The 58163-nt window shown below is 43.7% G+C and overlaps 1 protein-coding gene and 1 long non-coding RNA gene across 5 annotated transcripts; one reads left to right on the forward strand and one right to left on the reverse strand.

The window, feature by feature from the left end:
• Window positions 1–268: 268 nt before the first annotated feature.
• LOC121167096 lies at window positions 269–9972 on the reverse strand. Its single transcript, XR_005885543.1, has 3 exons — window positions 9696–9972; window positions 7679–7804; window positions 269–379 (listed from the first exon to the last, which is right to left on the reverse strand). It is a non-coding gene; the product is annotated as an uncharacterized LOC121167096 (long non-coding RNA).
• On the forward strand, window positions 9770–48414 carry LOC121167095 (nibrin-like). 4 transcript variants are annotated; one of them, XM_040996479.1, is made up of 17 exons: window positions 9770–9916; window positions 11273–11275; window positions 12211–12341; window positions 13391–13539; window positions 14302–14461; window positions 16464–16567; window positions 26298–26415; window positions 26974–27167; window positions 33356–33453; window positions 34127–34253; window positions 35935–36201; window positions 38043–38487; window positions 42051–42137; window positions 43258–43410; window positions 44624–44737; window positions 47135–47184; window positions 48289–48414. In XM_040996479.1, exons 1-17 carry the CDS (start codon window positions 9880–9882, stop codon window positions 48317–48319), a joined length of 2268 nt encoding a protein of 755 aa, XP_040852413.1. In that variant the 5' UTR covers window positions 9770–9879; the 3' UTR covers window positions 48320–48414. The 4 variants fall into 4 exon arrangements, with proteins under 4 accessions (XP_040852413.1, XP_040852414.1, XP_040852412.1 ...); XM_040996478.1 differs by having other exon boundaries at window positions 9774–9916; window positions 34127–34256; XM_040996480.1 differs by lacking the exon at window positions 42051–42137 and having other exon boundaries at window positions 9773–9916; window positions 34127–34256.
• The last annotated feature ends 9749 nt before the right edge of the window (window positions 48415–58163 follow it).

A 58163-nucleotide genomic window follows, 5' to 3' on the forward strand; every position in this document is an offset into this window, starting at 1 on the left:
GCTGTGGCCCCTCAGGACACAGCACAGCCCTTCCTCCAGGGCCCACCAACAGCCTGCAGGTGGGCTACTGAAGCCTGGGGTACTCAGGACTTTGCACAGTAGGCGGTTCCTATCTGCTAGCCCGCCCATGCTCTGGCCTCCTGGCGAGCACCAGCTGCCCCATGGCCCCTCATGACACTGCATGCACATCCTTCCTCCAACATTCATGTCCCCTAGAGGGCGGTCGTGTCCACACATGGCCTCAGCATCCCGAGAGGCAGAGGCTGTGGCATTCATGCTCCGGGTATTCACTCACCTTCCCACAGCTCAGCAGGATGATCCGCACCAGCACCACGTTGATGTGGGCCCCCAAAGACTCATCGTGGTAGATTTCATTGACCTGAAAGACAAGCAGCTTGTGGTCAGCAGTGCCCCGCGAGCATTGCCCTTCTGGGACCACCCCTTATATCTCCTTCCATACACCCCTCTCCTGCTTGCTGCCCTGGATGTCCCCAGAGTCACTCTCAGGCCCAGCCCCTGGAATTCTTCACCCGGAGCAAAAGCCTAGACAAGGAATCAATCCCTGTATTGGCTGTTTGAATTGCATCTTTCCTTCAAAACCTGGCAGCCCAGGTGGTGTGGCCCCGCCCCCAGCAGACAACACTGCATGGCTACTGCTGTTGGCAGCTGTGGTGTCCCCACTTGGGTGGGGACAGAGCCTCTGCCAGGTCTTAGTGTCTCCTGAGTTACTAAGGACAGACATCCCAGGCAACACCATCACCCCTGGGTGTCTACGGTTGAGAGGGCTCCCAGAATCCAAATCCACCAACACTCACATTGCATATAAAATGTATGTGTTCTTTGCATGAAACCCACATACTTCATTTATTTTCTTTTTAAGATTGATTTATTTATTGGAAAGTCAGATATACAGAAAGGAGGAGAGACAGAGAGGAAGATCTTCTGTCTGATGATCCACTCCCCAAGTGAGTGCAAAGGCCGATGCTATGCCAATCTGAAGCCAGGATCCAGGAACTTCTTCTGGGTATCCCACATAGGTGCAAGATCCCAAGGCTTTGGGCCATCCTCAACTGCCTTCCCAGGACACGAGCAGAGAGCTGGATGGGAAGTGGAGCTGCCGGGATTAGAACCGGCACCCATATGGGATCCTGGGGCGTTCAAGGCTAGGACTTTAGCTGCTAGACCACGCCGCCGGGACCCATCTATTTTTTTTTTAAGAGTTATTTATTTTTCTATGTGAGGCAGAGTTAGAGAGAAGGAAAGACAGAGATCTCTCAACTGATGGTTGACTCCCTAAATGGCTGTAATGGCTGGAGCTGGGCTGGTCCAAGCTGGCAGTCAGTAGCCCCCTTATGGGTCTCCCAGGCAGGTGCAGGGGCCAAGGACTTGAACCATCCTCTGTTGCTTTCCCAGGTGCATTAACAGGAAGCTGGGTCAGAAGTGGAACAGCTAAACTGGAGTCCATACGGGATGCTGGCACTGCAGGCAGAGGCTTAACCTGATTTGCCATGGCACCAGTCCCCACCCTAAACTTTAAATCCAGCTCCAGAATGACTAGCAATACCTGCTACAATGGCCTGGGCAACCTGTAGGTAACTGCTGTGCTGTATTGTATCATCAAGGGAATGAGGACAAAGCAAAGGTCTGTACAAAATGTGCAGTTCAGAGGCAACTGTTCTGAACTCTTTTTTAGGGGCCAGTGCTGTGGCATAGTAAAGCAAGCCTCTGCCTGTGGCACCGGCATCCTGTATTGACACCAGCTCCGCTTCCAATGCAGCTATCTGCTTATGGCCTGGGAAAGCAATAAAGCATGACCCAAGTCCGTGGGCCCCTGCATCCATATGGGAGACCCAGAAGACGCTCCTGGCTCCTAATCAGCTCAGCTCAGCTCTGGCCACTGCAGTCATGTAAAGAGTAAACCAGCAAATGGAATACCTCTCTCTGTCTGTCCTTCTTTCTATGTAATTCTGCTTTCCAAATAAAAATAAACTTTTTTTTTTTTATTGTTGCTTACACTGTATTATGTAGTACAGTTTTATAGGCGCTGGGGATTCCCCCCACCCCTCCCCATACCCCTCCCCCCATGGTGGATTCCTCCACCCTGCTGCATAACCATAGTTCAAGTTCAGTTGAGATTCATTGCTTGCAAACACATGCCTAGCATAAAGTTCAGCGTCTTATTGTCCAGATAAGTTCAGTGGCCTCCTGGGGAGACCTTCTATGGTCCGAAGATAGGTCTAACAGAGTAAAGATCCGGTAGGTTAAAAGCCCCAACAAGGCCTCAGTATCAATATACAACATTATGGAATTAATTGACATAGTACTGGGTAAACAATATGTTAAAAATAACGCAAGTTCCATTCTTCGAAACATCTGGGTTGAGACAGCATCAATGACACGTTCAAAAAATAACAAACAACCAAACAAAAAATTACAGGTTAAATCAAGGCAAACATGTGGTATCTAATCTTCTGGGATTCGCTCATTCCCCCTAGCATTATAGTTTCCAGTTGTGCCCATTTAGCCACAAAGAACTGCATTTTGTTTTTTTTAATAGCTGAGTAGTATTCCATGGAGTAGATGAACCAAAGCTTTCTTATCCAATCTTCTATTGATGGGCATCTCGGTTGCTTCCATGCTTCTGCAATTACTGACTGGGTTTATTTAATTCTGCAGTTGCCTCCGGACTGAGTTTTGGTAAATGGTGGGAGTCCAAGAACTTTTCTATTTCTAAACCCATAACCGAGGTAGAGATTGAAACAGTCATCAAGGATCTCCCAACGAAAAAAAGCCCAGGCCCAGACGGCTTCACTACAGAATTCTACAAAACATTCCGAACAGAACTAACCCCAATCCTCTACAAGCTCTTCAAAACAATAGAGGAGGAAGCAACCCTCCCAAACTCATTCTATGAAGCCAACATCACCTTAATCCCAAAACCGGATAGAGAACCATCAGAGAAGGAAAACTACAGACCTATTTCTCTGATGAACATTGATGCTAAAATTCTCAACAAAATCCTAGCCAATAGAATTCAAAAAATCATCAGACAGATCATTCATCCGGATCAAGTAGGATTCATCCCTGGAAGGCAGGGATGGTTCAACATTCGGAAATCCATAAATGTTATAAACCATATCCAAAAACTGCAAAACAAGAACCACATAATAGTTTCAATAGATGCAGAAAAAGCTTTCGACAAAATCCAACACCTCTTCATGCTAAAAACTCTAGCCAAAGTAGGCATAGATGGGAAAATCCACAACATAATTAAAGCAATTTATGAAAAACCCAACGCCAGTATCATACTGAATGGAGAAAAGCTAGAACCCTTCCCACTGAGATCTGGAACAAGACAAGGGTGCCCACTATCACCACTGCTATTCAACATAGTCCTAGAGGTACTTGCAGAGGCCATAAGACAAGAAAAAGAAACCAAAGGCATACGTATAGGAAACGAAGAAGTCAAGCTTTCACTATATGCAGATGACATAATCCTATACATAGAAAAACCAGGAGACTCAATACAGAAACTGCTAGAACTTATACGAGAGTTTGGCAGAGTGGCGGGGTACAAAATTAACGAACGAAAATCAACAGCCATAGTGTACGCAAATAACACCAAGATGGAAGAAGATCTAACCAACAGGATACCATTCAAAATAGCAGAGAGAAGTATGAAGTATTTGGGAATAAATCTAACCAAAAGTGTAGGAGACCTATTTGAAGAAAACTACAAACCATTTAAAAAGGAAATTGAACAAAACCTCAAAAGATGGAATAACATCCCGTGCTCCTGGATAGGCAAAATCAATATCATTAAAATGTCTATACTATCACAAGCAATATACATTTTCAATGCAATTCCAATCAAATTGCCCAAAACATTCTTCATGGAACTGGATACAATGATTCAAAAGTTCATCTGGAAACACAAAAAACCACGAATAGCTAGAACCATCCTGAAAAATAAGAAGTTAGCAGGGGAATCACAATCCCGGACCTCTGGACATACTATAGAGCAGTGGTTATCAAAACAGCCTGGTACTGGCACAAAGACAGAAAGGAAGATCAATGGAATAGAATAGAAGCACCAAAAGGGAACCCACACAGATACAGCCAATTATCTTTGACAAAAAGACCAATGACAGCTTAAGCAAGTGGGAAGGCCTCTTTAGTAAATGTTGTTGGGACAACTGGCTGATAGCCTGTAGAAACAAAAAGATAGACCCACATCTATCACCATACACTAAGATCCAATCTACATGGATAAAAGACCTAAACCTACATCCAGAAACCTTCAAACTCTTGCAAGAAAATGTAGGAAATACCCTGCAAGACCTAGGAGTAGGTACCGACTTTCTAAGAAGGACACCAAAAGCAATAGCAGTTGAGAACAGAATAAACAAATGGGACCTCATCAAACTAAGAAGCTTCTGTACAGCAAGGGAAACCATCAACAAAGTAAAAAAGCAACCCACAGAGTGGGAGAAGATCTTTGCACACGATATAGGCGATAGGGGCTAATTTCCAGGATATACAAAGAACTTCAAAACAACCAAAAAACCAAAACAAACAAGCCACTCAAGAAATGGGCACGGGAAATGGGCAAACATTTCACAAAGGAACAAGTCCAAATGGCAAACAAACATATGAAAAAATGTTCCAGCTCCCTAGCAATAAGGGAAATCCAAATTAAAACATCGATGAGGTACCACCTAACACCAGTAAGATTGGCCCACATAAACAAGAACACCAAAGATGCTTGCTGGCGAGGATGCGGGGAAAAGGGAACCCTACTCCACTGCTGGTGGAGCTGCAAATTGGTACAGCCTTTATGGAAATCAGTCTGGAGAACACTCAAACAACTCAAAATCTGCATACCATATTACCCAGCAATAGCACTCCTAGGAATATACCCAAAACACCTGTTTTACGACAAACCAACATGCATCCCTATGTTCATTGCAGCACAATCAGTAATTGCGAAAACATGGAAGCAACTGAAATGCCCATCAGCAGAAGATTGGATAAGAAAGCTTTGGTTCATCTACTCCATGGAATACTACTCAGCTATTAAAAAAAACAAAATGCAGTTCTTTGTGGCTAAATGGGCCCAACTGGAAACTATAATGCTAAGGGAAATGAGCGAATCCCAAAATTAGATACCACATGTTTGCCTTGATTTAACCTGTAATTTTTTGTTTGGTTGTTTGTTATTTTTTGAACCTGTCATTGATACTGTCTCAACCCAGATGTTTCGAAGAATGGAACTTGCATTATTTTTAACATATTGTTTACCCAATACTATGTCAATTAATTCCATAATGTTGTATAATGATACTGAGGCCTTGTTGGGGCTTTTAACTGACTGGATCTTTACTCTATTAGACCTATCTTCAGACCATAGAAGGTCTCCCCAAGAGGCCACTGAACTTATCTGGACAATAAGACGCTGAACTTTATGCTAGGCATGTGTTTGCAAGCAATGAATCTCAACTGAACTTGAACTATGGTTATGCAACAAGGTGGAGGAATCCACCATGGGGGGAGGGGTATGGGGAGGGGTGGGGGGGATCCCCAGCGCCTATAAAACTGTACTACATAATATAATGTAAGCAACAATAAAAAAAAATACACACAAAAAATACATACATACATATACACCCTGGAACAAATTTAAGGATGAAAAGAGATTTGCAACGAAAATTAAGAAAACACTGAAGAAAAACCTGAAGATACCCAACAACAAAATGAAAACAATGCCAAAGAAAGAAAGAAAGAAAGGAAGGAAGGAAGGGAAAATCCGTGTATAATCACTCTGTCCCAGGGTCTGCACTGGCAGCAAGTCTGACTCAAGAGATGAAGCCAGCATGCAAACAGTCACTCTGATGTAGGAAGGGAGGTCACTATGTTAGCCACCATGCTAAGTGCTGGCTCCCTAAATCGCATTTTTTTTAATGGTGATGTTTACAGGGTTGATTGGGGGTGGGAAGGATTGAGGGTTAGGGGAAAGTGGGTGAGATCATTGTTTGCAAGTTTCCTTTTCTTCCTCCTGTCTCTGGGGGCAAGGGAGGAGATGAGAAGAGAAGCTGCACTCAGCCTTCCAACTGCCTCAGTACCTGGGGTGGGGAATGGCCACCCAATATCATACCAGGGTCCCAATGGGAAGTATGCTCTGAAGGTTGTGCTCAAGTGGTTTCAATAGTTTTGAAATGCTGTTAGTTTTGTTGCCTCAAGGATGAGGAAATCCATCCAAGGACCACTGGCTGACACAGTCCACCTTAGAGTTTCCATTCGCCCAGATATATGCTGTCAACACTTGGCTGGGCTAGTTGTCCAATTTGTTTCACCTCCTTCCTCTGCTGTGGTAGCAGATGTCCACTGCACTTCCCAGTGGACTGGCATATCCTCCATGTGTATCTGGGTATGCCATCCACTACTCTGCCTTAGCTATTGTGGAGGCCCACTTCTGATACTTGCACTCCACAGTCAGTCCACTGGTCCTAGGATTCAACACACGGTTGGAATTCGGAGTGCAGTGGTTCAGTTGGGTGAATCCCACAGAAACTTCGTCTCTGCTGAACCCAGGCCTGACTCTTGTGTGTGCTTGCCAGTACAGGGTCTGGCTTAGTCTGACAACACATCAGGCTGCGCTGGGTCAGTTCTGTGTCAAGCCCATCTCTTACACAAATGAATGGATGCTTCATCCAGCCCAACACAGCCCACTACACATTTGATCCTCAAACATACCAGCAGGAACTGTAGCCTAGTCAGAGTGACCCCCCAAAACAACCATCAATGTAATTCTCAGTATGTGCAGCAGACTGCTCCTGTCTGACACCATCCCATTCAGCTCTTGTATACATCAATGGGCCTTTTAGCCTAGTTCAACCCAACAAACACTGTTATCAGCCCACATTCATTCCAGTAGATGCCACTGCTTGGCCAGACAGTCCCACCTGCAGCCCTGCTTCTCATGCTTACCCGTGGGAGTCACAGCTCATTAGAGAGGAGCCCACAGTTTCCCTACTGGGAGATCTTGCACTCTCCTGGTGGTTCTGCAGTCTAGCTTGACAGGAGTTGCCCCTAGTCCCAGCATTTGCCAGCCCTGACGCTGTGGCAAAGCCTGGGCAGCCTGCACTACTTCTGACTCATGCATGCACAGTGTTTATAGTCACCCAGCCTTGCTGCCTTTCCCAGCTCACATGCAGCCCTATGGGTATTGGTCTGGCCTGGTCTGCCCTCAGTCCCAGTTCTCACTTCCACCAGTACAAACCCCTGCTGCTACTCTATCATGCTTACCCACCTCTCCCTGGTCTCACATGTACTGGCGGGTGCTGCAGCCTGATATGGCATGGCCTGCCTCACCTTGGCATTTGTCACCTGATGCTGCAGCCTGACCTGGCATGTTTTGTGCCTAATTCCAGCTCATGCTGGTGGGAACTGCAGCCTAGCCTAGCCTAGCCAGCCCTCAGTCACAATCCTAAATGGGAACTGGCTGCTGTTACAGCCCAACTAGGCCTGTCCTGCACCCTGTCCTGGTTCTCAGATCTGCCAGTGGCTGACAAGAACGGGTCCAGCCTGGCCTGCCCCCATATCTGAGCCACAGGTATACTGGTGGGTACTGTAATCGGGCCTGGGCTGGGCTGCTCCCTGCCCTGGTTCTTGTGCTTACCTGCAGGGACTGTGTCCTGACGGAGATGTTCCCCAAGCTCCTCTATCAGGTCTCCTCCGAGTTCTTTCAGAAAAGCAGAAATTGCACCATCACACGTGTGTTCTCAAGTAGTCGGAGGTGTCCTGGCTTGAAGAAAAGATGAGACTTACAGTTAGATGATGATACATTAGGAGACCTTAAACCAACTTGAAACAGGAAAAAATTGACATAGTGGCAGACTATCCGTACTTCATGTATAATTAGATAAAAGCATAATATGCAACGGAGAAGTAAGGATAAGTTGACTTGAATTTGAAAAAGAAAATCTCAAGGAGTTACTTTGGGATGAAACCATCATCCTCACTGCTAACACTCTCCTTAGGGATCCACACAAATGAATCATTGCAACTCAGGAAATCCAATTGCATGGAGTATCTTAATGCAGCAATGAAAAACGTCCTCAGGTGAGACAAATTTAAACAACAACAAAAATCTTTCCAAAGCAGCTGGAAGATGGCCCCAGTGCTTGGGCCCCTACCACCCTCAAGGCAGACCCTGATGAAGTTCCTGACTTGGGCCTGGTCCAGCCCTGATCTTTGAGCCATTTGGGAACCACAGGGCAGCTGAAACATTTGTCTGTCTCTCCTGCTCTTCCTGCAATTTTTTTTTAATTATGTTACCTTTTTTCATTATTTTACAATATATTTCAAAAAATGACCTTACAGATGTCTTATCTGCTCTATAAGACCTGGAATAAAAGAACACTTAGAATTAGAACACAGAGACATTAAGCTGTAATACTCACTTGTACTGAACCATTACTACCAAAGGGTAAGTATTTTTTTTAAATAAGCAGATGTGTGGCTATGCAAAATAAAATACAAACTTGTTAAAACAGAACAGTAAACTTGACTTTATTGGCTATAGAAACGAGGTGGTTTTGTTTTCTTTCCTCAACACATCTGGTTCTGGCAGCAAGTCACATTATACATTTAAAGCAGTGTGAGCCCTGAAAGCTCATAGCTTCTGTTTGTGCGTATAACTTGGATCAGAGACCAGACACATGGAAAAGCACTGTTCTCAACACCCTCAACATCTCTCCTTCCAGGAGGTCACAAAGCTAACAAACTCAAGACTTTCCTTGCTGATGGTACTTAGTAATTATTTTACTCCAGTTAACACTGGATGTTTTAATATTCTCTAAAAGAGAAGTGATGAAAGCATGTAGAAACTCTCCAGGGTCCAATTTTCACTTCCCATTCCCCAAGTAGTAAAATAGCAGCTCTACATGTTATTAAAAAAAACAGAGATAATTTAAATTTCTTATTCGTTTTTAACCATAGTAACTTTACAATGCTTTTAGATTTAGTTGAATTTCCAAAATGAAAATGTCAGTTGTCAAATATTTTAGGAATTTATTAAAGTATTACATACAATTGATTTCCTTTTAGCTACCCCTCCCCCTCAAAAAAGTATATATGGTGTATGTGTGTGCATTTACTTATCTTACCTTAACTAAAGTTCTCTTTTTCTGGTTGGACATGAGAAACCAGTTTAAGCAACCAATGCTTGCTTTTATTTCTATTATAAGCAATAATTCAGATCTTTTTTCACTAAATATGACTGCAGCATTTTCATAATAAAATGCACAAAAGGCAATACCAAAAAATGCCTTCTGAACAGGCTTCTGCCAGGCAACCCACGGAAGTTAGACTCTACCAAAGTGGCACTACGACAACATAGGCATCCAGTTTCTTTTCCTTTTTTCAAATTTGTCAGTTATTTACCACAATTATTTTGTCTAGTAGGAGACAATTTCATGCTGGACTTAACTCTTAAGAGTTGACATAAACCAAAACTGGACAGCAGTCAACTGGAATCACATTCCAATGGTCTCCAAACATACTTGGCCAAAACACATCTTTTCTTTTCTTTGATTGATTTTGCATTAATTTTATTAAACGTATAGCAAATAACACTGCAAAGTTTTTCTCAGAGCTTTTTCTTAGGGGACTCTGCAATTCTTGCCAACAAGTACCTGGTGAACTTGTAGACAGCGCTGTTCCTGGCTCCCCAGCAGGTGGCGGCCCCGCGCCCTGGCCGCACGCCCGCTGCATCCCGCCGGCAGCACAGAGGCTCGCGCGGCCCGGGAGCGCTCGCCCCGCAGCTCGGGCGGCTGGCAGGCGGGCTGGCGCCGGTCGCGTCGGCCGGCAGCAGGGCCCATGTGGAAGCTCCTCCCGGCCGCGGGCCCAGCCCGAGGTAAGGACAGAGAGGGACAGAGGGCCCGGGTTCGGAGGAGCGCCAACGCGGGGAAGGAAGTCGGGGAGGGTCGCTTCCGGTCGGGTCCCCTTACCTTCCGGGGCACGGCGGAACGGGAAGGAAACCGGGGGTCTGGCACGCGCGTGGTGGTCCCGGCTGCGCCGTGGCGGGGAAGGCCGGCTGTCCTCGGCCCCGGGGTTGGGCGGGTGGACGCCCGGCCCTGTCCCGCGCTGTGCAGTGGCCGTGGGACCCCGGCGCTGTGCAGTGGGCATGGGCGGTGGGGCGGCTGGCCCTTCGCTGAGCCCTGGCTGAGGTGGCTGAGGAGAAACAGGTGCACGGAGCTTTCTGTTGTTTCAGACGCGTTTCCGTGCTGTCAGCAAGAGGGGACAGCCCAGACTTTTTCTTTTTGAAAGAGAGACCAGAATCTTGCATCTCCGAATTCACTGCCCTAGATGTGTCCAACACTGGGGCTGGTCAGGCCCAAGCCAGGAACCCCGGGATGCAAGGGCCTCAGTTGCTGTCTGTCAGAGTGCGCCTTGGCGGTGCTGGGCTGGACCCCCTGCACAAACCTGGGATGCAGGTGTCCCAGGGGAGCTGCAGCAAAAGCCAGGCCACTTCACCCCGCCCCTTTCCTGTGTGTCTGCACTTCCCTAGTGGAAGTTGCTAGTTGCCTGCCTGCTGTTTGTGGTCCTTATTGGCTGATAAAAGAAAGGGTAAGCCAGTAAAGCCATGATTACCTGTGTGCTCAGGGTGTTCAATTGTGATTGGGAAAAAAAGGGTCTCCCGAGATGCAGTGTTGACTGGCTATGTAAAGAGGTTTAAAGAAAAAAAAAATGATTTCTTTATTTCATTTGAATGAGAGCAGGAAATACAGAGAAGTCCTCCATTCTTGGGATGGCCTCCATGGCCAGAGCTGGACCAGTGCAAAGCTGGGAGCCAGAAGCTTCGTCTTGTCTCACATGTGTATATAGGGGTGCAGGAAACTTGGGCCATGCTCCACTGCTTTCCCAGCCAGAAGCAGGGAGCTGGATGGGAAGTGGAGCAGCTTGGGGTTGAACCAGTGCCCACATGCAATGCCAGCATGCAAACTGAGAATTAATATGATCTGGCCTCTGAAGGACTTTTGTAAACACCAACATAGGCATCCCTATGAACTTGCACCAGTTCAAGGCCAGACCGTAGAGATTTCAGTTTGTCTTGTGGCTCTCAGAGTTCCTGTGGATGTGTGGAAAGAAGACAGACCTGAGACAAATTGAGTTTGGCACAGCATACCTGAGGAAAGGCTTCATGAATCAAGGTGTGGCCCGAGCCAGTGGAGGCTGAGAGAGCAGTACCCAACAGTCCAGCAGACGGTAGGAGGTGACTTCCAGAAACAGCGGGATTGGTTAGTTGCAGCTCACTGTTGGCCTGGTCTGAGTGTGCAGTGAGAAGGCATTTGCCCTGCAGGACCTGGTATGAGTAGGTGACAGGCTGAGACTTAGCCATCTGTAACGGGGATAGCACTGCTAAGTGCAGACATTTGGCACTGTGTAGCAGGGCTAGCCTGGGAGTCCTGTTCAGCCTGTCTCCAGCTGTTGGCTAAAGTGCACCCTTGGCCACAGCTCAGAGTTGAGTTACTGCCACCTGTGGGCAGACCTAGCTTGAGTCCAGGGCTCAGATACCCTGGATATTTGGGCAGTGAGTCAGAACATGTATCCCTGTCCCCCAAATAAGTAAGGTAAAAATTTACAAACAAAGAATAGGGGCTGGTGTGATGGCTCAACTGGCTAATCCTCTACTGTTAGCACTGGCATCCCATATGGGCACCGGACCTTATCCCAGCTGCTCCACTGCCCATCCAGCTCCCTGCTTGTGGCCTGGGAAAGCAGTCCAGGATGACCCAAAGCCTTGGGACCCTGCACTCAATATGAGAGAACTTGAAGAAGCTCCTGTCTCTTGGTTTCAGATCGGCACAGCTCCGGTGTTGTGGCCATTTGGGGAGTGAACTAATGGATGGAAGCTCCAGTCAAGTTCATATTGGGACTTTACTTGGGATTTCAGTAAATGTATACTTTGGGAAAGCAATTCCTTTCACTGTTGTTATTCCTTGAGAGAAATGGTATGCCCTTGCATTAATGTAGGTGATCTTTTGATATTCCTCAATAAGGGTTTAATAGAAAATGGGGGTTTAATTTATGTAAAACTGATGAACATTGAAATAGCAAAGTGTTTTCTTGACACATCATGAATTTTATCCTATATAATGTACACATTTATGTATGTGTGTTTGTGTCTCATGATTTTATTCCTCTTAGAACCATACAGACTTTTGACTGGCACTGAGTACATCGTTGGAAGGAAAAACTGTGCTATTCTAATTGAAGATGATCAGTCAATCAGTCGAAATCATGCAGTGTTAACCGCTAATTTTGCTGTGACCAACTTGGTATGTTCCTGATTGTATTTTGCTAGCTTGCAGTGAGAGTTGAAATCACAGTATATTGCCTTGATGTGACAGAGAGAGAGAGCTGTTTGAGCATTTTATGCTTTTGTTTCAGTGACTTAGAAACTTGGAGAAAGTAGGTTGTATTTGTATTTGTTTACTTAACAACATTGACTGTTCCGTGGTGAGAGTTGTTGGGCTTAGCTGTGATACATTCATGATGCTCGCTCTTAAAGAGAGTATGTGACTGATGGACACAAAGTCTGGGTGTGTAAAGGGAGGCTCCGCAGTGGGAATGACGGTTTTCCCGGGGAAGACAACTGTTGCTTCTGATCCACAGCTCTTGAATGGCTTGGAAGGTATTTGTTAGCTTTCACCAGAACCACGGGTGATGAGAGTGATAAAAATATATGAATAAATACGTTCAAAATCATCATGGTAGGAACAAGAAAGTGAAAGTAAGCAGTTAGTTTGAACAAATGTGACAAATGCACAGGTGATGGATTAGTTTACTGGCATTTAGGTTTTGTGTCTATTTGTGTTGTAGAAAAGCATTATTATAGAAGTTGCAATAGAAAAAATAAAATTATTACCAAAAGTCAGAACCTCTAGGCTTTATGCCTTGTTTTCATTCGCCCAGTGTTTACCATGTGCTTTTGATAATGTAAACAAAACAAAACGAAAACGTAGGACTGAAGCTGTCATGTTATGCGTGAAGCAAACTGCTGCCAATCATAAAATTCTCAAGTGTGTGAAATGGAAGGGTTGGGAAAGTCCCAACTGATTTACAGAAATAAGGAAAAATGTGTGTTCCAAGAGTTATAATTCTGAAATTCAGAGATTTTCTTAAAGGGAGATATTTATGTTAATTGCTAATTACTCCTTTGAAGGCAGCCAGAACAGTAGCTGTCATTCCCTGTGGTGGCAGGATATGCAGCTGTTTATTATTTTACCCTTTTCAAAAGTTATCAAATGTCTCCTGTGAATCGTTTCCCCCTGGATTGTATGTGCTTGAGCTGTAAAAGACTTGTAATTACTTCTCTAATTTTCAGAGTCAAACTGATGAAATCCCTGTATTGACAATCAAAGATAATTCTAAATATGGTACCTTTGTTAATGAGGCAAAAATGCAAAATCACCTTCCCCAAACTTTGAAGACAGGGGATAGAGTCACCTTTGGAGTGTTTGAAAGTAAATTCAGGTATGGATTTGTTTATTTAATTTTTGTTGTTAAAGATTTACTTTTACATGAAAGGCAGATGAACAGAGAGAAGGAGAGACTAGGAGATCCTGCCTTCACTCCCAAGTTGCCACAACAGCCAGAGGTGGGCCAATCTGAAGCCAGGAACCAGGAGCCTCTTCTGAGTCTCCCACATAGCTGAGGAGTCCCACAACTTTGGGCTGTCCTTGACTGCCTTCTCAGGCCACAAGCAGGGAGCTGGATCCACATTTGGGAAGCTGGGGTATGAACTGTTGCCCATATAGAATCCTGGTGGAAGCTTAGTGTACCAAACCAATGGCACTGGCCCCACACTTTTTAAATTAGATTAAAGTGGACAATTTTATTTCACAACAATTGAATTTTAAAGCAAAGATAAGGATTATAAGGTGACAGTATAATTGACTTCCCGTTTAGCACAGTAGTGAACTCTGTGTTGTTGGTATATTTTGTGGATCACAGGTGGGGGGGTGACAGGTGAGTAAAAGTTTGTGTTAGTCCCTGTGAGTTGTGATAGGAGCCTCGTTTGTTTGATGCTTCATAAGTTAAAATGTAATGTTGATGTTGGCCATGTCTTTTTCTTCTTTGGGAACACAAGATTTAGGAGGTAAGAATTTCCTAAGTTACAAATTTATAATGTGTCAAAATTAAACGAATAATATGTTGTAAGCTTAAAGTTGTAAAGTATTGTAAAGTTGTAAAGTCTTTGTAACTGTGATAACGTAACTTTATTGTCATTCACAGGGTAGAGTATGAGCCTTTGGTTGCCTGTTCTTCTTGTTTAGATGTGTCTGGGAAAACTGCTCTAAATCAAGCTGTGTTGCAACTTGGAGGACTCACTGTGAACAGCTGGACAAAAGAATGTACTCACCTTGTCATGATGTCAGTGAAAGTCACCATTAAAGTAAGTTGAACTGTGTTCCCATATTAAAACAAGTTCTGGGACCTTGAGTGAACTCACCACAGCACAGAGTTAGCACCATGTGTCTCTTCTGTCAGATTGTCTTCCTCCAGTCTCTGACATTGTCTCATGGTCTCATGCTCCCTCAGTTAAGTTGTAATCACACAAAGATTTCTTTGCTGTATCTTTAAAGCCCTGAGATGTATAGATATGTACCTTCCAAAGATGCTGACTAGTCATTAAAGCAGTGATGTATTTTGGTATATTTTCAGGTTTTGCATTTTCATCAGATTTGATATATCCAAAGGTAATTGAAGAATGGCATTTAAGATGTGATTCGTTAAACAGGCTGACTGTGCAAAAGATATGTGGGATTGTTTTAGGCTGAAAAGCAACAAATACTTTGATTCCTGTGTTTGAAGATGCAAAAACTTTTTGTTATAATTAATTAAATATTAGTGTTATATTCTAATTTATACATAAATGGCTCTTATGTGTGTACATATATGTGTATGCAATAGCTGTCAAAGAGAAAGGCTCACTGCCCAGATTGAACCTGAAGTTAAATTTGTATCATGGTGAAGTTACCCTGAACAAAGATAGTTCCCTCTTGGAAAATTTAGGACATTGATTTTTTTGCTGCTGCAGCAAGACTAACTTAAAAAATACTCATGTTGATAAACTCACAGGTAATAGATTCATAAAACATTTGTAAAACCAAAATTCATATGCATGAGGACCTGATATTTAAATGTTAGCTCAGCATAATCCCCCTTAAGATATTAAGTTACTCAAATGGAGTAGGTAATGATACATGGGTTTAGAAGGTCTGAAATAAGGTCAAAGATGCTTTGATTGTCTTGGGAAATTTTGCCAAGTCCTCAGAGCTGGACACTTCTAGTACCTGACATGCTAATGACCACCATTAGAGACACCACCATGGAGTGTGCAGCGTTTCTTCTTTGGTGTTTCTGATCACTTTTTGTAAAAAAAACATCAAAATAAACCCTGATCATTAGTTTTTGCTCAGCGTTCTCAATGCATAGTTAGGCTTATAGGGTTTTGTTTTGTTTTGTTTTGCTTTTTGCTTTTGTTTTGTTTAGATTATTGAATGTTAGGACCAGAGGGAAACCTGAGGAGTATTTAGTTCAGCTTTTATATTTTGAAGAGAAATTGCAACTCGGAGCAGTTACGTGCTTAGCCCAGAATCGCGCATGTTGCAGTTTTATTCAGTCCTGTGTTGATTGAACTTAAATACTCTATGTTGCATTTGGATGATCTCATTCACATAGGAAGTTGGGATCTGTCAGATTCCAGTCTTTAGAGATACCCTCAATCTGGTCACTCCTAACACCTGCATTATTGAAAACATATGTATAAACTGTATAGTTGGATTATTTTCTAGAATATGCCAGCTCTTTCTTATTTTAATTGCCCACAGTAGTATTTTCTAGTCCTTTATGAGTTTGTGGATGTGTGTTACTTGAGGCTGATAGCTTGATTCACGTTAGTTCACAGTTTCGTTCTCTCTTTATATGTGCATCAGCTTCCACTGAGCCTAACCAGTTGCTCCTTGATTTACTGTGTCGAAGAGGCTTTATTCTATACTCTTACTCCTTCTGAAAGCAGTAAGGCTCCAAAGAAATTTCCATTTATCTCTTAATGTGTATTGGCTCTGCAGGATGGGTTAGATTTCTTCAGCCTGAACGTGTACTTGTAATGTTTTTCCAATTGGAATGCATTTTTAAAGTCTTTGTGTTATTCTGCCTATCCCAAAGGACTACTGTGTCATTGGCTTCTGATAATTGAGTAGTTCTGGTTTGTGGTATAAAACTGAGCAAATATGAAATTCTATTTTACAGATTGTGACTTCATTTATCAACTTAAGAAAAGGAAAGAAAACAATTATTAGAAAGGCATGTTTGTAGTTTACAACATGAATGTTTTCTTTAGAAGAAGCTATCATAATGACTATATATATCCACATATATTTTCTTTCTTTTAGACGATTTGTGCACTCATTTGTGGATGCCCCATTGTAAAGCCAGAGTATTTTACTGAATTTCTCCAAGCAGTTCAGTCCAAGAAACAGCCTCCACAAATAGAAAGGTATATTATGTGTTTCTGATTAACAACATATGACAGAAAAGATGAGCGCATTGACTTTCGGTTAACTCTCTGGAATTCTAGATGTGATAGTTGCTGTGTTCCACGTTTTTCTTGTGTGTGTATGTGTTCCATGTTAATGAGATTTTTTCAGTTAGTATGTAAAGAAAGAGTACCCCAAATTCTTAATTGGTTATTTCTTAGCTCTGTGAAACAGATGTTAACTGCTAATATATAACAAAAAACTGTTGAAGCATGGTAAATAGGTCAGCATTGCTCATGTGCCAGTGTCGGGGTCGTGGGTGAGGTACCCTTGGTAGTGGGGCTGCAGCAACCCTCTTGGAGAACCACATATTTGCACGTAAATGTTGACGGCACTGGGCACTGCTTTTGTTACCTCATTTCAAAATGAGGTCAGCACTGACACAGTTTAGTAGCTCTAGATTAGTAATTCCATCTATAAAATCTGAGCACATGGCTTGCTCTCATCCTACTTGCTTGTTAAAAGAAATGTTGATTGTTGGTAATTGCAACAAAATGTGGATCATACATGACAGATTTGTGAGCCACTAGACTTGGAGATCTGTTTATGGATATTGTTAGTGATGCTTTAAAGCAGTAAGAATTAGGGTTACAAGGGAAAGTATTTGTTATTATTTATTCCAAATTGTATGATCAAAATGCTGAGCATTACAAAATGGTAAATGTCTTTAGTCAGTTACGTAGGAGAAGAGCTTGTTTACTCAAAATGTACAAGTCAGTGAATTATAGGGTATGTGACAAAATAGATTGTATTTTTTTTCTTGGTAAGGTTTACTTAAAAGATAAGGACATCACAGACACACACTTAGGGCTAGAGTGGCCAGAGAGAGGAAGGGTTGTAAAGAGATTTTCTGCTTTAATCTTGTTATCTTGGGTGGGGAAGAGAGAGTGCTGCTTGCCATTGACTGGCTTCTTTTGAGCCTGGAAAGAGGGGTAGTACCTAATACCACCCCAAGTCCCAGGTGAGGGGAGTGCCTCCTGAGGAAGGGGCCATCTGATTGACAAGTAGATAGACCACACTGCATAAGGTAGGGGAGCTTCGGCTTCCAGTTGGTGACGCTAAGCTTGCTACTTATGTGTCCTGTTTCACTCTCCCACTAAGAGATTTCCAACCCCTTTTCTTAAGGGCTGCTGGAGGATATACATTTGTCTCATCTTCTGTAGCTGCTTCTTACTGATTAGGTGTGAAGGTCTTCATGTCCTGGGTTCAGAAAGCTCTCTGCATCTCACCTAATGGCTACATCTCAGGAGCCATAGAAAACTTAGCTGATTCTGTTGGCTGTGTCCATAGATTACTGTCACTAACTCTGAGAAGTTTCTGGCCTTTTTTGTCTTTGAGGTGGCGTCTGAGGACCTCAGCTGGTTTGTAGGAGCAGGCAGACTCATTCGAGTGCACCTGGACATGCTCCCCTCCTCTGCACTGGAGTCAGCGCAGGCAGCACAGCATGCACTGTGTGTTTCAGCACTAGGACACACAGCCCACTCTGTGCTCCCTGAGATTGGGGATCCTGCCTTGCCTGGGACCAACCAGTCCCGAAAGCCTGGGGTTCTTGGTGACACCAAAGGCTGTTGGTTGGATCACCCCACATTTCCTGCCATGGGTGTGACTGCCTGTAACCTGTTAGACCCCTAACCTGCTGCCCAAAGCCATCAGTGTGGCCAGATTGTACGATTACAAGCTTACATTGATTCTATAGAATGACTGGCTATTTCAAATGGCCTTAAGTTTAGGAGTGTTAAGCAAGTTAAGAATTTCCAAAGTATTTTTATCAGCATGTTGTAGTGTTACTAATATTTTTATTTTATAAAGATTTATTTATTCTTATTGGAAAGACAGATCAGGTTTATGACGAGAAAGAGAGACAGAGACAAAGATCTTCCATCCGCTGGTTCACTTCCCAAATGGCTGCAACAGCCAAAATTGAGCTGATCTGAAACCAGGAGCCAGGAGCTTCTTCTGGGTCTCCCAGATGGGCACAGGATCCCAAGGTTTTGGGCCTTCCTCTGCTGATTTCCCAGGCCATAAGCATGGAGCTGGATGGGAAGTGGAATGGCTGGAACACAAATCAGCACCCATGTGGGATGCCAGTGCTTACAAGACAAAGATTTAATCTCTGAGCCATTGCGCCGGGCCCACTCATTTTATTGTTAGAGGAGTAACAAAGTGGTTCATGTTCATAAGCATGTCTTATTGCATACATATGTATGAGCTATGTTTTATAGGACTGACAGATATAGATTTGTTAATATCAGCATCACCATAAACACATGGTTATGTGTTATGCTACATCACGATGGGTATGAAGTACTGGGTAGTAGTGGTAGTTTGTGATTTTTGTCCTTCTACTTCCAAACATTTATTTATTTTATTGGAAAGGCAGATTTATAGAGAGTAGGACAGAGAGAAAGATTTTTCATTCCACTGGTTCAATGTCCAAGTGGCCACAATGGCCAGAGTTGAGTCGATCTGAAGCCAGGAGCCAGAAGCTTCTTCCAAGTCTCAATGTGGGTGCAGATCCCAAGATGTTGGGCCATCCTCCAAGGCTTGTGCAGGCCACAGGCAGGGAGCTGGATGGGATGTGGAGCAGCCAGGACACAAACTGGCAGTCAAATGGGATCCCAGGGCATGCACCGCAATGATTTAGCCATATGGGATCCCAGTGCTTTCAAGGCAAGGATTTAACCACTGAGCCATTGTGCCGGGCCTGCACATCCTCTTTTGATGTCACCTTCAGCCTCATACACATCCTTTGAAGTCCTGAGTGTGGACATGGTCACCAGGGGAAATGCAGAAGTAGGCAGGTTACAGAACCTTAGAGAGCCACTGTCAGCAGGCTTCTGTGGACGTTGTCTGAGATGCTGAGTCTCCTTTGTAGTTTGCTCTTTGCTTTTCTGCTGGCCCCATCCACGTGGCCTTTCATTTTCTGCCCTGGTGGCCCAATGTGGTGCTGACCTCCTCCAGAGTGGCCAGAAGAGGATCAGGGTAAAGCATACACACAGAGGCGGCACAACAGCCTAGAATCACTGCCCGTGTTACCTTGTGGATATTTGAAGATCTGGCCAAAGAACATCCAGTGCTGGCGACCTTGAAGGGAAAAGAGACAGAGAAAGGAGGGAGGGAGAAAAGTAAAGAAGGAAGGCAGGCAGGCAGTAGTAGGTTTTTTTTTTTTAAATATTTATTTTTATCTGGGGCCAGGTGTGGTTGTCTAACAGCTAAAGTACTCACCTTGAACACGCCGGGATCCCATATAGGTGCCAGTTCTAATCCTGGCAGCCCTGCTTCTCATCCAGCTCCTTGCTTATGGCCTGGGAAAGTAGTGGTGGATGGCCCAAAGTCTTAGGATCCTGCACCCACTTGGGAGACCTGGAGGAAGTTCCTGGCTCCAAGCTTTGGATCGGCTTAGCTTCGGCTGGTGCAGTCTCTGGGGTGTGAATTATCAGATGGAAGATCTTCCTCTCTGTTTCTCCTCCTCTCTGTATATCTGACTTTGCAATAAAGATAAAATAAATCTTTACATCATGCATATGGCATAGGAGGTGGGCAGACCAGGCTGAACCCATTCACATCAACCGCTGGCGAATCTGAGCACCAGCATAGAGTGTGGGTCAGGCCAGTTTCAGTCACAACACATACTAGTGCACATTGAGGAATGCCAACGTGAGATGAGCCGTACCGAAACAGCACACGTGAGAACTGGGGGGTCGAGGGGAGAGAGCAAGTAAAGCTGACAGGGGAATGTGGGCTCCCCTGCTGGACAACCACTCCCACTGGAGAGCATGAGTTGGGATGGGGGCAGACCAGACTAGGCAGGGCTACAACACCTGTGGGCCTCATGTGAGCTAGACTTGGGGAAGGGCCAGGTTTGGCTGACTGTTCCGACTGGTGCAAGCAAAAATTAGAGTGGGTGAGGGTTGGTTGGGCTTTGCCACATCATCAGATGGCAGAGGCTGGCACTGGGGGCCAATTCTGTTAAGTTAAATGCCAGAACCACCTGGAGAGTGCACAATCCGGAAGTTGGAGTGGCCTAGTAGGGAGATAGTGGGCACCTCCCTTGTGGGTAACCACTCCCACTGGAGAGCATGAAAACCAGGACAGGGACAGGGGTGGCTAGACAGAAAGGCATCTGCAAGTGTGTGTGGGGGCTGGATAGTAGGTTGGTTGGGTTAAACTAGGCTTCAATGCCCATTGACAAGTACCAGAGCTAAATGGGATGTGGGACGGGCTGAACAAGCCTGCAGTACATACTGGCATGCATGGGAACCAGGGTAGGGAGCAGGCCTGGTGGGGGATATGGGGAGTTGCCCCAACCATGCTGCAGCTTCCCCCGGATCGTGTGAGAACCGAGTATGAAGTGGGTAGGATCGAGCTGGGCTACAACACCCATGGTTCAAGTAAATGACAGGGCTGGAAACAGAACTGACCCAGCAATTGCAGCGACCAGCATGTGCATAAGCTGATTGGGGCGACAGACTGTGCTAGATCCTGTTCTTTCAAATTCACACAAAATCAGGTTTGGGATCACTCAGATGAAGTTTCTTTGGAGATCCCTCCAACTGCACTGCTGATCTCAGAACCCCAACCATGAAAAGACTGTGTCAGCCAGTGGACTCTGAATAGGTTTCATCGTGATTGGAATGGTGAGACTGGCAGCAATTCAGACCTGTTGAACTATCAAAACTGCTTGAGCAGGATCCTTGGAGTGTGCCTCACATCAGGGACCTGGGATGGGTGGGAGGCTGGGTGGGGCTTTTCTCTTTGTTTCTCCCCTGACCCCAGATACAGGGAAAAAATTATATTAGTGTGGGAAAAAAATCTTTAAAACATATATTTAGTTTTATCTGAAGGACAGATTTACAAAGAGAAGGAGAGTCACAGAAAGTTCTTCCATCCCCTTGGCTGGAATGTCTGGAGATGAGCTGCTCCGAATCCAGGGTCCAGGAGCTTCATCTGGGTCTCCCATGCAGATACAGGGTGCTAAAGCTGTGGACTGTCCTCTGCTGCCTTCCCTGGCCACGGGCAGGGAGGTGGGGCAAGCAGAACATAAGCCAATGCCTGTATGGGATGCTGGCACTTGTAGACTAATGGTTAGCCTGTTGAACCATCTCACTGATCCCAATAGTTTTACCTTTGCTTTTTTTTTTTTTTTTTTGGTCATTGTTGTTGTTTTGAAAGTTAGAGTTACAGAGAGAGAGAAAGGAGAGAACTTTTCTATCCACTGGATCACTTCCCAAATGACTGTGACAACCAAGGCTGGGATAGTCCGAAGCTAGGAGCCATAAACTTCTTTCAGTCTTCCATGTGGGTTCAGGGTCCCAAGACCTTGGGCCATCCTCTACTGCTTTCCCAGGCCATAACTAGGGAGAAGGATCGCAAGTGGAGCAACCAGGACTTGAACCAGTGCCTGTATAGGGTGCTAGCACTGCAGGTATAGGACTGGCTAGCTATGCCACTGAGCCTGCCCATTGTGATTTATTACATAAACACCTTTATTTCTGAAACAGATGATCACTACTCTTGTGTGTAATGAACAAAAAATTTTTACCCATGACAAAGTCATGTTCAGTGCCACTGTGTATCCTTTTTTCTTTTTCTTTTTTTTTTTTTAAGATTTATTTTATTTTTATTAGAAAGGCAGATATACAGAGGAGAGACAGAGAGGAAGATCTTCTGGCTGATGATTAACTCCCCAAGTGAGCGCAACGGCCGATGCTATGCTGATCCGAAGCCAGGAGCCTCTTCCGGGTCTCCCATGCGGGTGCAGGGTCCTAAAGCTTTGGGCCGTCCTCGACTGCCTTCCCAGGCCTCAGCCAGGGAGCTGGATGGGAAGCGGGGCTGCCGGGATTAGAAACGACTCCCATATGGGATCCCAGGCATGCAAGGCGAGGACCTTAACCACTTGTGCCACCGCGCCAGGCCCTGTGTATCCTTTTTTCGCTGTTTCCTACAGAATAATCCGGAGTTACTGCTTTATGTGCTTGACATGATCGGTAATATTTCATTGTCCTGAATTGTCATCAGAGTACCAGTGTAGTTTAGAAGGCTTCATTTAAAAATGTGTTCAATTTTGATAAAATGTGTTCCAGTAGAGGAAGTTCATAAAATGTTGTCTATGTGTAAGAAACTACTCTTTAGGAAAGAGGAGGCTGCCTTTGTTTGAATTTTTAGCATCTCTGTTACTGTGGATTGCTCTTTCTGTTACTTAGGAAGATGCTGCAGGGAGACCAATCCTTTGTGAGTACCCTGTATTCTTACACAGCTTGTGGGGTGAGCCAAAAATGCAGTGCTCTGAAGGCCTTTCACACGAGCCTGTTCTCAAACCAGAGGCTTATTGGCTGCTTGTTACGAAATGGGCGGGCCAGAGCCCAGCACGATAGCATAGTGGTTAAAGTCCTCACCTTGAACACACCGGGATCCCATATGGGCACCAGTTCTAATCCCAGGAGCTCCACTTCCCGTCCAGCTTCCTGGTTGTGGCCTGGGGAAACAGTCGAGGATGGCCCAGAGTCTTGGGACCCTGCACCTATGTGTAAGACCCAGAAAGGCTCTGTACATCTGCCTTTCCAATAAAATACATAAATCTTTTTAAAAAAGAGAGAGAAAGAAACGGGCAGGCCCAAGGTCAGTGTTCTCTCCCTGGTGGCACAAACCACACAAGATACTGACTATCCTGCCACGGTCCTTGATCAGGGACGTGACCTACAAACAGTGATGCTAATGCTGCCTGCTTTGTCTCTGAGCCAGCAGTCTGTCTATTGCCTGCAAGTGTGAAACTGGAACAAGTTTGACCTCACTAGCTTGCCATCAGGTTTTAGGCCTAATAAACACACCAATCTGAAACAGTCAGTACATGAACATTTAGGAAGTTTGTACTAGTAGAGAACAGCATATATATATAATCAGTTAAAATCCAAGGCAAAGCATTGTGCCGCACACCTGCAAGTTGTAGCTGCCCCTTGGGCTAAGCTTTTAGAGATCATGTAAAGAAGCAGTGTAGTAAGTGGTTCGAGAAAGCAGGAACATGCTCCCAGCACACTGATGAAACAGGGAGCTGTGCAGGTCCTGGGGGAGTAGTTGTTGCTGGGGATACTGATTTCACTGTATTCAGTGTGTTTGGAGAAATGCTGTATTTGGAAAACTTACAAGACAGAAGTAAAATGAATTATTGTGGATTAGATGAAATGTATTGAAGATGAGATAAACATTTATGTACAAGTATATAATGTAAATGGTAAAAAGTATTTCTTGATTATCTTTACATAAATATGTGGATAATGTGTGCCAGTTACTATGAAAACATTATTTTACTTATGGCTCTTAACATTTTATACAATCAGGCCAAGTTTATTTTAAAATATTTTTATGTCACTTTGTATTTGGCAGCCTTCTATTGAAGCAGCCTGCCTCTAATCTATATTTCTGTCAGATTATATTTGTGTTTTCTAGTTTTCTTACTAGCTGTCACTGGAGCACCAGAAATGCTTTGAAACTTCTTGAAAATATTACTTCAGAAATAGTGACTTTAATTAGTTGTATAGTTCTCACTAATCTCTGTTCTCATCAGTACACTGAGAAATTTAAGGCTCATCTAGGAATATGAAGTTCAGAACATGGCTCGCTTTTTCTCACTGTGTTATTAATCATCTGTGTTTGTCCTGGAGTTGGAGCACAGGGGTGAAGCTGAGATCGCAGTCTGTGTGCCAGGTCAAGTATGGCTTTCTCTCCAGCTACCCACTAATGCATCGGTGTTCTTTGCTCAGGGTAGTTCTTCCCTATATCTGTGTTTTTGTCAAGGTAGATTGTACCTAGTGGTGAGTTTCAAATTGCACAGTGTTCTAAAGTAAACCAAGGTACATTGTGGAATTTTTAAAATATTTATTATGTATTTTTATTACAAAGTCAGATATACAGAGAGGAGGAAAAACAGAGAGGAAGATCTTTCCTGTGGCCCCGGTCTCCCAAGGGTTAACTCCACAGCTCAGCTTGTTTCTCAAATGTGTAACAGGATGGGCAATCTTGGCCTGATACATTTAGCCCCTGGCTTGACTGCAATTTCCCTCCTTCCTGCTTCCCCTTTTTATATGTCCTCAGGGGAGCTTAGGTGTTGCTTGAGCATTGGGAAAGTGCTGGGAGGGGCCAAGCAGACTATAAAGATGCAGCTTGACTTTGAATAAACTGGCATTCTCTTCACAAGAATGAGGCAAGGTGTGTTGTGTGTGTTGTCTGTCTTGTCTTTCTCATAACCCTAGTCCCTCCTGGCAACGTGGGCCTTGCCAACAAGTATAAACATCTCTCAATTTGTGGACTACAAATTTAGGTATTAAAATTCTGGGATTAAAACAATGTACTGGGCCCGGTAGCCTGGCCTAGCAGTTAAAGTCTTCACCTTGAACACACCAAGATCCCATATGGGCACCGGTTAAGGAAAAGCTGTTAGGAAAAAAAAGTTGTTAGGAAAAGCTGAAGGTAAATTCTATGCTTATTTTTAGAAACCTAGTTCAGTGTAGAGAGAATGTTAAATCCTTTGAACTAAACTACAGTTAACTCTTTTCTTAGATACAGTAAACTGCTAAAAGTGAACTGTGTAATTTTAAAAGTTGTTTAGAAACAGGAGAGTTAACATGGTAGCTCGAATTTTATATTGTCAGTGAAATCTGTGGTGATCTTCTGGATAACCCAGTCCCCCGAGATTTTGGCTTGCAGAAATCATTTCAGGATACACTTAGAGCATTTGTTGTGATGGATTGGAGAAATGCTGTTATTCTTCAAGTTGCCATAAATTTTCCACTTTTCTGTCAAGACTCAGCTTTACTTTAGGAGATGTGTCATATTCTGTGTGGCCAAGGAGAAATGGAGGCGGAGCGAGATGGCAGCTGGAAGGAGGAAGCAGGGAAATCAGTTCTACCTCCTTTAATCACCATTAAGATTGCAATATTGTCCTATTGGTTGTTACTCTCTGAAGAGAGTTAACCCTTAAATGTTGTGAATTGCCTCTTCCTGTCTTGTTCCCTGTAGTCATCCTTATGTTGGGCTAAATGTTTTCCCCGGAGCTAAAGGGACAAGCTGCATCAACTGTAACAAAATATCTTAGGGAATTCAAAGAATGGCCTAATGAAATTTTGAGAATTATCTGTTCAGTTTTACTTCCTACTTGCTTTCTTCTCATCTCCCCAGATGTTTAAAAAAATATTATAGCATCTTATTAAAGAGCAGAAAAATAGGTTCTTTACTCTAGAGAAAGTTTTAAACTATTGTGAACTTTTCTAAAATGCTCTGAAACAATATTACGGTAGTGTTCACAGAACTAAATGTGAGCCTTAGTAACACAGAGTGGCTCCCCAGTAAACACGAGCTGCTGATGAATTTGATCTTCTCTCTCACCCTTTTGCAATTCACATTAACTGTTTGAGTCATGTGTGTTTCCCATGTGTCTGATTATGATTGTCTACCTTGGTTGTTCTGAGGAACTGAAAGCCAGTCCTGCTGTGCTGTGCAGTACCTCTCACTATAGTTCCTGAAAAGGCACATGGGTGGCTTTTGGTCATTTTGTACCAACTTAAAAAAAAAATCTTACTTTAAAAAGAACTTGTGATTTTGTGGAAATTATGCTTTTCTGGTAGCAGAAATTTATCAATTTAATAGTAAGCATGCAGAGTAGTATATAACTACAATATGCTTTACAAACTTTTACAGTTTTTACCCACCTATTGATGAACCAGCCATTGGAAATAGTAATATTGATCTGTCGGGGCGGCAGGAAAGAAAAGAGATCTTCAAAGGAAAAACATTTGTATTTTTAAATGCCAAGCAGGTAATGTTAGAAATTATACTTTCCTAAAGAAGACCATAAATCAACACGTGCTATTGTTCTCACACTGATAAGGTATTTGATTTGAGAATTTTTGTACAGAATTGTGAAGTGCAGGCACCAGCGTCTGCCAGGTGATCATGTATATAATTATACTTCTTAATACCTGGTAACTGAGCTGGTTTATATAAATATGTAAACACAGAGGACAGGAAACTTTGTCCTGGCTTATTCAGTCAGTAAGCATCCATAGAGTGTCTTCTCTGTACCAAACAAGGGTCCTAACACTTTGTTACTGCAGAAAGTCATGCTGGTAAGCCGACAGAGTAAGTCTGATGATGACGATGATGTTACTGTGGACAAGGTAATGGTTCCAGGGCTGCATGGAGAACTTCTGAGTAAGGATTCTGCCCAAAATGAAATCTCAAGTGATCTATTCTAGGAGTAGAACCCATTCTTTTTTAATTCCAATTCCGTGTTATTTTCCAAATTCAATTTTTACATAGTAAAAGTTATCTCAGGACACTTTGGCTAACAAAACATGTTTCTTTCCATTTTTAGTATAAGAAACTAAGTTCAGCAGTTGTCTTTGGAGGTGGAGAAGCTAAGTTGATAACAGAAGAAAATGAAGAAGAGGATAGCTTCTTTTCAGCTCCTGGAACGTGTGTTATTGATATTGCAATAACCAGTACACAAATGGTACTTCCTGACTCTCAGAAAAAATGGATTCACTCAATTATGGAGATGCTTCAGAGGTACAGCACTATTATTTTAAATTAAAATGCAAATGGGAAGTTTTATGTGACATTTTGATTACACTTCATTTAGTAATGTAAAAGTACTAGCTTACTTGAGAAATCTGGGAGAAAATGACCTTAAAAGACATTCATTTGGGAAAAGCACTTGAAAATTCATAGGTAGTGTTTTCATAACACAGTTTCTATGAACTTTTGAAGACGCTTCCTAGATACAAGAATTCTTGTGATAGTTATGCCATGTGGTTTACTTGAAAATTGAGTGTGACTTGGTTTGCTAGGAACAGTTTTATCAGCATGTTTACTGCCTCTTTTTTTTTTTTAACAATTATAGAATTTGTATTTAGCCTGTCTGATTGAATAAAGTCATATTAAGCTTTTTTGCTGAATATGATATAGTTAAGTTTAAAATTCAAGATAATTTCTTTCTGAAGTTGCTTAAAGCTGAAATGTATTCATCCTTTCATAACTACATATTAAAAGTCATATAAAATTTTTTCTTCCTGTATAATGTAATTTTGAGGAGACAAGAAAAAAAATAAAGGTCAGATACTTTAGTATTTGTAGTGCTGATAGAGTCAATAGATACGTTCAGTCAAGGGTTTCTGCCATTCTGCCATCAGCTTTTTATTGGTTAACAATCTTAGCAATATTATTATTTTTATTTTAAGATTTGTTTATATGAAAGGTTGAGTCATAGAAGGGAAAAGGGGGAGACAGAAAGAGATCTTCCCACGTGGCTGCAGTGACTGCAGCTGGACTGATCCAAAAGCAGGAGCCTGGAGCTTCTTCCCCGTGGGTACAAACGCCCAAGCACTGGGGCCATCCTCCCCTGCATTCATAGGCACATCAGCAGGGAGCTGGATTGGAAGTGAAGCAGCTCAGACCTAGCCACCGTGCCACTGGATCCACAGTCTCAGTGTTGTTGAAGCTTAAAAGGATTTGTGAAATTGTGGAGGGTGTTCCTGGAGCACTCGGTGGAGTCCTCTAGGATGACGGAGGATATAGATTCCCCAGCACAGGGCAAAATCGCCAATCACCTACCAGAAAAATGTGGTGGACCAGAGAAAGCTCATCCCAGCTGAGGATCCAATTGTAGCTACAAGTATGCTTCTTTAATTGGTCAATATTGGAACAGACAGCCTGAGGCGTTCCACCCACTGCTCCCTTCCAAGCCTGTGGTGGCAGTCAGCATAAGGAAAAGGGACTGCACTGCAGGTGCACCCCTCAGGTCACTATCTGTGTGGCCACAGTTGTCAGCCACTCTGTGGGGACCTGCCTGTCTCCTGCCTCCTTGCAGGGTGAGTTCAGTTACCCTAGCTCTGCTCACTCTCTCTAGTGAATTGTTCACCCCCTCCATCACACCAACTTCTCACAATGGAAATACCAGGTTAGCTAGTCTGTTGACTAAATTTATACTCACCTAAGAAGATACATAGTTGGGACCTTGAGTGCAGATATGCCCGAGAAATTCATCACCAGCTCTCTTAGAGATTCAGTTGTCCTGTTCCCAGAGTCCTTCTGACAATGTCGATTACTTTTCTTTTTCCTCATGTGGATTTGCTAAATAGAAAATAAATTTCAGGGGCCGTCACCATGATGTAGTAGGCTGTGGTGTCAGCATCCCATACGAGTGCCAATTTGAGTCCCTGCTGCTCCAGTTGGAATCCAGCTCCCTGCTACTAAGCCTGGAAGACAGTGGAGGATGGCCCAAGTCCCTGGGCCCCTGCATGTATGAGAGGTACCAGCAAGAAGATCCTGGCTCTTCAGACCAGCCCAGCTCTCTATTGCAGCCATTTGCTGAGTGAACCATCAGATGCAAGATCTCTGTCTCTTTATCACTCTGCCTTTCAAAGAAAAAAGAAGTAAATCTTTTTTTGTTAAAAAAAAAAAAGAATTTAAGAAAAGCAAAATTATCATTGTATTGCTAATACAGAAATGTACTGTTTCATTATATTTTATATACTAGGAATTTAATGGTTAGCAAGATAATCATAATCTCTGCCATTAATGGAGCTTACTGTCTAGAGAGAGAGAGAAGGATAAAGTAGGCCCATAATTATGTGTGTGCATGAAGGAAACTAGGTAACAGGGCTAAGTGGAAAAGTCCATTCTAAATATAGAAGGCCCCTCCTGCTAGTACCGTGGTGTGTGGGTTAACGACACTGCCAGTGGTGCTGGCATCTGAGATGGGTGCCTGTTTGAATCCTGGCGGCTCCACTTCCAGTGCAGTTATCTGCCTGTGAGAGCAGCAGAGGATTGTCCAACAGTACTTAGGCCCCTGCACCATGTGGAAGACTTGGAAGAAGCTCCTGGTTTCTGTCCTTGGAGTGACCCAGCTCTGCATCCCATTATAGCTGTTAGGGGAACAGCAGATGGATGATCTCTCTGTCTCTGCTTCTCTCTAACTTTGCCTTATAAATTAAAGCCTAAACCTTTCTTGTTTGTTTTTTTAACATAAATACAAAATAAGTAGAGAAGGCCGCTTTCAGGCAACATTTTACCTGTGATGAGAGAGCCTGTGACAGAGAGCCAGGTAGTGAATGTACCAAGCAGAAAAAGAGTGATACCATTTATCACTTAAAAATTACATAAATCTATAGAAAAGGTTAGTATATTCAAATTTGTAATCCTCACAAGCGTTATTTACTGTTATGATTCCATTATGTAGATGAGGTACCTGATGAAAGGACTTGACTAGAAGATGTAGAGCATCATAACCAGAATAGGGATCCAGGCGTCTAGTTCTCTAGTCCAGGCTCTTCAGCAGTGCATGTTGCTTTCCGCATACATAAATGCTGGGAAGAAACCCTCAGTGGAGTACAAGGTTGGACTGACAACCTTGGTCATACGGTGACATTTGCTTCTATAGTCTTTGCCCCTGTTATTTGTTTTGGGGCCAGGATAAGGGTGGAGGACTCTGGGATAGGCAGAGAAGTCTTGGAGTTTGAAAAAGATGGTTGGTGTTGTGGCACTGCAGGTTAAGTAACCATGCTTGCAGCATGCAGTATGCCTTATAAGAGGGCTTGTTCCAGTCCTGGCTGCTCCATTTCAGATCCTGCGTCCTGCTAAGGCACGTAAGAAGGCACCAGAAGATGTACCAAGTACTTGGGCAGCTACTACCCATATGGGAGACCAGAATGGAGTTCCTGACTCCTAGCTTTGGCCTGGCACAGACTTGGCTGTGGACTCTCCGTTGCCCTCATTCTCACATTCAAAAAAGAAAAAAATCTTAACTGTTGGTTACATCTTGAACTATCAAAGAATATTTGCATTCTTTACAGTGTTTGTTTAAAAAAATAGACTTTTAGAAACATTTCATGTAAAGAGTAATTTGTGAATAAATGTCTGGAGAATAAAGATGTGGTGCAAATACCAGGCCATTTTTTTTTTGGTTGAGATTCATGTATTTATTTATTTTTTACTGGAAAGGCAGATTTACAGAGGCAACCTGACCGACACAGAAAGAAAGATCTTATCTCCACTGCTTTACACAGCAAGTGGCCACAACGGCCAGAACTGAGCTGATCCAAAACCAGGAGAAAGGAGCTTCTTCCTGGTCTCCCACATGGGTGCAGGGTCCCAAGGCTTTGGGCCATCCTGGACTGCTTTCCCAGGCCACAAGCAGGGAGCTGGCTGGGAAGTGGAACAGCTGGGACATGAACCAGTGCCTGTATGTGATATTGGCGCTTGCACGGCAAGGATTTAGCCACTGAGCCATCGTGCTGAGCCCACAGGCCATCTTAGTATTTGCATGTTTCTGTGTTCTTTTTACATTTATAGAAACTTTTTATTAATTCTTTTTTGTTTGTTTCTTTACTTAGGAGTATTGCAAAATCTGTTAAATGTTTACAACTTGTAACTTTGGAGCACATGTTTTTAGTGTGATGATAAATAAAAAGCCCTTAAGTTTATTGTAGTGAAATTGACAACTTTTGTAGTCAGTGATTTTGTTTATGTTTAAGAAATATTTTTGTAGGTCAGAAAATGCTCATGTTTTATTGACTTTTTACTAGTCTTATTTTGCTTTTCATGGTTGTTTTTTTTTTCTGTTGCATAACAAAGTTCCTACATGTGCAGCTATGCTTTTACCTTTGTTTTATTCCACTGATGAATGTGTCATGCCACATTTACCACTTTGTCGTAATTGCTGTCACTTCAGTGAATTCCTCTCTGCTGGGAGACTTTTTCTCCACTTCTTCAGACGCATCCCAGCTATTATTTGCTTCTCAATTTTCCATGTACATTTAGAATCACAGTCTCAAAAGCTGTGTTGGACTTTTAGGAATTCCACTGAATGTATGTGCACGAAGTAGAATTAGGTGTTGATTAGTATCTGTGGATATGATGTCCCTAACCATTCGCTTAGGCCTTTTAAAGACCCTTATAAATCACTATAATTTTAGTGATTTGTGTGGACATTTTAATATTTTTTGTTAGATTCATTTGTAGATAGTAAGCACCCTATGGTACCATGCAGATGCATGATACTGTCTCCCTGATGGTCCTTTCTGGTTATTTGCTGTTGATGTTTGCAAAGTGCTGACATTTAGATATTCATCCTGTGTGCAGCCACCTCCTTAGACTCCCGTTTAACCCTTAGTCATTTATTCCTGTTTTGTATAAATTGTACCTACAGATAATAACACGTCTGCTCTCTTTCCTAATCCCTGAGCCTCTGATCTGTCTGTTTTTTTCTCTGTCCTTTTTTATTTTGTTCTATTTGGAGCTGTGAGAGCAGTGTTGAATAAATGTAGTAATGGTGACCACATTACTCTCTTTATTGATTTCAGAAGCAGTGGGGCAGGCATTTAGCTGAATGCTTTAATGAAGATGCCACTCTCCCACATCAGAGTGCCTGGATACAGTTCCTTATTTTGCCTCCCGACTCTAGCTTCCCAACAGTACAGATCTTGGGAAGCAACAGTGTCCAGTAACTGGGCCGCTGCCAAAGCCATGGGAGAGCTGGATTGCTTCCTCAGTTACTGAGCTTGCAACTGGCCCAGCCCCAGTCATTGTGCCTATTTAAATGAGCTAGTGGGTCAAAGCTTGCAAACTCTGTGTCTGCCTCTCAGATAAATATTCAACAATTTTAATAATATGAAAGATGCTTCTTTTGTCTTCCCGCTTAGAGTGCCGTATTTTCTGTATAGCATTGTTAATACTGAAATATTTCAGGTACTGACTCTTCAGAACAAATTGCATATTATAATTTATAGTTTTAAAAAACTTAACAGGGCATTTAAATACTAGTTTTAAGTTGCCTAAAAGATATATAGGTATTTGTGATCAGCTGGTTGTAATATCTTCAAAATGTTTGAGTATAAAATTTTTAGGATTATACCTGTACTTAAACCCTTTTTAAAGTTCAGTTCATAATTATCTTTGTTTTATAAAATCAGTCATTCACAGTGTAAAATAGCAGCAAATTGGTATACCACGAGATTCCTTTAAGAAGATACTTCAGGGCCCAGGGCAGTGGCTCATGTGGCTAATCCTCCCCTTACAAGCTCCAGGATCCCCTGTAGATGCCAGTTGGTGTCCACTTCCCGTCCAGCTCCGGGCTAATGTCCTGGAAAAGCAATGGAAGATGGCCCAGTTTGTGGACTGTGTACCCATGTGGGAGACCTGAAAGAAGCTTCTGAGTTTGGATGTGCTCAGCTCCGGCTATTGTGGCAATTTAGGGAATGAACCAGAGGACAGAAGATAATCTGCCTTTCCAATAAAAATAAATAACCCGCCCCCCAAAAGGGGATACTTTAATACATTCGATTGTCGAAGTTTATTTGAAGTGCAGAAGTAGCACATGTATAGCTATAGCTTGTATGTAGTCCTTTCTACTTCTTTTCTTTTTTCCCTTTTTCTTGTATCATTGTCATCATAGAGTAATTTATAATACTATCTTATTTTTTCATCTTGGAATTGCTATTTTCTGCTCGCTGTAAAAATTATAGAAATTTATGACTATAAAGATCTGTATCTTTTTCTGACTTTTTTTTTTCATTTTACAGATAGTTACCTGACTTCATAAAGTACGATAGACTTGTCTAATGTAATATACTGCTGCAGTGTTATTAATGGAAGCTAGGTCTGTGTTTGAAATTCTGTTCACACCAAAAAATTATGGTTTCAGGGAGAAACATAAGATTGATTTTGCATGATGTAATCTTAATATTTTGTCCTGCTAGACAGGGTCTTCGACCTATTCCTGAAGCAGAAATTGGATTGGCAGTTATTTTCATGACTACAGAGAATTATTGTGATCCTCAGCACCAGCCCAGTTTAGGTAATTAAAACATTATTCTGTGGTTTAGCAACTTTATCATTTAGTCATAGTCTGTGTATGTGCTATGTTCTGTTATGCTTTCTAAGACCGATTGCATTTGCAGTCTTGAAAACATTTGTTTATACATGCATACTTTTATTAACTTAGTAAATATTCGTGGCTATCAGGTACTAAGCTCTGTTCTGGTGTTGAAGACACCTTGGTGAATAAAGTAATGCAGGCCTCTTTTAATGAATTTTATATCCTAAAGCTCAGGATTCCAAAGTAAACATCAGTCTACTGCCTCAGTTCAGATAGGGCCAAGTACAAAGAAAGAGAAGAGTAAAGCAAGGTGAAGAGAAAGTGATTGAGGACAAGCTCTTGTAGTGAGGCAGGTGTGGAGGGCTTCACTGAAGTGCATCCTGAACGAGGGAGAAGGCAGATTATATGTCTGTGTGACAGAGTGTCCAGGTAGACAAGAAGGATTAGCCTGGATTTGTGTGGAGAATGGGTTCCTAAGGTCTGTAGTGGAAGGGTGGGCACAAGTGAAAAGCTCAAGGTGAAAAAGAGGCTGGTGCTTTGGTCCAGTGTGGTAGTTGTGGAAATGCAGAGACTAAATGTCTCTCTTGGTTCTAGCCCTTGTGATTGTTTTTCCTTTGTTTTGTTTCTACTTGTTCACTTGTGTGATTTACAGGAGCAAAGACAACGACTCCAGGGCCAAGCCTTTCACAAGCCTTATTGGTTGATGAAAAACTAAGGCCAAGTCTCCCAGTGAACACTACAACGTATGTCGTTGACACAGAGTCAGAGCAAGTAGATACGTGGTAAGGCATCTGTGTTAACAAGCTTTTGCCAATGTGCTGCCACTAGATTAATGATAGATTAGTATGATGAAGAAATAGTCAGTGCCTTTATCACATCATGTCTTAGGAGATGAAGTGTGGGAAAGTAGGATGGCAGGGAAGGTGACAGAATAGAAGTCATCAATTTTCTGTAAGGAACCAGCAACTAAGTATTTCAGCCTTTGGGCTTTTCTGTTGCATCTACTCAGTTTTGCCTTTGTGGCATGGAAGCCAGCACTATAGATGCTTGGCTTATGGTGAATTTCTTTTTTTCATTTCCTTCAGCTGTGTCTTGTAGACTAGAAAGAATTACACAGCTTTGTCACTTGTGATATAAGTTTGAAACAATGGTAGTTTTCCTTTATCCATAGTTTTCTTTTTGGGCTTCTATTATCTGTAGTCAACTATGATCAAAAATGGTTAAGTGGAACATTGCAGAAAAGCATTTTGTAAGCTTCAAATGTTGTGCCATTCTCAGCATGATGAAGTCTGTGCTGCCCACGCCATCCCATCCAGGATGGTTGTCATTCTTCTGTGCAGTGGGAGAGGAGGGGAGAGGAGGGAGGTTAGAGGAAAGGAGGGGAGAGTAAAGGAGGGGTGTAGAGGGGAGAGCAGAGAAGAAGGGAAGGGAGGGATGGAGAGGGGAGGGGACAGAGAAGGAGAGGAAATGGGAGGGGAAAGGGAAGAAGTGGGAGGAGAGGGAAGGGACAAGGATCCAGGGATCCCATAGAACTACCTCGATTTCTTAAAAGGAGATGCTCCCATTGACAGAATTACTTACAATTGCAATATTTCTCTATAAAGATAGCTTATTTAGTGCTTTTATGTTTGTTAAGCATTTGGGGGTTTTATTTTTTTGAGATGACTTTCTTTGGAATGCATTAGATTAGCTTGCTCTGTTATACTTTTTATTCAAAATAATTTATTTTATTTTAAATACTCCTCAATGAAGTGTTTGTGTTAAGTATTTGAGCTATCCCTACTCACATATTGGACTGTATTTAGTTATTGCTATACTTACATTTATATTGAGGTCAGATTTAACTTTTTAAACAGAGACACTATTTTGGATGCTGAATGACAAGTTTACCTGTTGTGCTATGGGTGAATGTGTGTGTGTGAAAATAATAGCATTGGCATTATCCAACCATATGCTGTAAAACTGTCTTTAAACTATTTTCTGCCAGTGTATGGAGTTCTGTTCTGTTCTAGAGATGCCATCTGGCTGGAATATCAACATCAACCCATCTAGACTGATATTAACAGTTCTTTACATGTGATATTGGAATGACAGATTTTTCTCATTTTTTTTATTATGGCACATTTACTTAGAAATAATTTTAGAAAGAAAATAAGCATTTATCTTCGGTTATTGCTTCATTTGGTCTATAATAAGAGACAAGGTAGATTTTCCTTGTGTAGGCTGTTTATCTGTTAGAGCATGCCTGAAAATACATGCTTGTGAGGATGAAACTCTTCCTCCTGGGGCTTGTCTGACCCTAGCTGCTCCCTTGGACGGTCACATCAGTCCAGTGAAATAGTGTCTGTCAGGACTTTGCTCCTAAAGTTACATCACTTTAGACCTCTCCAACATCCTTATTTGTAGATAAATTTGCTGTAAACTTGATTACCTACTTGCATTTTTTTCCTTTTGCTACAGTATGGATTTGAGTGAAAGGCCAAAAGAAATCCAGATGTGCAGATTGGAACAAAAGTCTGTAACACTTGCACGGGAAAGATCCATTGTAAAGGAACCTCCCCAAACAGGTTCTCATAATCAAGTATCAAATACTCTGGAAAGGAAGCAAATGTCAGACTCTCAAGGTTCACCAACAAAGTTTGCAGGTGAACATAAAGGTAGAAAATGGGCTTCTCAGCAGCAGACTAACTCCATCAAAAACTACTTTCAACCATTTCCTAAAAAAAGGTAAATGTTTAGATGACTTTCCTGTGTCTCTAGAAAATCTTGTTTTTCTATTATTATATAGTTGGCATTTTCTTTAGTCCTATTTTGCCTCTGCGTGTGCTTGTGGATAATAATTCTCCTAGATGAAATTACTTTTTGTGGATTTTTTTTTAAGATTTTGCTTATTTTTCTTGGAAAAGGCAAATTTGCAGAGAGAGGGAAAGACAGAGAAAGATCCTCTGTCTGCTGATTCATTCCCCAATGGCTGCAGTGCCTGGGACTGAACTGATCTGAAGGCAAGATCAGGAGCTTCCTCTATGTCTCCCATGTGGGGTTGCACAGTCCCAAGGATGCAGGCCATCTTCCACCACCTTTGCAAACCACAAGAAGGGAGCTGGATGAGAAGTGGAGCAGCAGTGACATGAACCGGTGCCCATACAGGATGACAGCGCTGCAAGCAGAGAATTAGCCACTTGAGCCATTATGCTGGCCCCTTCCCTTTTGTTTCTAAAGTCACCATGAAGCTGCTCAAGATGATTATTGCTGGACTAGCGTTGTTGTGCAGAGTGCATTCAGTTCATGCTTGTGATAATCAAGAATTCTGTCATAGTCCTGGTTGTATTGCCCTCAGTCCAGCTACCTGCTAGTGTAGGTCCCTAGTACTTGGTCTCGAGCCACCCACGTGGAAGAGCTGCATGGCATTGCAGGGTTCTGACTTGGGCCTGCACAGCCATTTGGGGAATTAATTAATGTATGAAAGAGATCTGTCTATATCACTCTGTCATGAAGTGTGTTTGCCTTTCGATCAATGAATATTTTCTAAAACAGATCCTTGATGTTTCTGCCATTTTGTAGGGCTTGTCTCTTAACCAGCAATGCATCATCTATAAGGGACATCCTTGGACACAGTTGCCTAGTGCTTAACAGTTAAATCTTTCTCTTTATTGTAGTCTTCATTTGTTTTTCACAATAGTGGCCTATCCAGGTTCTTAGATCTGTCCGATTTGGCCCTGAGAGAGTTTCTTCACACATTTTTGTATGTTTTTTTAAGCATTCTGATTTTGGGGGGTCGTTCTGGTTTTTTTGGGTTCTTTTGGCTGTTGTTTGTGATCATTTCCCTTGTGGTTAACTCTTCTGTGCCTCTCAAAATAAATGTGTTGCTGCTTCTTCTCAGTATCTTTTCAGTCCTTCCCTTCCTGTTTGAGCTGCGGCTCCCTGGTTTGAATTCTGATCACCTAAGTTACTATAAAATTCTCTTAGTCATTCTGCCCGTCATACAGCCTTATATTAAATCAGTGTTAAACATCACCTTCACGGGTCCAGTTCAGCACTAATCCAGTAAGCATGTGAGAGCAGGGACCTAGGTCTTTGTGTTTTCGTGATCCGGTCACACAGTAAATGCACTGAACGTCAGTAGCATCTTGAAGATTTAGTTACTCTGATTTGTTAACTTAAAGTGAGTTAACCTGTCAAGTTTTATCCTTTGGATAATGTTCACTGCCCACAATTCCCTACATTACACATCAGCTGCTGTCTCCTGGCAGCAGAGTATTTTTAGACTTTTTTTGTTGTTGTTTTTACCTTTTTCTCAGCAGTGATTAATCAGTTCTGCTTCAGCAGAGAAAATATGGATTTCCATATTGCTTGAGCCACAAGGTCCATTAGTCCTATCACAACTGTAGAATGTGTATAAATATGAAATGCTTTCAAATGTCTGTGGTTGGTTTCCAGTGATAGTATTAATTATGAAAATCAAGAATACATTGTGAGTTAGATGGAAGGAACCGTAAATCTTACCTAACTGAAAAATTACTTAACTGTACTCATGATCTGTTTGTGTCTTTTCTTTGTTGAAATCTAAGGGAAAGAGATGGAGAAGATCAAGAAATGTCTTCTTCCAAGTCAGCACGAACAGAAATGTCTTGTTCTCCTCTAGAACAAACCCAACCTGCCCCAGTCTTAATATGGGAAAACACACAGCAGCATCTATCTCAGAATGAGCCTCTTGACAAAGAAACAGATAACTTGATTCTAGTGAACAATTTCAAATCTGATGTGAAAAATTCTGCTCATCAGTCTCTTTGCCCGGAAAAGCTAATAACTAAAAAGAGAAAAGAAATGGATGATCGGGCCATAGAAGATGAAGTCTTGGAAGAGTTATTCAAGAACAGAAAACCAGAGTTGGAAATGCAAGTGAATGTTCATAAACAAGAGGACAATGTCAATATGAGAAAAAGGACCAAGATGGATCTGGAAACAGGCAGCACTCGCAATGATGAAACAGCACTAGAAAGAGACAAAGGATCTGTAAGTGTCTTTTAAAATTTGTGTACTGAATTATTTATTTGAAAGGCGGTGTGACAAGAAGGGAAGGATGTGGGGAGAGAGAGAGATTGCAGCCAGGTGGCCATGACAACCTGGACTTGGCAAGCTCAATCTCAGCAATAGGAATTCCATGCAGGTCTCCCCGTGGTGACATGTTGAATCCAGCCTGAGCTGGATTTCCAAAAGGTAGCTTCTAAACTATGTTGATGGTAGAACTATTCTGTGCTTTCCTTTTTTTTTTTTTCTAAAATGTATGTATTTGTTTGAAAGAGTAACAGAGAGGGCTGTTGAGAGAGATACGTTCCAGCTGCCAGCTCACTTGGCAAATGGCAATAGCAGTTACGGCCAAATCCTGGAGCCAGGAGTTACATCCTGGTCTTCCATATTGGTGACAGGGAACTAAGTACTTAAGCTGCTCCCTTCCTAGGCGGGCGTGTCAGCAGGAAGCTGGAACAGGAGTGGAGCAGGAGAATTTGAACTGGCCCTCAGGTATGGTGTACTGGTAACACAATGTGCAGCTTAAACCACGTTAGCACAATGCCAGCCCCTAGAACTGTTCTTTCTACTTTGGGACTTAATACAGATTCTAGTATGTCCATAGATTTACTGTGAGTTAAAATGGAAAACTTAGTGCTATTCCTGCAATGATTTTATCCTTTTTCAGTTATTTCTATTCTGTTTGAACTTTTATTTTATTTTCAATGTTATTTACAAAATTGAGGGAAATGTAGAGCATGTGGGCCTCCAATCAGGGTGGGGAGGGAGGAGGGTGGGACAAATGTATCAGTTCTTTTTTGTTTTTTTCTCATGTGTCCACAGTGGGAAAGAAAGGCAGTCACTCCTTGCTGTCAAACTACATCAGCACCTAGGAATGGAGGCCAGTCATTTGATGAGAATTAGAGACCCCGATGTGGGGAAGAATGTTGCAAGGCTGATAACTTGAGTGGTTGTGTTAGTTCTGGGTTGTGTCGGCTTCGTTGCATGAGGTTGAGAAAATTTGCAAGGTTTATCAGCTCCAAGTCTTATGAGGTCACTCCTCATCTGTCAGGCATGCTCTCAGGGCTCCCCACTGCAACAGGCCCCTGACCCCCTTCCTCAGGTAGTCTGCAGCACCCCTGCCATTGAGCAGCACACAGTAAGCCCGAGGGCCAGTGTGTGCAGGGGGCTTCCCAGCCTAGTGTCTGTCCCCTGCCCCCCACTGCATGGCATTTGCTGCAAATCTTTTAAATCAATAAGATAAAATAAGCAGCTATGCTGGCACACTGATTTACATAACACTGGATTGGCATTATCCAGGCCAAGAATGCCCACCTGCTATTGGCTGCTTTTCTCCTAACAGTAGAACACTTGTCTAGGTCCAAGACAATCTAGGCAATTGCCTCCTGCAATGGTAACATTCTTCTTAGTAGCACCCACTGCGTCTGTGGTCTAGTTCTTCCTCCCCTCATTATATCCGCCTAGTCCAAAGTTTTCCTTCTCATTTAAAATTATATCATTTTCCACTACCCTGTCATAATAGCTATTACTTGGGAGATACATCATTATATTTACAATCAGCCTACAGTGCAGTAGTAAATATCCATTGAACATGGGCGGACACTAACTGTACTGGGTCTCACAGATACTGGGACTTATGTTGATGCCCTGTGATTTTGATCTCTTCTGTCAGCTTTCCCAGAATGTCATTCGTTCATTTAGTTAGTTATACTGGACACTGAACATGCAAATATGAAAGGCAATCTGAGATGTTATTTTTTCATAGGCCTTGAGTAAGATCTCTGACCTGGTGATAGACTTACATGACACATGAGAAAAAGTATAGGTCATCCCCAAGCTTACATTCTGAGAATCCACGTTGATAATTATGTGATTCTCTAAGTTACAAAATAAAAAGTTAGAGGCTGGTATTATGGTGTGGTGGGTTAAGCCACTGCATGCCATGTCTGCATCCCATATAGGAACTGGTTTGTCTTTGCTGCTCCTCTTCTGATCCAGCTCCCTGCCAATGGCCAGGGAAAAGCAGTGGGAATGGTCCAAACGTTTGGACCCCTGCCACCTGTGTGTGAGACTTGGGTGAAGCTCCTGGTTTCAGCCTGGCTTAGTTCTAGGCAATGCAGCTACCTGGAAAGCGAGCCGATGGATGGAAGATAGCTCTCTCCTTCTCTCTCAGTAACTGTGTTACAAATAACTACATAAATGTTATTATTAAAAAGAAATAAAACCCTAGGAGAATTAGCAGGTTGGAGGATGTAGAGAAGAGGAAGGTAGGAGAAGGTTCATATATTGAATGTATGTTATCATTGTGTCTAAATGAAGTTAAAATATTCTGAAGGTGATAGCAACTGGATGTATATTAAAGTAGTCATGCCTGGTAAGGTTGAAGACACATATTTACTCGTAATAATTGGTGAGGGAAGCATTAATTTTCTTTAGTTCCTAAACATGCACTTTCCAATCTCCTTTTCAAAAGTGATGTGAATATTTATTGCTGTAACATTGAAAACTTTATGTAAAATGATATGTCGTGCACTGTATCTAAAGGGATTGTAGTATTACTGAAAGTTTAGGAAACTCTTTATGTAATATGGTTTTGCCTAGAACATGATCTGGACATCTCAGCATGAAAGATACTGTGATTCTATACAGGACACTCTCCACTTTCATTGCAGACAAGTATCTTGAACAGTTAATGTGACTTTATAATTGTAAATATGAGTTAAGATCCCAATGTAACATATCTAAACGGAATTAAGGTGTTTTTCTTTTGATTGTACAAGTCATTTGCGAGAATTAGGAAATGTGGAAGACAAAGGGAAGTACAGTGACAGTTTATTGGTATTCCCACTATAGGAATGAAGGAAAAATTTCCCTCTGCCCTATGAACCTTTCCTGGAATAAAGTGACAGAATGAAGTAGGAGGAAAGGCATTTAAAGAAGGGGAAAGATTCACATCATGGGGCAAGGCCACACAAGTGTTTACCACAATCCCAGTTATGCAGAAACATAGGTCCCACTTTTCCTCAGGGAAGGGGAGAAGAAGGGGGCAGTGGTACAATGGCAAATGATTTTAGGGGAACTCAGTGTGCTTGTAGAACTTACTATAGGCCTGAACAAAGTCTGTTTGGCTTGCCCAGTGGACAGTGGCTTGTGTTTAAGATTGATTGATTGATTTGAAAGTCAGGGCTACAGAGAGGCAGAGACAAGGAAAGCTTGCATGTGCTAGTTCACTCTTCAGGTGGTCACAGCCTCCAGGACTGGCAGGTGAAGCCAGGAAGTTCTAGGACTCCAGGTGGGAGGCAAGTAGCTCAAGGTCTTGGGCCATCTTCTGCTGTCAGCCATCTGGGAGACCCTCATGGAGCTCCTGGCTCCTGGAACCTGGGTTTGGCCTGGCCCAATCCTAGTTGTTGGGTCCATTGGGTGAGTGAACCAGCAGAAGGAAGATCTTTTTCTGCTTCTTTCTCTGTAACTCTGCCTTTCAAGTTAAGTAAATATGTATATTTTTGGTAACTCCTATGAGCAATATTTTATGAATTTTATTCCTTTAGCAAGAAAGTGAAATTGGGAAGAAGTTTAATCTCAAGCAAGAATCACTGTGGTCAGTCAAAGAAGTGTCCATCAAAGAAGAAGCTTGCGTGAGGAAATTTTTATGTGTTCTATTTTATTTGTACGAGATCTGACGTGTAGGGAGCAACTGTCATCTGTTTCCTTCATTGTACATTCTTAGGATTAATTGTTTCTCTTTCTGCAATTCTGATCCTGTTCTTCCTTGTGCCTCCTCTGGAAATGAATGCTGTTGTTAACTGTGACAGTATGGAGTCATTCCTTGCCTCCTGTGACATCAGTAGGTACATGACCAGGAGCAAGACATTTTCAGACTCATAAAAATCAAGTTCTTAAATAATGAAGGTGAAACCTGGAGGGCAGGTGGGAGATGTGAGATATTTGTGAACTGTGGAGGTATTAGGCTACTGCTTTTTAGAAAGAGTCCCTGACAGTGCTCTGCCTGTCTCAGGAACCCCTGCTTGCTGTCTCTTCTGGTTTTCCTTTCCTTCCTGACTGCCTGTAATTTAGACCTGTTAGCACTTTCCCCTGTTATTGTTTCCAGTTTAGCAGTTTCAGCAGCAGCTGCAACAGTGGTGCTGTGTGACTGACTAGGTAGCTAATAGCAAATGTCATGAATCAGAGGTCACTGTTAGCAAGTGAAGGATGTCTGAAGGAATCCTGAGGCTGATTTTAGAACTCTTCATCTGGAGAAAGAAATGGCTTGTGAGTGAATGAGGTAACGTCTGAAAACAAAAATTGATTATTTTGAGGTATTAAAGAAATTAAAAATAAAAAAGTGCTGAGAATCCATGAATGCCTAAGTATGGTAGATGACCTGTGGAACATGTAGAATATGTAATCATCTGTGTGAGCCGTTCTAATGAGAAGCAGACAGTGCTGAGGTTTTGTATTGAGAACATATGCACGAAGGTGAGCTGTTTATTTATTAGGATAGGATACTAAATTTAAAATCCCATATGATTTGTATTCTCCTATTACAGGCCAATGTGTTGAAATGTTTCCAAAGTTATAAAGCATTTGAATTAATAATTTTGGGGATTTGAGGAAGATATGATTTGGTTCCAAATACAAAGTGCAGGCACCAAAAGCAAACTTGTGTCTCCTCAGACGTTCTAAGTTTTTGCCGTAAGTTGCTAAATAACAAGTAATTTTATTTCTCCTTTTCCATCCCTTATGACTCCATTTAAGAACGATGATGAACTTCGGGAAGATGGCGAGGAGTTTCCAAAGAAGCTGTTACTGACTGAATTTAGATCATTGGTGGTTATCTCCACTTCCAGAAATCTGTCGGATGTAAATATTGATTATGGTCAACTGAAGAATTTCAAGAAATTCAAAAAGGTAGTTCTTTCTTTAAGTGTATCACAAGAGGGCAGTGTTTGAAATGTTTTTAGAAATATTGTTAAGATTAAATGGTAATGAAAGCAGTTTATGTTCAAAATGGATGCAGTTTCTTCTACTTAAAAGCTGAGCACAACCAGTAATGAAGGCTGCAGGCATTCTATTATTTCATGCCTTTATAAAACCAAATAGAAACCCAGTCATGTATCCCTTAACAACACTGAGATACATTCTGAGGAGACAGTTTCATCATTGTGCGATACCATGGTGTAGATCATATCACCTGACTACGTATCTAGCTTATATATTAAAACTGTTTGGAACCAGTGTCAATAATGTAAGTGTATCATTGACCCACATTACTCCATGGACACTGAATGTTGCATCAGATCTGAATTCCTGCTTATTAAGGAACTGACATTACATAAACTTGATGAGCGCAACTAATGGGATATCACTGGTTCAATCAGTGCGAGTTTATTATCTGTTCTGGGGATTTGTTTCTTGATCCAGACCTAACACTAACTGGTGGCCTTTGCCCTCTGCATTTGATCAGAGGACAGTAATTATTTCAGTGTCTGCCGTAACTGACATAGTGTAGCTCTTTGTCTGTGATGTGAGCGTGTACTGTTGTCATTTCTCAGGTTGATTTGTACCTGCTATGATGCTCTAGAGGGGTCTGAACTCCGTCCGACAGGAGCAATCTCTTCTGCTTAGACGAGATCCCTCTCATATGACGCCTTTTTAGTGGTGCACTTGCTCTTTCCCAACTCACAGCTGTGGCTTGTGAATAGAAACTCAAAAGGGACGAGATTTTATTATTGATTAAGTTACCAGGGAAAAATGTGGTGTTTGCTATTGGTATGTAAATAAGTATAAAACAGTGTAAGTAGTTAAATATTTAGAAAGTAGTTTGAATATATAAAAATCATGAGAAATATTGATATGCTAAAAATTATTTTTAAGCTACAAATGGTATTCAAACCAAATTTATTTGAAATGGTACTGAATTGCCTCTAATTAAAATGAATTTGAGTTCTATCTAAATCAGTAATATGGTGGTTGTTGTGCTTTGAAAAATGCATTTGCACACAGAATGTTTTTAGTGCAAACTGTTCATTTGTAAATAGTTAAAAGGTCATTTAGAGTATGAATTGATCATTGTATTTGTTAGTTAAGTGTTAAAAACCGTATTACTTTGACTGATTAACAGGTCACGTTTCCCGGAGCAGGAAAACTGCCACACATCATTGGAGGATCAGATCTAATAGCTCATAATGCTCGAAAGAATGCGGAATTGGAAGAGTGGCTAAGGCAGGAGATGGAGGTTAGTACAAGTGAAGCCCACAAACTGAGATACACTACAGATGCAAGTTTCTTAAGATTGAGCTCTTAAAAACAACTACTTAGAACCAGAAACAAGGATAACTGGCCTGAGATCATTCAAGAAACGTGAGATCTGAAGCCTTGAGATTAATCTGTACTTTCTGGATCACTTCTATTAGAAAATTCTACTTTATTGGTATTAGTTTACAAAATGGTACATAAGCAAGTGGGTTAGTTAACATTCTGATCTAAACAGGAAAAAGTTTTCAGCCACAAAAAAGTATGGGTGTGTAGACTTCTGTAGGTTATTACAAATCTATCAGTGATAAATTTGATAGATAGCCTGCTGTTTCTAAAGCAGGAACTGTGTGTGAGTAAACATACCTGATCATTTATCATAGGGAATTTTCTTGAGTAGTGCCCATTTTGGAAACCATTAAAATATGGTGTGCCTACCAACAAGTGCACGATAGCTGCAGATCAGTGGGTGTTTCTGTGCTCACAACCACCATCCAAGTTAAGAACAAAACATTCCTAACACCAGGGCTCCAGTTTTTATTTAATCTGTTCTCTTCTGAAAGTCCAATTTGGCATCAGTTAGATTTTCTCACCTTTTTCTCCCATGCATCCTGACCACTTTTCTACATGTTTTCTTTCTTTATGTCACTGAACTTTATTTTTGGCGATATCTTCGGATCATCTCCCCATTTACAGCTTCTTTCTTCAGTTCTGGTTGGTATGTCCTCAGTCCATTGAGTTCTAATTCAGCCTAGTGTATTGTTGGATCACTGGGAGTCTGTTGCATTCTTCTGTAAATTTTCTTGTTTCCTGCTGATTCTTTTAAGTTCCTCTTTCCTTTGCCTGTGAGATCAGTACCTGGTATTTCTTGATCCTTATCTGTTTTGCCCTTTTTTCCAGAGTATCTATTTTGTATGCTCTGATTGTGATCACTTTCCTTGGAATGTTATCTGTGTGTTTTCTTTGGATTGTAGGTTCAGTTTATTTCCTCCAGAAAAATAAAGTTTGCATCTATATGCCAGTCTTGCTCACCAATACGTGACCACTTTACAGTCTCTTGTGATACTTGTTTTTGGAGCACTCAGTATGTATTTGGAGTCAGAAGCCTAAAGTAAAATTTCATTTCCTTCTTTTATCAGGTGCCAGAGTCGAGACACACACAGTGCTGTGGTCTGTCCTGTGTTTTGTAGTTTACGTTTCTTTCTCCCTTTAGTGCTGAGTTCATCCTCCCCTTGGGTTTTCTTCTGTGTCCCTGCCAACATCACAGAAAGTGTGTCATTTGTTGCCTCTCTGCTGTAAACACAGAGGGTATTGTTTGTGCCTCTGTCCAGCTCCCCTGCTCTATCTTTTGATAGTCCAATGTTTCCACTTTCTGGATGACTTGCTTGTTTGAAGTATCCCTTTTTCAGCTTGAAAGTCCGTAGGAAACAGAATATATACCATTGTCGAATGTTCTCCACTTCTTTTCCTAGAGTACTGTATAAGTGTTCTGATTTTTGAATATAGTTCTGAAGCTTCATTTTAGGAGAGTCTCTGTGAAAGCTTTTAAAATATTTTTCTTATTTATTGGTCTCTACATTTAAGGCATAACTGTCTTATTGCTATCTACTTCTACTTCTTTTGCAAATTTTTAGGCTTTATGTTATTTTTATTTGAAAGGCAGAGTTACAGAGAGAAGGAGAGACAGAGAAGGATGTTCTTCCATCTGCTGGTTCATTCTCCAAATGGCCACAACATCCATAGCTAAGTGATATGAAGACATGGGCCCAAGAACAGGTCTGGAGATGCAGGATATGATTAGGAAGGTGACAGGAAGCCAGGTTCTCCAGGGATTTGCACCTTGTAAGGGTCAGACTCAGTCACTGAAGGGTTTTGGATGGCAAATGAAGGGATCAGAGGCGGGTTTGAGGAAATGCCCTCAGCACATGGTTTTTCTGTTTTAATGTGTTAGAAGCCTGAGGACTTTAGCATGAAAAGTACTGCCTGGCTGGGGTAGTTCAGCAGCCACTTCAGCATGCTCAGCTGGGACTAAACGGAAGGAGCCCATTTGCTGCTGGGGAAGCACCCCCGTCTCAGGCTCAGGAGTGGTCTTGTGTCAGTGCACTGGAATTCCATGTAGTAGAAGGGTTCTGCTGGAAAGATCAATTAAAAACTCAACAAACTAATAATATGTGTGGGACACCTGTAGAAGGCAGGTCGGGTAGAATTGTTCTGTTCAAGCACTGGGGCAATGATAGTCTCAGTGTGAAGTGAAAACAAATGATTTGTGGAGGGGGAGATGGTCGGGAGGCCAGAGCTCACTGTGACGCGTCAGCCTGGATATTCATGTCCTTAATATTCACCCCTGAGCAAATGTTTGAAAGTGTGTTCATTTCAACAGGTGCAAATTCAGCACGCCAAGGAAGAATCGCTTGCTGATGATCTCTTTAGGTAAGGTTTAATTCAGCTTTCTTAAACTTTGCATTGTTATTTATATAGATTCCTTTTTGTTGTTCTGCCCTTTTGGACAAATAGGCCCTTCACTACGGGAATGTTTTATTTTTAGGATACCTATTTCCTTGTACTATTTGAGCACCTCTCAGTTGGGCTTATTGGGTACAGCTTTCAAATTTGGGTCCATGCAGTTGTGCTGTAACACAAGGTAGTTAACATCCGTATTGGCTCATGCAGGGAAAAGGAGGCTTCCTGAGCTAGCTGAACTTGACCACTTTCTGAGATTTATTTTCAACTCTTCAGTAGACTTATTAATGAAAGGGGCTTTACATTAAAACAAAATGACAGACATTAACTTTAATTGGCACATAGATAAAAACAAAGAAAAATAGATTGGAGTTTTCAAAGTTTGTGGGAGGTTTTAGAGGAGTGTAATGAGTGTTGAAAATGTAATAGGCCAAACAAGTCTTAGTTGACGCTCAAATACTAAACAGAAGAGAAACACAGTGTGAGGGTGCATTTTCCTAATTTTTTTTTTCTCTAATCGTAAAGACAGAAGAAAGTCATGTACTTTTCACAGTCAGTTTGGTTGATTCTCTAATTTTGGAAATACAATCCACTTTTTTTAGATGAGAATGCCTTTTATACTGGTTTAATACTGATTTCTTCAGGATTAAATGCGACTGTCAGGTTGCCCAATTATATTTGTTTAATTGCTGTAGCAGAAACTTTTCTACAGTTATAATTCTATTTGGGGTTCATTCTGTTCTGTTGTGCAAATGGTATGCTTTAATTTCTGAGTGCAGGTGTGTGGGATCCATTCCAAGCCCTACTGAAAGAAGTATAAACATACCGTGACTTTTAAACTATTGTTTTAATTATTTTAGTGCTTTATAACATTTTTTGTTAATGATTTGTTTCAGTTTACAATATATTCATAAAAGCAACATCAAAGGCATAAATGAAAATGAACTGCCAGTCCTTTAATAAAGGATGAAATTGGCATTTCCATCCTGTTGGCTATTGTGTGTGTCTTAAGCTTTCAAAGTAAATGATGATCCCTTACTTTAACATTCTTTAATGCCAATTCTTTCCTTGCAGATATAATCCTAATGCAAAAAGAAGAAGATAACTGAAGGTTTTAAAAAGAAGCTGTGAGGAACGATTTCTAGCAAACACTTCACGCTAACTGGGTTATATACATTTAGTATATAGAAGAAATTTAAGTCACAAGTATTTTATGGCCTAAGTTTGTTTAATAAAATGGACAAAACTCTGTTCCTTTCTTGTGTAACTCTGCTGCAGTCCTCATTATTTGATTCCCCTCAGGAAAAAAGAGAGAGAGAGAGAGAAATCCATGATACCATGCCCTTTGTGTGCAGAGTATTAATACTTATTCAAATTCCTGCGCATGTAATATTTTCAGTAATTTTCTACACAAGTGAGAGCATAATGTTTACTGTGTTCTGCACTTTGCCCGTTTCCATTTAGTAGTTTATATGACCATACGCTTATTTGTATAATTTTTACTCTTGTTTGTTTGTTTTCCATCTTGCTGTCATGTTTAACTGAAGGGACCCAGATGAAATGGCTATTCTAGTAGTAGGGACTGAGGATTGTATGGAAATCTCCAACAAGCATGTGCTGGCCACAGGGAAAACCCAGCAAAGTATGAATAATGAAAAACATTGCACAGAGACTAGCCTCAGGTGACTGGAAAAGGAAGACAAGAAATACTGAATGTTTGGAAACTAAATGACACAGTCAATAAGTAATCGATGGGTCAAGTTAGAAATTACAGTGTGGATGGGAATACATTAATATCTGAATGATGATGACAGTGTCGGAGCAGAAGTTGTGGAGACAGCCAGCCCAGTGGTCGGGTGGAGCTTCAGAGCCTCGAGTGCATTCATGAAGAAAAGTAAAAATCACTCCTGACACATCATTACCAAGAAATTAGACGAAGAGCAGCAAATTAAGCCCCCTCAAGGAAGGACATTGAAATGATAAAGGCTGAAGGGTTAGGTGCAAAACCAAATTTGGTTCTTTGGAAACCGTGGATTAAAGTTGAAAAACTGGGGCCAGTGTTGTGGTGCAGGAGATGAAGCCATTCCTTGCAACAGTAGCACATGCTCATCCTGTGTTAGGGCACTGCTTTGAGTTTCCACGGGTCTGTTTCCAAGCCAGCTTGCTGTTGATGTGCCTGGGAAAGCAGCAGGTGAAGCCAAGACCCTGGGCCCTGTCACCCACGTAGAAGACCCCGGGGGAGTTTCTGCTGCTGCCTGGTCTGGCTCAGTCTTGGCTTGTTGCAGGCATTTGGGGAGTGAACCAATAAATGGAAAAATCTTTGGTTCTCTCTCTCTTCCTCTCTTATTCTGATCCTCAAGTAGATGGAAGTAAACAGATAAACATTAAAATACATAAGGAGATGGAAGTGACACAACTTGGTGAGTGTGTGATAATGAAATTCTCCTTCTCCATGGGTTGGAATAAGTCAGGCAACTCCTCTGGAAAAACTTAGCTGTGTCAGCTAAAGCTACTGCCGCCCCCTCCAGCAACTAGACATGCACCTGCCAGAAGTGAGAGCATGTGTGTGCCAGAGACCACAGGGCTGTGCATTGCAGTAATTCCTCCACATGAGGGGAAAACGTAACTCCATCAACAGGAGAAGAGGTGAATTGTAGTGTATCCACACAGGCGTGGAGAGGCTGACTCCTGTTTAAGGATGTCATGTCTATTTAACGATGAGGTCAAGAAGCCATTTGTATTGATTTTTTTTTTAAGTGAGCAAGACTAATCTGTCGATCACTTGGTACTCTGAGGTGGTAAAGTAGAAGAGCTGCATTCTGGGATCTGAGGAATTTCATATCAGGCGGCACAGGTGCCGACAGCTCCAAGTGAGTTTCCAAAGGAGCCAGGGGCGTGGGCCCTTGTGTAAGTGAGCAGCTCTAGTTTACTACAAAGGAGGAAACACTCCATCAAAGGAAATTTCTGCATGCTGTCAAATGGGCTGCACGATCAGGGTAAGAAAACAACAGATGAATAAATATATATATACAGTGTGTCTAGGAAATAGATATAATAAGGCTCATTAAGTAGAAGTCCGGTAGCCTTTTGCATGCACCTGGAATGCTTCCTGACACCTGCAGTCAAGGAGGGGAGCTGACCAGATGTTGACATTCCCCAGCAGCAACTTGACAGGTGCAGTAAGAGCTTTACTTGGCTTGTGGCTGTAGGGAACTCAAGTCCAAGATCAGGCAGTCCCATGGTTTGGCCTCCCACAAGGGTAGTAGATGGCCCAGGGAAGACTGCAGGGGGAGCCAGGCAGCCAAGCCAGTGCCTGGAACCCACTCTGCAACAAGCACTACAGAGGGCCTTCAGCCCTCCCACGAGGCCCCACCCTCTAAGGGCTCCTCCAGGTCACCTTAGCATCACCCCCTGGTCCAAGCCTGTGCACATGGGGCCTGGGGACAGTGTGTGAGGTAAGAAGAGTGGAAAGGAAAGGCAGCAGTTGTTAGACCTGGAGCAGGAGGTGCTGATTCTTGTCCAGCATGGTCCTTTGGTGAGGTTTCACTGTTGTATCCTGATAATTTGTGTATTAAAAAAAAATGTGGATATCTTATTTTTTTAAAAAAAAGCACTTTAAAGTTGTCTATAAATGTGTGAGGATATTCAGAGAAGTGTCCAGAAAGCCATTTGATCATCAACTATGGACCATGATGTAATGGTTCATCTCCAGTCTGTCCCCCAAGGGCCTCTGTAAAGGTACGGGGGTGGAGGGGAGGGGAGGATGGTGTGTGTGTGTGTGATGGACACACCTGTGTATGGTGTGTGAGTGAAATGGACATACCCGTGCCCCCACCACCTTCATCCACTAATTATCTGCATCACTGCTCTTCCCCTGGCCCTGCTCTCCTCCGCACACTGTCTGCTGACTGCCTAGCCCCTGACTGCATAACTAGGGAGTCGACTCAAGTGGCCCGGACCAGGCTGACACAATTGCCCCACCCCATAAGCTTGCTCTGTGGCACCACCTTTGCCCCTTCTCCCACACCAATTGGTAGATGAGGTGCCAGGCTTCTGACTTCAGATTTGCTCAGCTCTAGCCATTGTGAACCAGCAGATGGAACATCTTTGCCTCTGTCTTAACGTCTTGTCTTTGATCTCTGTATCTGTCTTTCCTTTTCTCCGTAAATCCACATTTTCATTAAAAATAAATAAATCTAAAAAGAAAAAAAAGTTAGAGAAATCTTTCATGTGCTGGTTAACTTCCCAGATGCCTCTAACAGCCCGGGCTGGGCCAGGAGTCAGAGACTTCTTCCTGCTCGCCCATGTGGCTCAGGAGCCCAAACACATGGCCCACCCTTGTTGCTTTCCCAGGCCATAAATGGGAAGCTGAATTGGAAGTGGACAGCCAGGGCATGCATTGGTGCCCATTTGGCATGTTAATGTCACAGGCCATACCTTAAAACGCCATGACCCCCTCCTTCTGTTCTGCCCCTTCTTGCTGAGCCCCAGGAACAGCATTAGCTGGGGCTTCAAGGTTTCCTTAGCTCCCTGTGCACATCGTGATCTCCCTAAGCCCCACCCCAGGGAGTGGGACGCCCTCACACCTTCCTGAATCCTTCCCCAGAAAAATAGGAGATCCCCCCCCCAAATAATCTCAACTCCACAAGGGGCCAGAGGTCCCGTAGCAAGCCAGGACATCACATCAGGTCTGGTTTTGCAGGTTGTCAGGTGGCTTGGTGTACCCTGCTAGAATGGGCAGCAGTGGGAACCAAAGGATAGTCGGGACTCTGTGCCTGCCACCCCGACTGGTTATGCCCATGAACAGGGAGGCACTTCTGAAAGCAGAAGTGAGATTGAGGGACTCGTGCCTGACTTACCTGAACATGGTTTGAGCAGGTGGCTAGCTGCCTACAAGGGCCTGGGCCGGTATCCAGCCCAGATGGAGAGATCCATGGAGCAGGTGCACAGTGGAACTATGAGCCCCCCCCACCCCCCAAAGGCCCCCCCCCCACTGCCCCAGTCCACAGCTTCTGGGCCATGGATTGTGCCCGGGAAGCACCGCCCCCCCCCCCCGGAGTGTCTGGGCTCCTGGCACCTTGCCGCAAGAAGACAACTGTGCTTTGGCAGTGGGGTGTGCTCCATCTCTTCGTTCTACTTCATCAAGGCTACAGGGTGTGGCACCCCAGCCTGTTGTGGCCAAGGGGGTCTGAACTATACTGCTCTGCCCTGGCAGGTGAGTCACAGGCAGAAGAGGGGTGCTGAGCTGGGCTGCTGTGCCCTGGCAGGTGGAGCATGGGCAGAGGAGCGCTGAACTGGGCTGCTTTGCACAGGCAGGTGGGTTACTGCCAAATGGGAGCTGTGCAACTACAGCTGCAGCTGCACAAACATGTAGGTGTTCCCCATGCACTGCATCCAGCCTCTCTATAACACCACACAACAACAATGCAATACAACTACAACCACAACCACAACCAGCCCAAGAGCTGTTGGGGCTGCAACTGGGAACTGTGCCCTGGTCACTGGTGTGCTGACCCGTGGTTTCAGGTAAGTCCCCAGCCCCAGGCTCTGGCAGGGGGTTCCCACCTGGCCATGGCCCATGGAGTCATTGGTCACCCATGGGGCAGCATCCATTCACATGCACAGTTGGTGCTACACAGGTGTACATGGTAGCACGTATGAGATCCCTGCCCTGAGAGAGACCCCCTCCTTGGTTAGCGCTATTGGGGTCTGGAATTGCAGGAGGTTGAGGGGGGCAACAGATGGGCAGGGCCACTGTGAATGAGGAAGACCCTGAGCTCATTTCAGAACACAAGATAAGCCTGCAAAGAGCTCAGAGCATGGAAGGCAAAGGGGCACGGCCTTGTGCTGCAAGGGAGTAATGAAGGTGGGCAGGTGGCGGTGGACTACAGAGATGCTCCAGGAGGCATAGGCCAAGCTGACAGCTGATGTGCAGGGGCCCCAAGACCAGTCTCAGGCTCCTTGATCTCCACTGGGACTCTCTGGCATCCTCCTCCCCGTCAGGTGTTTGATACGGAAAGACCATGGATCAGCAAAGGGAAAAGCAGGTGGAGTGAGGCGAGTGGGAAGTGGACCCAGCTTGCAGGTGTTCCCTCCCACAGGGAGGGACTTACACAGGGCCACCACAAATAGTTCCTGGAATGTGGAATGCTGTGCAAAAGGGGGGATTTTATTCATCTTACATGAAAACTGCCTATTTTGAGAATACATGCTCTGGTTTCAACATCTTAGGGGGCCAAATAACTTGTCTTTTAAATTCCGCTTTCCGTGAGCTTTCTGAAATGTGGCATTCTTGAAGCAGTCACGTGTGGCAACACTTGTGGAGTGCTGCTCTGCAGAGCCTGGGAGTCCAGGTGTGCACTAGGAGAATCACAACTTTACCATGGATGGTCTTGCTGGCTGAAACCACAGGACAACTGCAAAAGCAGAAAGCCTTCATGCCAGGGAACCACCTCGGGTCAGTCCTGGAAACAGCCCCTTTCTGGGATTATGCCAGATGGGAGCCCCCCAGGCCTGCTGAGTCCACTCATCCCATACTTATGGCCCGTCTCCATCCTAGGGAGGCTGAGGGTGTGGGAGTGCTGAAGGGCCAGACTTGAAAGGTGGGGTTCCCTTTCCAGCCCAAGGCTCCTGGCGTGGGTTGGTGATCTCCTGCAGCCCCCCCCACACACACACAGGGCAACTCCCCCTGGCATGTGGCCCCTCCAGCAGATGTGTACAAGGGGCCTCACAAAGTCCCTGGAAGATACCAATTATAAAAAACCTGTGCAGGAATTTCAGAAATTTTTTACACCAAAGCAAGTTTATATGCACTTCAATTTTCCACAAACTTTTTTTGTTTGTTTTTTTTTCCTTCTTTTTAGGAAATGCTTTATTTCAGTACTTTTCTCCTACTTCACATTTACAAGTTGTGTTGTTTATGTGGGTATGCATTATGCATGGCTGTATTCACACATGCTAGGTTAACACTTTCGAAGTGCTCTTGTTTTAGTCTGTTTTTCCATTGCTATACTGAAATATTTGAGGCTGTGTACATTATAAAGAAAATGGGTGGGGTTTTTTGTTTGTTTCTTTAGATTTTAGTTTTTATAAGGTAGAGTTAGAGAAAGGAAGAGGGTCACAATGGCCAGGGCTGAGTCAGGCTGAAGCTGAGAGCCAGGAGCTTCAGCCAGGTGTCTCCTGTGGGTGCAGGGGCCCAAGTCCTTGGGCCACCTTGGGCTGTTCTCCTGGGCACTTTAGGGAGCTGGAATGGATGTGCGGAAGCCAGCAGTGGAGCTGGCACCCATATGGGATGCAAGTATAGGCAGCATCAACTTAACCTGCTTTGGGACAGTGTCAAACTCAGAAAAGAAATACATTCCGTTCACAATTCTGGAGGCGCAAGGCCTGCTGCAGACATCAACCTGACTCTGGGGAGGGTCTCCTGGCAGGTGGCATCACAGCCCCAGTGTTTACCTACAGAGAAGGAAGCTGAGAGAGAGATGGGGAGGGAACAGCAGCAACCTCCCAAGAGCAACCAGCCTTGAAAGATGCCTCCATTATCACCACACTGAAGACCAAGTGTCCTGCCTGTGGCTCCCACAAGCACCAGGCCACAGGCAGGCATCACACACCTGTGTTTAACAGCCATCGCTCAGAGGTGGACACGTGTGTCCTTTGGAGTCCCAGGAGGTTGGGGTGGCCACCAAGATGGGCAAGCTCTAACCTGCACTCTGCCCCTGGAGCCCACCCAGTCTCTTTTGTGTCACATTCAGAGGAGGTAAGGCAGGACTTTCATGGCCTCTTCTCTCTCCAAGCTGAGGACCCTGTCTGAGAGATAAGCCCTGAACAGGGATTCTGCCTGTGACCTGTGGCAATGGCATCCAGAAGTGGCCAGTGCTTTGCCACATCTCAGAAGACAACTTTGGCATCTGCTGGGAGGAGCGGCCCCAAGAGAGCAAGAACCTGCAGGCTTGGCCCTGCCCCCGTAAGACTCTCCTGTTCTGTCCCACCCAGCCACCCCCAACCCCAGAAGCAGGCAGCAGCTGAAGGCAAGGGCGCTGCACATTGGTTCAGGATTCAGAGGGTGCTCCTGGCTCAGGGTTTCTCAGGGTGTGGGGGTCGCGGGTGCCTGTGCTATGGTCCTTGGGGTACTGGCGGCTGAGCGCAGAACAAGCTCTCCTGATGTATGCACCCAAATGCCCGGCCTGACACAGCCACCACGGACCCCAGCCTCAAGTACTAGGCCACCACGAGCTGAGACCTGCACACTTCAGTCCAGGAAAGCCCATTGCCTGCCCCTTTCCAACAGCTTTATTCCTTCAAGCACTGGGCTCCTCAGAGAATGTTCGATTTCAGCCGGGGTGTCCCTGAGGACTGGTCCCGCTGTGTGGAGGAGACATCCCAGAAACCTGGGGTTTCCTTTCCTGGGGACTGCATCCAGGCACCCTCTGGGAACCTGGACATGGATGTGGAGAGGCCATGCCTCGCTCCTCATCCATCTGCTTCTCTTGGGCTTGGGTCCTGAGAGCCACTGCCAGGTGCCTCAGGCCCTTGGGTTTGGGCATTGGAGCACAGGAGAATGGGGTCCAGTGAGGGCTTGGGGGTTAGGGCGGAGAAGTGAAGGGCCTGGTATCCGCTTCTGCCAAGAATCCCTTGCCCAGCCCCACTGTTAGACTTTGGATGAGTGAGTCTCAGGCACCTGACCCAGGATTCCTGCTTGCAAGCCACTGTGCTGCATCTCTAGGCACTGCACCAGGCTCTCAGCTGTGTTGTCAGTGCAGGAGAGGGCAGGGCAGAGAAAGGCATCCACTAGAACTCCTCCCCTATAGAATCATCCTGGCAGGCTCTTGTGGTGTGCTGTAGCTGGTGAAGCACCACCTGGGAGGCTGACATTCCATAGGGGCTCCAGTTCCAGGCCCAGTTAATTCATTTCCAGGCTACCTCTCTGCTAATGTGCCTGGGAAGGCAGAGGAAGATGGCTCAAGGCCTCGGACCCCTGAACCCATGACAGAAACCTGGAAGAAGCTTCTGGCTCCTGGCTCTGGGCTGGCCTGTTCCCACACTTGCAGCCATTTGGAGAGTGAGCCAGTGGATGGAAGCTCTGTCTCTCCTTCGTGCTCTCACTGTAACTCTGTCTTTCGAATGAATAAACACATTCTTTTCAAAAGTACAATGGTGTTGAACTTCCTCTGTCCCTCACTTATGCTACACATACAAGGACGTGCATCAATTTCAAAAGTTTGGAAAAGTTTGGAAAACATTTTAATCTTTTTTCTAAAAGTTTAAGAAGGAGAAGCCTCTACATCTACATGGAACCATTTGAATATGGGGTACAAAGCAGGGGCTGGAGGGGAAGAAGAGAGTCTCTTAGAAGCCCTACTTTAAAGGAGGGGCACCCCTCCCCCTCTATCCACCCATGACCCCAGAGAGTACAGATTTGGTGCCCAAGTGCCAGGTTGCTGGCTGTACTGGACCCTGATTCTTGGACATCTTTCCCCACCGCCCTTCCTGCCGCCCTGGAGGCAAGGGCACTGTCACCTCACCAGACCACAGAGCCCAGGACAGCATCCCAGGCACAGACACAAACAACCTGCACCTCTTGTGCCACTGTCACTGAAGACTCTGCACACTGTGGTTGGCAGCACCCATCCTACTGGGCAGTTCCTCGCCTCCTGGGGCTGCATCTCCCTGGGACAGGATTTTGTTCTGAGGCCCCGCAGCCTGCCCTGCACTGGGGCAGTCCCAGTGCAGGAGAAGGACAGGAGGCCGCCTTCCATGAAGCTGGAGAGAAGGGGAGATGGCTGGGTGAGGACATGAGGCTGTCACAGACAGTGGGGAAGCAAACTGGTGAATCGAGGGCATAGGGGTGGTGGCCCATAGCAAAAGAAAAAGTGGGGGGAGGAGCGGGTGAGTGAGGTAAGTGTCCAAAGTCATTCAAGATGTGGTGGAGACCAAGCAACACTGTGAGGAATCAGCTGGGCGTGAGCACTTGTAGGACCATCTTATCAGGCATCAGAACACGCAGGCAGTGGTGTGGAATGGGGTCGCTGCAGCAGATGTCCGGAGCGAAGCCAAGTGCCAGCTCATGGCAGCTGTGTCCTGAAGAGGCCTCCTCACGTCACGTATCTCCTCCGGCTGTCAGCGTAGTCATCTGAAAGGGAGAGACTGTACTGAGTGCACAAGAAGATATCAGAGAGGTTGTGAGCACAAAGTGGGGGCCGTACCAGGGCCACGGCAAGGCATCCAACTCCCCACCAGGGTAGTCCCTGTGAGGAGATCACGCCCGCCATGTGCACGCATGTGCAAGACTAATGCTGTCCATGAAGCTGGTGGACAGGAGACAGCTGGGAGAGGACATAGTGGCTGTCACAGACAGTAGGACAGCAGACCTGACTCAGAGGGCACAGTGGCTAAACAGAAGGGTGCAGGTATCTAGGATAAGGGACACAATTGGGACCTAGAGGGGTTCAAATCATGACATGGCATCATGGGCACACTAAACACAGTGGGAGAAATCAGCCAGCGCTGAGAATTTATGTGGTATCTTGTTCAGGCATCAGAACACGTCAGCATGCGCCGGCATGAGATGGGGTCACTGCAGATGTCCGGAGCAAAGCCAGGTGCTGCTGGCCAGGGCCAGCTCACAGCAGCCATGTCCTGAAGAGGCCTCCTCGATTCGCGTATCTCATCTGGCTGTCAACGTAGTTGTCTGAAAGGGAGAGAGACAACACTGAGTGCACAGAGAAGGTATCAGAGCGGTTGTGAATCACAAAGCCGGGGCAGCACCAGGGGCCACAGGCTAGGCTTCCAGTGCCTCCCCAGGGCAGTCCCCTGTTAGGAGAGACATGCCCACACAAGTGCCCACATGCCCAGGACTGATGTCTGCGTGAGCAGCTCCCTCAATGAGGAGCCAGGGATCTCACCTCAGGGAAAGCAGCACGAGACAAGAACCCCAGACCTGCAGTGTC

This window comes from Ochotona curzoniae, unplaced genomic scaffold, assembly GCF_017591425.1.
Source record: "Ochotona curzoniae isolate NIBS_2020 unplaced genomic scaffold, NIBS_Ocur_1.0 patch322, whole genome shotgun sequence".
In the NCBI taxonomy this organism is placed as follows: domain Eukaryota; kingdom Metazoa; phylum Chordata; class Mammalia; order Lagomorpha; family Ochotonidae; genus Ochotona; species Ochotona curzoniae.

Bases quoted from the DNA above. Each gene is read 5' to 3' on its own strand.
- LOC121167095 (XM_040996478.1), top strand. From the start codon at position 9,880: ATGTGGAAGCTCCTCCCGGCCGCGGGCCCAGCCCGAG. The intron at 12,342-13,390 runs GTATGTTCCTGA...TCTAATTTTCAG, and splicing joins ATTTTGCTGTGACCAACTTG to AGTCAAACTGATGAAATCCC. The intron at 36,202-38,042 runs GTAAATGTTTAG...TTGAAATCTAAG, and splicing joins CAACCATTTCCTAAAAAAAG to GGAAAGAGATGGAGAAGATC.